Source organism: Cucurbita pepo, chromosome 18 (genome assembly GCF_057944985.1).
Source record: "Cucurbita pepo subsp. pepo isolate OVF chromosome 18, ASM5794498v1, whole genome shotgun sequence".
Taxonomy (NCBI): domain Eukaryota; kingdom Viridiplantae; phylum Streptophyta; class Magnoliopsida; order Cucurbitales; family Cucurbitaceae; genus Cucurbita; species Cucurbita pepo.
This window is the reverse complement of record NC_141815.1, coordinates 295,476-367,564: the sequence shown is the minus strand read 5'-3', so window position 1 is coordinate 367,564 and position 72,089 is coordinate 295,476. Positions and strand designations below refer to the sequence as shown.

At 36.9% G+C, this 72,089-nt stretch overlaps 4 protein-coding genes and 1 non-coding gene across 6 annotated transcripts; 2 read left to right on the top strand and 3 right to left on the bottom strand.

The window, feature by feature from the left end:
• Positions 1-29,250: 29,250 nt before the first annotated feature.
• On the top strand, positions 29,251-32,218 carry LOC111779760 (uncharacterized). The gene is made up of 5 exons (XM_023659882.2): positions 29,251-29,410; positions 29,764-30,102; positions 30,304-30,408; positions 30,516-30,563; positions 31,767-32,218. Exons 2-5 carry the CDS (start codon positions 29,836-29,838, stop codon positions 32,007-32,009), a joined length of 663 nt encoding a protein of 220 aa, XP_023515650.1. The 5' UTR covers positions 29,251-29,410; positions 29,764-29,835; the 3' UTR covers positions 32,010-32,218.
• Positions 32,219-34,495: 2,277 nt separating this feature from the next.
• On the bottom strand, positions 34,496-39,544 carry LOC111786654 (shaggy-related protein kinase alpha). Its single transcript, XM_087119537.1, has 13 exons — positions 39,376-39,544; positions 38,386-38,651; positions 38,170-38,262; positions 37,810-37,869; positions 37,408-37,680; positions 37,173-37,247; positions 37,022-37,078; positions 36,792-36,932; positions 36,640-36,690; positions 36,398-36,493; positions 36,227-36,310; positions 35,055-35,157; positions 34,496-34,973 (listed from the first exon to the last, which is right to left on the bottom strand). Exons 2-13 carry the CDS (start codon positions 38,500-38,502, stop codon positions 34,891-34,893), a joined length of 1,233 nt encoding a protein of 410 aa, XP_086975663.1. The 5' UTR covers positions 38,503-38,651; positions 39,376-39,544; the 3' UTR covers positions 34,496-34,890.
• Positions 39,545-42,367: 2,823 nt separating this feature from the next.
• On the bottom strand, positions 42,368-57,299 carry ERMO2 (Sec23/Sec24 protein transport family protein). 2 transcript variants are annotated; one of them, XM_087119553.1, is made up of 14 exons: positions 57,141-57,299; positions 55,592-56,679; positions 55,381-55,519; positions 54,788-54,978; positions 51,917-52,024; positions 51,636-51,839; positions 51,196-51,427; positions 50,276-50,425; positions 50,022-50,178; positions 49,163-49,290; positions 48,718-49,040; positions 48,440-48,631; positions 47,809-48,048; positions 42,368-42,703 (listed from the first exon to the last, which is right to left on the bottom strand). In XM_087119553.1, the coding sequence occupies exons 2-13, from the start codon at positions 56,615-56,617 to the stop codon at positions 47,815-47,817; spliced, it is 3,084 nt and encodes a 1,027-aa protein (XP_086975679.1). In that variant the 5' UTR covers positions 56,618-56,679; positions 57,141-57,299; the 3' UTR covers positions 42,368-42,703; positions 47,809-47,814. The 2 variants fall into 2 exon arrangements, with proteins under 2 accessions (XP_086975679.1, XP_086975678.1); XM_087119552.1 differs by having other exon boundaries at positions 42,368-42,687.
• A 4,341-nt stretch (positions 57,300-61,640) lies between these two features.
• On the top strand, positions 61,641-67,074 carry ACLA-3 (ATP-citrate lyase A-3). The gene is made up of 12 exons (XM_023665433.2): positions 61,641-61,851; positions 62,379-62,555; positions 62,638-62,799; positions 62,899-62,979; positions 64,582-64,633; positions 64,850-64,964; positions 65,150-65,231; positions 65,607-65,702; positions 65,795-65,896; positions 66,002-66,118; positions 66,205-66,321; positions 66,659-67,074. The coding sequence occupies exons 1-12, from the start codon at positions 61,753-61,755 to the stop codon at positions 66,728-66,730; spliced, it is 1,272 nt and encodes a 423-aa protein (XP_023521201.2). The 5' UTR covers positions 61,641-61,752; the 3' UTR covers positions 66,731-67,074.
• A 761-nt stretch (positions 67,075-67,835) lies between these two features.
• TRNAI-UAU (transfer RNA isoleucine (anticodon UAU)) lies at positions 67,836-67,909 on the bottom strand. Its single transcript has one exon. It is a non-coding gene; the product is annotated as a tRNA-Ile (tRNA).
• Positions 67,910-72,089: the final 4,180 nt, after the last annotated feature.

The following is a 72,089-nucleotide window of genomic DNA, read 5'->3' as shown; positions in this document are numbered from 1 at the left end:
TCAACCGTCTCGTTTCTCCGCATCATATGCAAAAAAAAAAAAAAAAAAAAAAAAAAAAAAAAAAAAAAAAAAAAAAAAAAAAAAAAAAAAATTGATTTTTGTATTAGCTCACTATTGAATAATAGTTTTGGTAGAATGCTTTCTTCATCTAGTGTAAATTGATGGGCTAGTTATCTACTCGAATTGACATGAAGTGAACTTTCACCTTTGAGCATATAAAAGAGAGTTAACTGATCATTTTAGGGATGGATATTTTTTAAGATAATTTTCGTGAATTCCACCCAAGATTTAGTTACCCTTGGGTATTGAATGTTGATGTGTCATGCTTTCGAAAAATCTTCAAGTACTTGGTGATAGAATCACTCGTACGGAATTAAAATTCAGATTATCTTGTTGATTGAATATCTCAAGACAAAAACACTTATTTGAGATTCAAATCACTCTACAAGTAAAGATCGATCATGTCAAGCTTGAATGATTTTAAACATGAAACCTAAACTACATATAATTTCAAACCTCGTGACAAAAGAAAAGGTAAGAACACTTGATCCTAATTATAAGGAATCACTCTGAGTTAAAGTAAAACTCGACTTACCTAGTTGATCAAATATCTCAAGGCAAGAACATTTAATTGAGATTCGAATCACTTCACAAGTAAGATTGATCATGTCAAATTTGAATCATTCTAAACATGCCATCTAAACAACATAAAATTACAAATAAACTTAGGCCTGTGTTAAAGGAAAGCAAAAATGCTCTTTTTACTATATTTTTAACGTATTCTTCATAAATATAACATACATGACTTTATATAGTCAAAAAAATCAAATCCTTCACGTTTCATAAGGCATTTCAAGAATTTGTAACCTTCAAAGTAGAAAAAGTTGGGTGACATAAATGATAAGGTAATAACATAAACATTTTCATCCAGAAATGACGTATTACACGGGAGGGAAATAAGGACATACATTATAAAATAATAACTTAAAGGTTTATTATTTTTTTTTAAATTTAAAAACAAGAAATTTGATGTGTTGTTTCCAAAATTTCTAATTAATATTAGAACCATTTTCAAATAGTTATCAAATAGTTCAGCTTTTTTTTAATAAAAAACAAGAACTATCTCAAATGAACCGTATTTAGGTGATCTAAATATTTTAGAGGTCATTTGATTTAAGGTTTTGTTTACGATAATTATGAATCAAATAACTATGTTTAGTATTGCATGAAAAATTTTATCCTCAAAGAATGGACTTAACATATTCATAATATATAGATGTACGAGTTAACCAATTCATCTTAGAATCATGTATAGACTTCTAACGGATAAATATGAATTGAGGAGCCGAGTGATGATATATGATACCCGATAAAAGTCCAATTTGACTAGGCGGCCCTAATATAAAATTAATTTTCATATTATACATTTACATTAATTTCCATAATGAGTTTCAAACGGATTTTTTTTTTTTTTTTAAAAAAAACATTATCAAAATACATTTCTATTTTTATTACACACAATAAATGAGAACGTGTTATCAAAGGGGTCCATAATTGCCCTCATTTATGACAAGAATACAAAATATTCAAACGTCACCCTTGTTCATCAACTTTAAAGTTAAAGGTCCATAACATTACACTTTAGAACTTTAAGGTTAATGGTATTAAAGGTCCATTCCATTACACTCTACAATTCAGTTAACGCCGTATGGTCAACGATTGCTCTAATGAGTTGTTTTTTAAAATAACTAAGATACTAATAATAATTGATAAGCTCGTAATATGTGGTCACTCGTCCAAATCTAACAATAATATATTTTTATCCATTAGATTGATGGGTGTGGTTGACAATGAAAACTAATTTTGCAAGTATAAAAGTGAAACAGACGGAGGACAAATATGTTCAATCCTATCTCTTTTTCTCTCTCATTTCAACAAAATGAGTTTATTTTCAAAACTTGCACTCTCTCTCTTGATCTCATTATTCTTAGCTAAACAATTACCTGTGATCGAAGGATCAATCTTCCAAAATCCAGAGATTATCGTCCAGATAACAAATGCTCTAAAAGTAAAAACTCAGCTCACTGTTCACTGCAAATCTCGCAATGATGACTTGGGAGTTCACAAGCTTACACCTTGGGTCAGCTACGATTTCAGTTTTCGTCCAAACTTTTGGGGCACAACATTGTTTTATTGTTCCTTCCAATGGCCTGGCTCGTTTCATTACTTCAATATCTACATAGATAAGAGAGATAGAAAGAATTGCGATAATATTCTTTGTTCGTGGCATGTGAGTGAGCAAGATGTCTGTATGTTCAACTATAAAACAAATGATAATGATATTTGCTATAAGTGGTGAAGTAAAAAATCCATATACCCAAAAATTGGAAGGTTGTATTTTAATTTTGAAATAAACTAACGTTTTTGATATGCTGTATGTGTGTATACTTTTTTTTTCTTTTTTTGAGGCTTGATATGATTGGTATAAGTGAACTATGAACGTTATCGATATAAATTATGATATTAAGAATTGTTAACTTATTTTGATCATGATCGGTAATTACAACAACTATATGAGATGCGAAATTGCATTCAAAGAATTTTGACCTAGAGTAAAGGTAAGGTCGAGCCTTAGGATTTGGCTTCGAGTAGAGGCAAGTCGTTAGAGTTGCTATCGAGTTAAAATATACACATACAGGCTACACGAATGATTTAACATAGTTTAGTTTCTGCATAAGTTATGTTCGGTTAGTGAAGAACCTTGCCTAAGGTGTAATGAAGCTGCAAAGTCAGATAAAATAGGGTTTTCATGATTGCGTCAAAATCGCAACATTGTATGGTTGAAAATATACGACTGTGATAATATTCGAAAATGTTACCACAATGTTGTAGGGAGGTTTGCACAATCGGATATACATGAAAAAAAAAATTAAATTAATAGACAACGTTGAATTTATATATGAAAGGATAATAGAAAGATATGAGATAAAAGACACTCTACAACAGGGGTGTACATGGTCCAGGTTGGGTCGGGTTGGGGGATTTTTTTGACCCAACCCAAAAGTTCGGGTTGGTTGGATTGGTAACCCAACCCAACCCAAAATTTTTCACAACCCAACCCAACCTAACCCTCTATTTTCGGGTTGGGTTCGGGTTGGGTTGTCAAATTTTTTTTTTTTAAGTTTTATTTATCCACAATCTATAATTAATTCCGATACAATCTTAAATAAAATATATTAAAAGTTCTCAAATAAACACAAATCAATCTATAATTATTGACAAAAAAAAAAAATCAATAAAAAATAACGAGCGAAAATTGTAACAAATTAACATAACATTTTTGAGAAGTTATCAGGAAAGTAATAAGTTAGTTATAGTTTATTCTAATGTGTTTTAAAAAGAGTATGAAATATTAAGGTATTTAAAAATATATATATATAAAATTAAACAAAGACAAAGAAATTAAATAATAAAATAATATAAACAAAATAGAGAAATTAAAAATAACAAAACCGAAACCTTAGTACCACTCTGACAAACCCATTAATATGAAAGAATCTTCATAATACTTCTATATATTTTATTTGGCTCGGGTCAACCCGAGCGTTTTGCCCATAAATCCGAAATCGAACCGATTCAGTTCGGGTTCAGAAAAATGAACCCAACCCAACCCTTATAGTTCGGGTTGGGTTGGTCCGGGTTGTCGGGTTGCCGGGTTGAATGTACACCCCTACTCTACAATGTGTCATAAATGATAAGGTAATAATATAAACATTTTCATTAAAAAAATGACATTAGAGGAGGGAAATACAAACCTACCATATTACAACATTTCACAATCTATCATGGACGGTTAAATAACAATTTAAAGGTTTATTATTTTTTTAAATAATTGTGGATTAGAAAAAACAATAAACTCGAATGATTTTCAAATAGTTATCAAATGGTTCAGTTTTTTTTATCTCCAATGAACCTTATTTAGCGAATCTAAATCTCCTAGGGGTCGTTTGATTTAAGGTGTTGTTTATGATGTTTGAGAATCAAATAATTGTGTTTAGTGCGGCATGAAAGATATTATAAAAGAAGAGTGGACCTCACATATTCATGATACGTAGATGTACGTTATAGGGACTAGTAAAGAGTTAACCAAATTATCTTAGGATCATATACAGTATTTTGATGAATAAATATGATTTAAGGAGCAAAGTAATGAGCTATGATGACTAGATATAAGCTCGGTTCGGCTAAGCCATGAGAAACTATGAAAATTAGACGAGGTGAAGGATCTGTACAACCCTAACATAAAATTAATTTCCATACTATACTTACATTTTTAATTCAAAGTTTTTAGAGATCAATAACTCATAATGAGTTTCAAACATATATTTTTTTAATAAAAAAAATAGCCCGTTATCAGCCACGGTTCTATTTTTATTATAAACAATAAATTAGAACGTGTTACCCAACAAGTCCATAATTGCCCTCATTTATGACACGAATACAAAATATTAAAAAGTCATCCTTAATATTACACTCTAGAATATGCCTTATAGTTAAACGCATATGATAAACAATGACTAATGAGTGGTCATCCATCTTAATATAACAATAATATATTTTTAGCTATCAGATCAATGAGTGAAACAAACCAAACACAAATATTCTTATATTTATAAAATGAGTTCATTTTCAACATTTTCACTCTCTCTCTTCACGTCATTGTTCTTCAATACCCAATTTACTACTATGGATAGATCAATCTTCCAAAATCCACACATTATAGTAAACGGAACAAATGTTCTAAAAAGTCAGAATCAGCTCACTGTTCACTGTAAATCTGGCAATGGAGACTTTGGAATCCACCAGATGCCACATTTTGGCCGATACGCTTTTAGTTTTCGACCAAAATTTTGGGGCTCAACACGGTATTAGTGCACCTTCCAGTGGCCTAGCTTGTCACATTACTTTGATATCTACACGGTATTATGTGTATTAAGTTTATATTACATGATTGATGCCTTGGTTCATATCAGTTTCTTACCTTAAGTGGTTAGAATATGCATGTTTAGGACAATAGAAGGGCAATTTTGAATGAGAAATGCAATGTATGTATGATATAGAAAAGTGTCGTTATACCCCTAGAATGAGATTCCGAAGTACATGTTGATTTTATACTTTTCGCCGAGCTAGAAAGAGAATATGCATGACTAGAATACAAGTTGGGCAATATAGACTAGTAAGTTATGTAAGATGTAAGAAATTATGAAAATGCCTTTATGATGAGATTTGTGATGAATGTTGTTTTAAATGCTTTCTGGTGTGATAGAAAGGAGGATGAGTTATTGTAATCTATGCTCCATGAGATTGATGGATATTATCTCGTCGTTGAGATTTTTTTGTTTGCATGGACGTTTTAGTTCATGTTTATCGTGCTTTTAAGTTATTGATAAGATATCTCCCTAATAAACTTGCTTGAACATTTAGATTATGTAAACTATGCTCTAGTAGATCAATAGGATAAATTCCCTAGCAAAGCATGTACAAGAAAACAAAATTAAGTCTAGAGTACATGAGCTAGAGTGGTCTCGAGTAAACCAAGTTTGTACGTTTCTAGTAAACTGAACACCCTAGGATTGTGAATATCAATCTAAGGTTTAGACCTGTGTGCATTCGAAGTATGGATTAGCCGAGGAGTTAGTCTTAAATGTCCTGAAAATGATAGTTGGAATCAAACCGCCTAGATGCCCCTAAGAACCGAGTAGACCTCCACGACATTGAAGGACGACCAATGTAGCTCACTAGGCCATAAGAAGTATGAACGATGTCATTAGTATCTCAATTACCTTTTCAAGTAAACTCATCGTTTAAAGGGGGCATGGGACCATGTTGGTTAACCTAGTAACTTTTATGATTTTATGGTCTTGTGGGAGGGACGACTAGCTAACCCTCTATGTATGATGTTCATAATTAGCTCACATACTATTGTCACACAAAATCTTTATGAGGTAGCTCCTCAGTTTCCACTGGTCGAACAAAAAGGTACTTTGCCTAGAGATGAGACTTGTCACTCGACAAATTTGTGATGCAAGAAAAGGGTAAACCACTACCCCGAACCTAAATTGTGTCCGCGAGTAGCTCAGATAGCAATAGAGGTTAGGCCAAAACTCCTTAGAGCTTAGAGTAAATCCCTGGATACCTACTAGGATAATGATGCATTAAAGGTTTCTTATGAAATATTTTATACTCGTTCCTTTTCTCTTTTTTTCAGGTGACCGCGTAGAAATCAAGGTGGGGGAGTGCTCGGGAGCTGCATTATCACAGAGGTGCTAATCCAAGACATCAGTTTAGTTTTATTGTGTGTTGTTATTTGTATTCATTTTGTATCTCATTCGTCCCGATTTCTAAATAACTTAAATATCATTTTGGAATTTGGTTTTTAAGTATAATGTTGCATGACTTTAAATCGTTATAATAATTATGCTTTCATTTATTTATCATTTATCTTGTCTTTTATTCACGATTAGATTCGATAAGTCAAAAACTAAATCATAACAAAAACATTCCTTATTCTTTGTTATTTAGTAATGGTCCATTGATTAGATATAAAGAGACAAATCTTAATATATACAATAACGATACAAAATAACACGAACGAAAAATTCAAATAGAGATGTCATTTAAAACTTACTTAAATGTGTACCATATCTAAGCTTTAGCTTCTATAGCCATCGAAGATATTATAGCTTTAGCTTTTTATCATACTTTTCGTAAGTGTAGTATCAATAATGATCCTCTCAAAGAGAAACATGCTCGTCAGTGTATACATTCTTTTGGTTGCCATTAATATGATTGAGATTGTAAATGCATCGAGACTTCTTGATTATAGTGATCCAATTGGCGATGTTAGTTCTGATTGTAACACGAGATTCCAAGTTTGCAAACCAATTCGTAAAGGTACCAATGGAATCATAGGTGTCAAAAAAAATGCACGAACGAAAGACACTCAAAAGGCAAGTTCTCCCGACAGTATGGCTAAGCCCGAGGATTATACATATAATCGTTCTTAAATTTGTTACGAGAGAATACTCAAATCATATTGAATCAAATATATTTATATATTTTGTTCCATACCATTTTAATAAAGTTAATATATTTTTATAATGTTTGACATTCAAAATTAAGTCAACATCAAAACTTAAATATTATTTTTGTCGGGTAAAACTGTTTATGAAATTTCTTCAATATTTATACATTATATTTATAATATTACTTATTCAATATAATTATCAAGTATTACCTTTTTGGAGATTAGTTTGAATTTTATCATTGGATTTGATTTTATTAATTGAACTTGTTGTGTAACGACCTTAAATTTTAGCTACCTAAAGTTATCTTAATCTAAGTTCATATGCGGAATATAACTTTTAAAATATCATCATTAAGAAAAAATTGAAGTTCAACATAAACATACTTCATCCTTAAAAACACAGCCATTATCTTACGTGTTCCAAATATAATTCAGGAATGAAATTAAAAACAATAATGAAAAATAATTTAAAACATGAAAGGCATAAAAACCTATTCTAACCTATGTCTAGGAAATTAAATATGCTACTAGCCTATGCACGTGCTATGATCTCTGATTGCGAAGTTGTTATCAACCGTACATGGGTGGTTTGTCTTTACCTGAGGAAGGATGTAGCACAAGGCCTGAGTATTCCAAAGAATACTCAGTAAGTGACCCCACTATAGGGACCGTAAAAATGCAAACACATATAATAATTTTCCAAGGACCTATCATTAAAAACATCTTAGGAGTGATTTCCGTACTAAACTGGATGTGCAGTACTTCCCTACACACGACCCACACGTTCGAGCGTGAGTCTCCAGGTGGTTCGCAACCCCCCTAGACCCTTCATAGTCGAGCTGGCTGTTTGTAGCGACATCCAGAGGTCAGCAGACCCCTGAGGGTCATATTCGGCATGATCACCACCATCATCGTAGCGTAACGTTCATACTCATCATCATAAAAGGGAAAGTATTTCGATGCTTATGTACATCCAGAAATGCATGAGGTCCCTATAGTTCCTCACTAACTTCCCACTTTATCATCATCATTAATGTTGTCTAAGGTTGTTCCTAAGCATAATTATCGTCATAATGCGTATGGAATTCACAACATGCTTCTCAACTTAATATGGAAATTAACGTCATATTAAGTAAATAACATTTTCTACATCATCATATCATGCATCATCATCATCATCATATAATGCCATTGTAACACATCATAATCATCATATAACTTGTAACGATTCAGAGTTTCTAGAAATAAATAAATAATTAATTAATTAATTAATTAAACGGTCTCACGAAATCTCCCTGAAAATGACAAGACATTTATTGCCTAAATACATTACTATTTCTCTAAGTTTCCTTATTCTAAAACCCTACAATAGGTTATTGGAAATGTCTTAAGATTCATTTTATATTCTATGCCCAACCTTTTACCTCCGTTAAAAATAATTTTACTCCCAAAGTTACCTTTGGTGTTTGAGTGTGTCTAGGGAACGGAAAAATCAGAAGTGTCTGAAGGGAAATCGAGGAAATGATAAGCGCCTACAATGCTGGAATTTGCAAAGCTAGAGGTCCTTCTAGAATCCTTGCAAAACGCTCACAGAGAAAGCTAACTTAACGGATTGATTCCAACCAAGAGCTGGTTAGAAGATGAATGACTCTTAGATCGAACTTGGAATCTATGATGGTCACTCTTAGATACCAAGACAATTCACTCCAGAATTAGCTTGATCAAAACTAATTCAATGAATCGGTTTAAACATCAAACCTAAAGCAAGGTTTGAAAAAGAATAACACCAAAAGGTTATCAAGAAAACACAAAGGTTTTTTCTGTATTCAACGAAATCCCCCAAACATGAATATTACATGCCTTTAAATAGGCCCAGAAGATAACCCTAACAAAATAAAGTTCAGCCACCAACCACTAATAAATGCTAATAAATGTTATTAAATATAAATTAAAGAATATAAGGCAATTCATACAAACTATTAATAAATGCTATTAAATATAAAATGAAGCAAATAAGGCATTAATAATTTCCTTAATTGGTAATTCAACTACTAGAGGCAAGTCTTCTAATTACTTTCCAATATCAGCCACTCCATTATCTTCTTGATTTGATATGGTAATGCTATAAAGATTTTTGGGCTCAAAAGTCTTTGTTTCAACCGGTACACTAGCTAGCTTTTGAAGATGCAATGTATAGGCCTCTTGAATCTTCTTAACCTTGCTTCTTGTAATCGGTCCTTCGGGTACATGCACGTGATCAGTTGTTGGATTCATATCAGGTTGTTTCACTGGGTATTTTGAGGGCCTCTTGGAACGTTAGGGTTGCTGTTTTCGGAGGAAGAGTTTGAACAGAAGTAAGGTATTGACGTCGAGGACGCTGCGAGATCGGCGGGAATGGAGGAGACTGTGTCGTCATCGTCAGTGCAAATCAATTTGGGTTTTCGTTGTTTATCGGATAAGGAAGACAAGTTGTTGGATTTAGGTCGGGTATCCTCGTATACCCGTGACCCAATAGCCTGCTGTTTCAACCCCCCGCTCCAGCCCACATCCCAGGCGAAAACGCGGGCTGCGTGCACATTCAGCCCGACATCGCGGCTCCAGTTTCGGCCTCTCGACTCGGCTTTGCGATTTTGTCGGCTCGGCTCTGTCAATTCTCGCGGCTCGACTTGGCAGCTTCGTTGATCGGCTTGGCGGCTCGGGTTATTGGCTTGGTATATCTATAATATATCGATTCCTAGGTTTTTGGCCCTTCTGAAGCTATTTCTGCCCTTATTTTTATTATCTGAGGTCAGTATGGTTCCTAACCGTCTAAGACAGATTGTGTTGGGAGTTTATTTTGATAAATAGCATGAGGTTTAGCTAGGGTATGATACGAGAGGTTCCTAAATTTTTATGTGGTTATTATAGGACATAATTAACCATTGGAATTAGTTTGTTGGGAGTGACTTCGGCCAAGGCCATCGAGGTAAGTGACATTACTGTTGGAGTTAGCTTACTACGTGTTGTATGATGGTGCGTGCCCTGTGGCCCCTGCATGCACCATATTTATGTGATATGACTATGTGATGTATAGATTGTGTTGACTGTCGATTGTTTATGTTATGTGATGTATGGATTATGTTGACGGTTGACTGTTTATGTTATGTGAAGTTATGAATGATATGTTAGAAATATATGCCATAAAAATATTGATCGATGCCATGTATACACGTAGTATTCTCGAGTCATGTCATGAAATGCTTATGGAACTGGAATGTATTTTCATGTTATGTAATATGTCATGTAATGTAGGTTATGTGATATGTGATGTAATGTAAGAAATGCATATGTGATGTTGGCAATGCTTATTTAATGTCATGTTAGGTATGTTAAGGGACCTCATGCATATATGTATGTCACTTGTATCGGGATTCTTCTCCTTTATGTACGAAAGAATGAAACACGATATTTATGTTCGTCATGATATCATGCGGGCCCTTTTCTGTTTTGTGGTGTCCGACGACGTGTAATACGTTGTGTCTGACCAAGCCAGGCCCAGGGGGTATGTATACGAGCCCGCCTGGTGGGTCCATGTACGCGTACATGGACCGTGTATGAAGGAGTACCACACATCCAACCCTACCGAGAATAGAAAAGCACCTAAGGCTTTGTAAAGTTTACGAAAAGATAGGTCCCGCTCATATGTTGCATGTGTTTGCATTTATTACTCCAACAGTGGGGTGACTTACTGAGTATTTCATAAAATACTCGAGCCACATGCTACCTACATTTTTCAGGTAAAGTTAAGGCACCAATATACGGCTGACGGTGAAGCTGAGGACACCATAAAAGTTGAAGAGGGGGCATTATTAGTAGTTTACGTTTAATGGACTGTTTTTAAGTTAAAGCATTGAACCTTGTTTTTTTTAGAGTTTTCTGAACTAAGCGAGTGAAGGTTTTATTCTGTAGATATGTTTGTTTGGATTTTTGGACCTTTATGAAAGACCTGGTTGTGTTTTCAAAGGTTATTTATGATGAGCTTCCGTGTTGTGAGTTATGTATGCAAGGGTGATGTCACTAATTAGGTTAAGAAAATTATGGGTGTTACATAACTCATACACGATACCATACATCATACATCATAATCATAAGGCATAAAAGACATGTGTCAGTTCCACTAGGCACGTGTTGTCATTGGGATGACTCTCGGGTGATAGGTCGTTGGGTTGCAGAGCGTACCCGACCCGTATTCGATGGATCCTTTCTTCTTCGCCTGACTTCTTGAGTTTTTTCGATTTCGTTCGTCTCTCTTCGGTACATAGTTTCGACATCGTTTCTCATCCTTATTCTTCCAGTACTTCTCTGTCAGTCCCTCTTCTTCCTTTCCACGAAGTTTTACCAACGATAATGAACGTTGGTGAGACGCGAAAACGTACCTTAGATGAACGTACAATCGTTGGCAATCTCTTTCACAGCATGGGTTGGTCGTTGTAGGCGTCGGTCGCTAGAAAATGGTTCGTTGTAGGTATCTGTGGCTCAAGGGCAAGTGTGGGGAGCGAGGGGGTTGAGTTTTTTTGTTATCGTTCATGGTGAATTATTTAAATTGAGCTAAATGTGTTTGTAGTGAGATTGAAATAAATTTGTTTTTAGATTTGATTTTCATGTGTCATAATTTGGTAGAACTATCTCATGATAACACATTATTTTGAGATCTAAAATTTATAAAAAGGTATTACGTCATTTGAGCACACGAGTATGTCATTGATTATTACAAACATGTCAAGGAAATCTTTGAACACATTTTTCATCAAGCTTATAAAAGTTGCATAGGCGTAATCAATCCAGGAGACATTACTTTTAATTCAGTGTAGTCATATCTTCTTCTAAATGTCTTTTTCTTTTATCCTTAGTTAGTGATAATCATATTTTAAATTGATCTTGAAAAATATTGAGGCACCCAGAAACTTATAAATAAGTTGTTAATGTGACACACTGATCGTCACCTTGTTCAACTCTCACTTATTCTTGATCCTCATCTTGTTCAACTCTCTACAGTCCGAAGATAAAGTATTTGTCTAAAAACTCTTACAATTGCTCTTTGAGCTCCTTCAATTTAGTTGGGGCTATTGTGTAAGTACTTTCGAGACCAGGGTCATCCTGTGCTTGAGTTTAATTTTAGTGTCAATATCCATGATTGACAACAATTATGGTAGGTTGTCGGATAACACGTCTTCAAATTCTTGTACTACAACTACTAAGAGTGCACTACCTCCAAGGTCCCGAACATCGATCATGCTAGTCAATAGGGTTCAAGTCCCATGACTAGCCAACTTTCTTGCCTTCGAGGTGGAAATCACCTTGGGTGTAAAAGTTCACTACCATAAATTTGAAACTCTGTCCTTAAGTGGCCTTAATATCAATTTTTGGGCTCCATAGTCGATGATTGAATTATTTTTCAACCAACCAATGTATGTCGAGAATCACGTCAAAATCACTCATGTCTTGTACAATCAACAGTACCTGTAAATTGATTGGCTCGTTAGCTACTCTAAAGAGACTGACACCAATTTTCCACCAAAAGTGAGCTTCTCCTTTGAGCATATAAAAGACACATTAACTTTCTGATCATTTAAGCGGTTGATATTTTTGAAGATAATTTCCATGAATGTCACCCAAGCTTTAGTTAAGCTCGGTTAGTGGACTTCTAATTGAATGCTCATGAGTCATGCTTAAAAAAAAAAAATAATAATAAATAAAAAAAAAATCACTTACTTTGTGATAGAATCACTACTAAGAAATTAAGATTCAGATTATCTTGTTTATCGAATATCTGAATACAAGAACACTTATTTAAGATTCGAATCACTCTACAAACAAGATCAATCATGTCAAGCTTGAATGATTCTAAAAATGCAACCTAAACTATATAGAATTTCAAAACTCTTGGCAAAATAAAAGAAAAGAACACTTAGCCTTAATGATAAGAAATCCCTCTGAATTGAAGTAAAACTCGGATTACCTTGTTGATCAAATATCTCAAGGCAAAAACACTTGATTAAGATTCGAATCAATCCACAAGCAAGATCGATCATGTCAAACTTGAATTATTTTAAACATGAAATCAAAACTACATAGAATTACAATTAAAAAATTAAAAACAAGAAACTTGATAGGGTTGTTTCCAAAAATTTCTAATTAATGTTGAACCATTTTCAAATAGTTATTAAATGGTTCGATTTTTTAATAAAAAACAAGAACTATCTCAAGTGAACCTTATTTAGTTGGTCTAGATCTCTTAGACGCAGTTTGGTTTAAGGTTTTGTTTATGATACTTATGAATCAAATTACTATGTTTGGTGTTGCATGAAAAATGTACTTAGAAAATAATGGACCTCACATATTCATGATAAGTAGATATATAACATAATCAATTCATCTTAGGATCATGTATAGAACTCGAATAGATAAATATGAATTGAGGAGCCGACTAATGAGATATGATGACCCGGTAAAAGTCCCATTGGGCTAAGCCATCAGAAGCTATGAAAATTAGATTAGACGAACGACTTGAACCATAAATGAGAACCGTTACCAAAGGGAACAATAACCTAATGAATTTCAAACATGTATTTTTCAATTAAAAAGAATAATAAATGAGAACGGTTACCAAAGAGGTCCATAATTGCCCTCGTTTACGATCATAATATAAAATATTGAAACGTTACTCTGGTTCATCAACTTTAAAGTTTAAGATCTGTAGCATTACACTCTTGAATACACAGTTAATGGCAAATGGTTACAATTGGTAAGCTCGTAATATATTTTTATTGACTAGATTGATGGGAGCGTTGACGATGAAAATTAATTTTGCAAGTATAAAAGTGAAACAAATCGAGCACAAATATGTTCAAACCTATCTCTTTTTTTCTCTCATTTTAACAAAATGAGTTTCTTTTCAACACTTGCACTCTCTCTCTTAATCTCATTGTTCTTTGCTGAACAATTCCGTGCCATTGAAGGATCAATCTTCCAAAATCCAGAGATTATCGTCAAGATAACAAATGCTCTGGAAGTTAAAAATCAACTCACGATTCACTGCAAATCTGGCGATGATGACTTGGGAGTCCACAAGCTGACACCTTGGGCAAGCTATGATTTCAGTTTTCGTCCAAACGTATGGCGCACAACATTGTTTTACTGTTCCTTCCAATGGCCTGGCTCGTTTCATTACTTCAATATCTACATAGATAAGAGAGATAGAAAGAATTGCGAAAATACTCTATGTTCGTGGCATGTGAGTGAGCAAAATGTCTGTATGTTCAACTATAAAACCAATAATAATGATATTTGCTATAAGTGGTGAGGTAAAAAATACATATATCCATAAATTGGAAGGCTCGATTTTGATATTGAAATAAATTAATGTTTTTCTATATGCTATTTGTATGGGATTTTTTTTTTTTTTTTTTTTTTTTTTTTTTTTGAAGCTTCGTTAGTATACGTGAACTATGAACACTATCGAAATTGCATTCTAAGAATTTTGGCCTAGAGTAAAGGTAAGGTTGAGCCTTAGGATTTGGACTCGAGTAGAGGCAAGTCGATTAGAGTTGCTATCGAGTGAGAATATACACGTACAGGCTACATGTATGATTGAACAAAGTTGAGTCTCTGTAGAAGTTATGTTATGTTTAACGAAGCTGCAAAGTCAAGTAAGAACGCTTTTTCATGATTGTGACAAAATCGTGACGTTGTATGGTTAAAAATGTACGATTGTAGCAATATTTGAAATGCTACCACAATGTGGCAGAAAGGTTTAACAATCGGATATATATGAGAAACAACAAAATTATTTTGAATTAGTACATGGCGATTATTAGACCGTGTGTAGATTATCGAGTTCAGTCCCATTTATTTAATTTTTCCAACTCCGAGAGAAATTAATATAAAACGTTGGAGTATATAAGGGAAGGATAATAGAAACGTTGGGTTTATATCAAGGCATTTCTCAATCTATCGTAAACCGTAAAATAACAATTTAAAGGTTTATTATTTTTTAAGAAAAAATTAAAACACAAGAAACGGGAATTGTTTTCAAACGGTTATCAAGTGATTTCGTTTTTTATAAAAAAAACGAAGACTATCTCAAATGAAACTTATTTAGCCGATCTAAAATCTCTTAGGGGTCGTTTCGTTTAATGTTTTGTTTATGATGCTTGAGTATCAAATAACTGAACACTTGCACGGAAAATGTTATAAAAAAAGACTCGACCTCACATATTCGTGATATGTAGATGTATGTCATAGGGACTAGTAAAGAGCTGACCAATTGATCGTAGGATGTTGTACCGAATTTTGATGGATAAATATTAGGGGTGTACATGGTCTGGGTTGGGGGATTTTTTTGACCCAACCCAAAAGTTCAGGTTGGTTGGATTGGTAACCCAACCCAACCCAAAATTTTTCACAACCCAACCCTCTATTTTCGGGTTGGGTTCGGGTTGGGTCTGGGTTGGGTTGTCAAATTTTTTTTTTAAGTTTTATTTATCCACAATCTATAATTAATTCGGATACAATCTTAAATAAAATATATTAAAAGTTTTCAAACAAACACAAATCAATCTATAATTATTGACAAAAAAAAATCAATAAAAAATAACAAACAAAATTGTAACAAATTAACATAGTTCAATATTGTCATAAAACTAAAGACAACTAAATACCGACATTTTTTAGAATCGGTTAAAGTAACAAAAAAATCATGAAAGGAATAAGTTAGTTATAGTTTATTCTAATGTGTTTTAAAAGCGAAAATTGTAACAAATTAACATAGTTCAATATTGTCATAAAACTAAAGACAACTAAATACCGACATTTTTTAGAATTAGTTAAAGTAACAAAAATACAACGAAAGATCATAAAAGGAATAAGTTAATTATAGTTTATTCTAATGTGTAAACCGAAAACATACATTTAGTTGGTGTTAAACTCGAGCGTAAATATTCATGGACTAACCTCAGTACCACTCTGGCAAACCCATTAGTATGAAAGAATCTTCATAATACTTCTATATATTTTATTTATCTCGGGTCAACCCGAGCGTTTTGCCCATGAACCCGAAACCGAACCGATTCAGTTCGGGTTCAGAAAAATGAACCCAACCCTACCCGAAATGCTAATCCAACCCAACCCAACCCTTATAGTTCGGGTTGGGTTGGTCCGGATTGTCGAGTTGCCGGGTTGAATGTACACCCCTAATAAATATGATATGAGGAATCGAGTGATGAGATACGATGACCAGATAAAAGCTCGGTTGGGCTAGGCCATGAGAAACTATGAAAATTAGACTAGGTGAAGGACACGTACAACCCTGAAATAAAATTAATTTCCATAGAGTTTCAAACATATATTTTTTAATTAAAAAACGAACCCGTTATGTTGAACCGTTACCAAAGGGGTCCATAATTACCCTCATTTATGACAAGAATACAAAATATAAAAAAAAAACGTCATCCTTGTTTATCAACTTTAAAGTTAAAGGTCCATAACAATGGGAGCGGTTAACAATTGGATCCAATTTTGCCAGTATAAAAGTGAAACAAACCAAACACAAATATTCTCATATTTACAAAATGAATTCCTTTTCAACATTTTCAACGTCTCTCCTTATGTCATTGTTTTTCGTTACCCTATTTACTACCATCGACGGATCAATCTTCCAAAATCCCCGGATTTCAGTAAACATAACAAATGTTTTAAAAAGTCACGATCAGCTCACTGTTCACTGTAAATCTGGCGATGATGATTTGGGAATCCATCATATGCCATTTTTGGGCGGTTATGCTTTCAGTTTTAGACCAAACTTTTGGGGCTCAACACTGTTTTACTGTACCTTCCAATGGTCGGGTTTCTCGCATTACTTTGATATCTACAAGGATCATAGAGATAGAGAGCAATGCAACAATACTCTGTGTTTGTGGATTGTTGGAGAACAAGGTATCTGTATGTTCAACTATAAAGCCAAGCGGTATGATATTTGCTATACATGGCTACCTAAATGAATATAAAGAATCGATATATCCATAAATTGGAAGGCTCGATTATGATATTATAATAAACGATATTTTAGGTATGTTGTTTGTGTGTATTTTTTTTTTTTTTTTCTATCAGCTTTGAAATTTAAACATTTCATTAGCTTTTAATTTTACGTTACCTGTCTCTCTTACTTCGACGAAAATTGGTTCGTTTTAAATTATTGCGCAGTCTCGACGAATATATTTATTTTGAATTTATAACCATTCATTCAAAATAATTTATTTTATAAGCTTGTTCAAATCAACATGATTAGTTGTGACATTCTCTCGGTTGGATCCCATATCTGCTCACAACATGGGCCATTTTTCATCGATTTCAAATGGGTATTAAATTTCTAAAAATCAATTTTCTAATTTTAATATTTTAATACATTGCACGTGCTAATAAACTAATTTATATTACAAAAATAACGTAAAATCTGATATCGATCGACTTCAATATTGATATAATATTACTTATTCAATGATATATTTATAGGTCACAATTATCATAATTATTAGCTTATATGAATTTTATTATAATGTTTTTGGAGATTAGTTATAATTTTACATTGGATTTGATTTTATTAATCGAGCTGGTTGCTCGGGCTCCTAACTTTTAGGGTTAGAGTTAATCGGGCTTAACCCAATTCTTTTCAATCAACAGTTAAACAGCTTCTCAAGTTATTCTTTTTTTCGGTATGAGGTATATAAACCAAGATCTGGGTGCAAAGAAACAGATTCTTAAGATGAGAATTTCTCGAGATAGATCTGTTTGTAGCACGAGAATATTCTTTATACAAATAGTTAGAGGGTCATTGTAACGACCCAGATCCACCGCAAGCAGATATTGTCCTCTTTGGGCGAGCCCGATTGTCCTCTTTGGGCTTTACCTTTCGGGCTCACCCTTAAGGTTTTAAAACGCGTCTCCTAGGGGAAGGTTTCCAGACCCTTATAAATGGTGGTTTGTTCTCCTCACCAACCAATGTGGGACATCACAGTCATACAGTTGGTAAATAATCTGATCTATCATTAAAAAAACAAACACAGCAGAAGACGATACCATTTTACTAGCGGATTATTGAAAGAAGGTAATATGTGTTTGGAGAAGATAGAAGATGCAAAAAATACAACATATATGTTGACAAAATGTGTTGATGTTCGTGTAAATTGAGGTTGTACAAAGCCTTAATTGTTTTGGTACAATAAATATATTGACCGTGAGATGATTAGGTTATGGAGTCTGCAAGCGGTAGAATTGTAAAAAAAAAAAAAAAAAAAAAAAAAAAAAAAAAAAAAATCATAAATAAATAAACAATTAAAAATAATTATAAAAAAAGATTACGTTAAACAAAAAATAAATAAATAAACAAAAATAAAAATTACAACCCTCCTCCACTTCTCTCTACTGACCTATCAGCCCTTCCCTCAATTATCTCTCCTCAACTCATCCGGTACTCAAAGTCATGTTTACTGCAAAAAGAAACAGAAAAATAACGGAACCATTGTCAGATCTAATTTTTGAGGAAAATTTGAAAATGACCTTTACCCAGTAGAGATTTACGATAGATCTGATCAGGTATATATTAAATCTAATCAGCATGGTGATATTTCAATGGGCGGAATCCAACTTTCATTAAGGATAACTTTATGACATCAGCCTAAGCTAATCAGGTAAGTGGTCTTACTATCGACATGGTTATATTTGATGTTGACACGTGTCCCGTGGTTATGTACGTGTCATATATATTGATATGTGTAAATTGTTCCGCCTTCTAACTTGGGTTGATCCATGCTAAAATCAACAGTTGTTCGATTGTAGCATAGGTCGTGGAAAGGTCTTGAACTTTTTGTTCGTAGAGCTTGGTCTTATCCCACGGCTTCAACTCTTCAATAAAACTAAAGACCTTATCTTTCTCGGACATATCACGAATATCTGACGTAAGCCCAAAAAACTACATAATGTAGTCTTAGATATTGCCAATATGTCTCAGCTGCCTTCACTTTCTTCTTGCAGTCATTTCGACCTTCTCTAGGAAGAACTAAGAGAGAGGTTCTTGTTTTAAGCTCTTCACCACAACTTTGCATCGTCGGCTGATGCATTGTTGCCAACATGATATTCGCTTCTTTTGCCACGACATTTGTGGCTCGAATGTAGTGCTCGAGGTCAAATATAAAGTTCTTAATGTCTTGGCATATTGAACCCCACAAAAGGGTCTTGGGCTCCGAGATTTTATCTTGTTGAATTGGACTACACCCCAACTAGGATTTGGTTCCCACAGCTCTCATGGCCAGATTTAGTCTGGCACTCAGGTATGCCACTTTAGCCCTGACCACTCCAAGGGCTGCTCTCAAATCCTTAGACATTTTTTAGATCTTTTAAACGATAGCTTGTTGCGCATTGTCTAAGTCTTCGATGTGTTCTTCCATCCAAGCAACAGAATCCATCGAGCTAGCCCCACACTCGAAAACACCAGCAATTGTGGTTTTGTCTTCTAGGGCTTCAACCCTAACCATTAATTCACGGATAGACATTGTCTCCAAGACGGCATGTCATCTCGTCGATCTTGTCGGCTTTAGCGAAAATCTCATTCATGTGAGAATCCAAAAGCTTCATTCCATTAGGAACTTCACTTAGATAGAGTACTTGATCTTCGATCTCTACTAATCAGTCAACTTGGGAATTGTCCAGTTGTTTTGCAATGGATATGTTTGTGTACTACAATTCAAGGAGCCGACTTGGCTCTGATACCACTTGTCACAATCGCACTTTTTTTGCCAGCAGGTTAGCAATTGTGCAACACTTGTTCTAAAACAAGTCAACCGTATGGAAGTCGAACTTAGCGGACAACCTTGTCGTAAGATCGAATCTCGGGTTACATTTGAGATAAATATTTTAGAAAACATGAGCAAGAAAATTCATTGAAAACAATTTGAAAGAAATCAATATTATAAGCTAAAAACGAATAAGTAACAACCACAACTTTGATAGCTATATAATCCAGTCTAATTAGAAATAATTGACAACTAGTCATATCTCACTATAGTACATTTTTTGGCATTTTAGCTCTCGAGGGTAGACCTGATTTTGCTGACTAGTCATACAACCCTCGTATTGACACAACAAGAATAGTAAAGGTTTGAAACAAACATACAACCATTGTCAACATGTCTTGAACAAGCATGACGAGGACATCTGACGCGTAACCACAAGTAATATGCTTTGGACAAGCATAACCGTGACACATTGTCACCTATCACCTATATATATATATACACACACAGTGTGTCACGAACCTGAAACCGAACTGATTCAGTTCGGGTTCAGAAAAATGAACCCAACCCTACCCGAAATGCTAATCTAACCCAACTCACCCTTGTAGTTCGAGTTGGGTTGGTCCGAGTTGTCGGGTTGCCGGATTGAATGTACACCCCTAATCTACACCACGTTTTGTGCGTGGTGGGCTCATAATCATGGATGAGAGAAGAACATATACAGTTGTGGCAAATTATTTTAAGGAAAATAAAATATAAGACTAATGTGGAGCGTTGGATTTATCGACCACGCCTCCCACATTATCGTAAGAGACAAATGAGGCCCTACACTTGGGGGGTTTTTTTATTATCACCGCCTCTGTCTCACTTACTTTTGGAAAATAGAATATAAGATCCAATCACAATCGTCTGTGAGCATTGGAATGCTAACCGACTTGTCACCATTACAAATAGCCAAATCCTCCTCGGTTGGCAACTTATTATTCGTTTATTTTTTATTATTATTTTCCTTTTCTTTATTTTCAACCTTATCCCAATGATTTAATATTTATTCGTTAAACCAACCTCGTGTCTTTTATTTTAAGACCATCTTATATTATTAAAAGAAATTTAGTATTTGTATGTTAAACCTCGTGTCTTTTAGATTCATTTAAAATGTCGGGTTGATTTGATTTGGTGACTCGAGCAACTTTAATAGAGTTCACAACGAAGGTTGGGTTGGGTTGGATTGTGTTGTCGGATTATTATTTTTTTTTTTTAATTATTTTAAAAAAATTATAGGTCGGGGGAAGATAAGGGTTTAGGCCAAAAGCTTGAACCAACATACTTGGCCTCGAGCAAGGTCGAGTATGAGCCTAGCATTTTTCCAAATGAGACATGTTAAATGTAGGGGTGTACATGGTCCGAGTTGGATTGTGAGATTTTTTTGACCCAACCCAAAAGTTTAGGTTTGTTGGATTGGTAACCCAACCCAACCCTCTATTTTCGGGTTGGGTTCAGGTTGGGTTGTCAATTTTTTTTTTTTTAATTTTATTTATCCACAATTTATAATTATTCGGATACAATCTTAGATAAAAATATATTAAGATTTTACAAATAAACACAAACCAATCTATAATTGAGCGAAAATTGTAACATATTAACATAGTTCAACATTGTCATAAAACTAAAGACAACTCAATACTAACCTTTCTTTAGAATTGGATAAGGTAAGAAAAAGATGACGATAGATATGAAATTAAATAAACAATAAAAATAATTAGGGGTTAAAGTGGAAAGACATGAGGATAGACATGAAATTAAATAAACAATAAAAATAATTAGTTTAAAAATATATGTATTTAAATAAACAATAAAATTTACTAGGCGTCGAATTCGGGCGTGAATGTCCTTAGACATACTCAGTACTACTCAAGCAAATCCATTAATACAAAAGGATTCTTAATATATTTTATATATTTTTATTTGGCTCGGGTCAACCTAAAGGTTTTGACCACAAATTCAAAACTGAACCGATTTAGTTCGGGTTTAGAAAAATGAACCCAACCCTACCCGAAATGCTAATTTAACCCAACCCAACCCTTATAGTTCGGGTTGGGTTGGTCCGGGTTGTCGGGTTAAATGTACACCCCTAGTTAAATGCATACCCTGCCCTCGATCATGAAATTAAATATAAACAATAAAGTAATACCAACATTTCTTGAGAATTGGTTAAAAAAATCAATAAAAAATAACGAGCGAAAATTGTAACATACTAAAGACAACTAAATACCAACATTTCTTGAGAATTTGTTACAGTAACCTAAATATAGGATAGATCATGAAAGGTAAAGAAACATAATACAGAAGCATTCTTAATATATTTTATATATTTTTATTTGGTTTAGGTCAACTCAAAGGTTTTGACCACAAACTCAAAATCGAACCGATTTAGTTCGGGTTCAGAAAAATGAACCCAACTCTACCCGAAATGCTAATCCAACCCAACCCAACCCAACCCTTGGGTTGGTCTAGGTTGTCGGGTTGAATGTACACCCCTAGTTAAATGCATACCCTGCCCTAGAGGATTTGAGAGTTAGCTCGATTCAGTTTCCAAACCCTAATTTGAATGCCCAAGTTAGTTCATCCACACTCTTAGACTCATATCTTACTGCAATCGTATACTCTCTAACTTAAGCATCAAAGTATGTTCGACAACCATCATAACGATGTGCAAAGCTTCTCCTTTTGTAGGTCGTCGTCTTCTCCCTAAATCTATAAATTCACAGTTAAAGCTATGTGCAAGTCATATGTGTTACCTTATTCAGATTTTACCATCAATAGTTGGTGTCATCTATGGAGAGGGTAAAAGTATGTTTAAAGACGTGCACCCAATTTCGAAGGGACGAGTAAGAGATTGGTAGACATTAACTCTAACGAAGATGACTCCTACCGAGACCGCCATTCATGGAGGACACGGACAACAAGTCTCCACGGCCTCAACCACAAAAGTGTCGCTCCGAGGAGAAATACGAGATGAAGTTGGCAAAATAGACCAATGTCTAGCTTGTCTATATAGACCCTAGGTCAACAAAGTCCTTTGATCAAAGAGCATATGAGAAGGTTCACGATCCTACGAAAGGAAAGACTCCAATGGTAGAAAGCACGGGCAAGTCAAATTCTAAGCGGGAATTGACACTAGATACGAGAGGATGAGAAAGAGGTGAATATGTGATTTATTGATATGAGGAATTGACACTTGTTCGTAAAACATCTATTTATTTATTTTTAAATATTTAATTAAGATTTATTATTGAATTTGAATATATATATATTTAAAAAAATAGAGACTGTCCCCATTTTTTTGACCCTATTTTTTCGATTAAAATAGAGACGGTCCCCACATGCATGACATGTCTAATATGTTTAAAAAAAAATGTGACTTGAGTATTTAAAAATATTCAATAAATAGTCTCCCTGCTTGAGTAATAAAATGCAAACACAAGCAATCATGGTGGGACCTGTCCTTTTGTAGAACATTATGACCTTGGTCTCTACTTTTTAGTTCGGGTAAAATTGGATGTGGAGTAATTCTCTACACACAGCTCACACTCACGCTCATATACGTACTCCTTGACCTGACCTTCGATTAACGTACATTCACATTGTCAGAAGCTACGGAGAAAAAGGGGACGCATAATATAATGATGTACATAATATCATAGTATACACGTGACATACAAAATGCACGAGGTTCAACCAAGCCAATAGTAAAGTCCATTACTTAGTCGACATGTCGAAGTCACTACATTACTTTGATGCTAACTTAAAACAATTTCACCCGAGACTGAATTTGGCTCATCTAATTCGTATAAAACAATCTAAACTTAAATGCTCCTGAAGAGTTGAAAATAGTAAGAAATTGTCTTGAACGTATCATACTTGAGCCAGATCAGTTGGTCTCGAAAAGGTCCGAAAATATCAAACTCAAGTCGAATAAACCAAGAGGTCGAGCTAGAGCGAACACGCCCCCATTTTTTATATTAGAGTTGAACCCAAATCCACCGCTAGCAGATATTGTCCTATTTGGGCTTTCCCTCAAGTCGTCTGCAAGGGAAAGGTTTCCACACCCTTATAAATGGTATTTTGTTTCCTCCCCAACCAATGTGGGACATCACAATCCACCCCCCTTCGGGGCCCAACGTTCTCGCGGGCACTTATTCCTTTCCCCAATCGACGTGGGACCCCCTCCAAATCCACCCCCCTTTGGAGCCCAGCATCCTTACAGCACATCACCTCGTGTCTACCCCCCTTCGGAGAACAGCGAGAAGGCGGAGAGAAGGCTGACACATCGTTCAGTGTCTAGCTCTAATACCATTTGTAACGACACAGATCCACCGCTAGCAGATATTGTCCTCTTTGGGCTTTCCCTTTCAGGCTTCCCCTCAAGGCTTTAAAACGCGTCTGCAAGGGGAAGGTTTCCACACCATTATAAAGGGTGTTTTGTTCTCCCCCCAACCAATGTAGGACATCACACTAATTGATGTGTGACAACTTTTTATTATTTCTATTGTTTTATTTTACTTTAAAATTTTTTATTTTATTCTATTTATGAGTGATGAACGTGTTAACTAGATTAATAAACGATGATATTTTTTCCAGAGGTGTTCATGAGTTGGGTTGGGGTGGATTGAAAGTATCTTTTGAATCAATCCAAAAACTTCAGATGGGTTGGGTTGATGGTTCGAGCCACTCGAATAGAATTCACAACTCAATCCAACCCACTTTCTATTTTTTAGTTGGGCTGGGTTGAGTTGAATTGTCGAACTGTGGGATTCCCCATTTAGATGAAAAATGGAGGGAGTGGGAAACATTTTTTCACCATTAGATAAATGAGGTCGAAAGGTTGAGGATTGTCCCACATCAACTAATTTAGGGAATGGTCGGGTTTATTGGGTTTATAAGCAAGGAATACTATCTCCATTGGTACGATGCCTTTTGAGGAAGCCCAAAGCAAAGCCATGAAAGCTTATGCTCAAAGTAGACAATATCATACCATTGTGGAGAGTCGTGATTTCTAACATGGTATCAAAGCTATGCCCTGAACTTAGCCATGTCAATAAAATCCTCAAAATCAAAGGTGACTAAAGTGTCGAACAAATGGTGTACTTTGTTCGAAGACTCCAAAAGAGGAGTCGAGTCTCGATTAAGGGGAGGCTCTATAGCGTACTTTGTTCGACGAGAGGATCGTTGAGGATTGTCCCCCATTGGCTAATTTAGGGAATGATCGGGTTTATTGGGTTTATAAGCAAGGAATACTATATAAGGCCTTTTGAGGAAGCCCAAAGTAAAGCCATGAGAGCTTATGTTCAAAGTAGACAATATCATACCATTATAGAGAGTCGTGATTTCTAACATGGTATTAGAGTTATGCCCTAAACTTAGCCATGTCAATAAAATCCTCAAAGTCAAAGGTAAGTAAAGTGTAACAAAGGGCGTACTTTGTTCGAAGACTCCAAAAGAGGAGTCGAACCTCGAGTAAGGGGAGGTTGTTCGAGGGCTCCATAGGTCTCAGGGGAGGCTCTATAGCGTACTTTGTTCGAGTGGAGGATTGTCCCACATTGGCTAATTTAGGGAATGATCCGGTTTATTGGGTTTATAAGTCAGAAATACTATCTCCATTGTTACGAGGCCTTTTGAGGAAGCCTAAAGCAAAGCCATCAGAGCTTATGCTCAAAGTAGACAATATCATACCATTTTGGAGAGTCGTGATTTCTAACATGTTATCAGAGTCATGCCCTAAACTTAGCCATGTGAATAAAATTCTCAAAGTCAAAGGTGACTAAAGTGTCGAACAAAGGGTCGAAGACTCCAAAAGAGGAGTCGAGCCTCGATTAAGGGGAGGCTGTTCGAGGGCTCCATAGGCCTCAAGGGAGGCTCTATAGGAACTTTGTTCGAGGGAAAGATTGTTGAGGATTGTCCCACATTGACTAATTTAGGAAATGATCATGGGTTTATAAGTAAGGAATACATCTACATTGGTACGAGACCTTATAGGAAACCCAAAGCAAAGCCATGAGAGTTTATGCTCAAAGTAAACAATATCATACAATTGTGGAGAGTCGTGATTTCTAACATGGTATCAAAGTCATACCCTAAACTTAGTCATGTCAATAAAATCCTCAAAGTCAAAGGTGACTTAAGTGTCGAACAAAGAGTGTACTTTGTTCGAAGACTCCAAAATAGGAGTCGAACCCCGATTAAGGGGAGAGGCTGTTCTAGGACTCCATAGACCTCAACAAAGGGTGTACTTTGTTCGAAGACTCCAAAATAGGAGTCGAACCCCGATTAAGGGGAGACTGTTCTACGACTCCATAGGCCTCAACAAAGGGTGTACTTTGTTCGAAGACTCCAAAATAGGAGTCGAACCCCGATTAAGGGGAGACTGTTCTAGGACTCCATTGGCCTCAACAAAGGGTGTACTTTGTTCGGAGACTCCAAAATAGGAGTCGAACCCCGATTAAGGGGAGACTGTTCTACGACTCCATTGGCCTCAACAAAGGGTGTACTTTGTTCGGAGACTCCAAAATAGGAGTCGAACCCCGATTAAGGGGAGGCTGTTCTACGACTCCATAGGCCTCAACAAAGGGTGTAATTTGTTCGAAGACTCCAAAATAGGAGTCGATCCCCGATTAAGGGGAGACTGTTCTAGAACTTCATAGGCCTCAACAAAGGGTGTACTTTGTTCGAAGATTCCAAAATAGGAGTCGAACCCCGATTAAGGAGAGACTGTTCTAGAACTCCATAGGCCTCAACAAAGGGTGTACTTTGTTCGAAGACTCCAAAATAGGAGTCGATCCCCGATTAAGGGGAGACTGTTCTAGAACTTCATAGGCCTCAACAAAGGGTGTACTTTGTTCGAAGATTCCAAAATAGGAGTCGAACCCCGATTAAGGAGAGACTGTTCTAGAACTCCATAGGCCTCAACAAAGGGTGTACTTTGTTCGAAGACTCCAAAATAGGAGTCGAACCCCGATTAAGGGGAGACTGTTCTAGGACTCCATTGGCCTCAACAAAGGGTGTACTTTGTTCGGAGACTCCAAAATAGGAGTCGAACCCCGATTAAGGGGAGACTGTTCTACGACTCCATAGGCCTCAACAAAGGGTGTACTTTGTTCGAAGACTCCAAAATAGGAGTCGAACCCCGATTAAGGGGAGACTGTTCTAGGACTCCATTGGCCTCAACAAAGGGTGTACTTTGTTCGGAGACTCCAAAATAGGAGTCGAACCCCGATTAAGGGGAGGCTGTTCTACGACTCCATAGGCCTCAACAAAGGGTGTAATTTGTTCGAAGACTCCAAAATAGGAGTCGATCCCCGATTAAGGGGAGAGGCTGTTCTACGACTCCATAGGCCTCAACAAAGGGTGTACTTTGTTCGGAGACTCCAAAATAGGAGTCGAACCCCGATTAAGGGGAGGCTGTTCTACGACTCCATAGGCCTCAACAAAGGGTGTAATTTGTTCGAAGACTCCAAAATAGGAGTCGATCCCCGATTAAGGGGAGAGGCTGTTCTACGACTCCATAGGCCTCAACAAAGGGTGTACTTTGTTCGAAGACTCCAAAATAGGAGTCGATCCCCGATTAAGGGGAGACTGTTCTAGAACTTCATAGGCCTCAACAAAGGGTGTACTTTGTTCGAAGATTCCAAAATAGGAGTCGAACCCCGATTAAGGAGAGACTGTTCTAGAACTCCATAGGCCTCAACAAAGGGTGTACTTTGTTCGAAGACTCCAAAATAGGAGTCGAACCCCGATTAAGGGGAGACTGTTCTAGGACTCCATTGGCCTCAACAAAGGGTGTACTTTGTTCGGAGACTCCAAAATAGGAGTCGAACCCCGATTAAGGGGAGGCTGTTCTACGACTCCATAGGCCTCAACAAAGGGTGTAATTTGTTCGAAGACTCCAAAATAGGAGTCGATCCCCGATTAAGGGGAGAGGCTGTTCTACGACTCCATAGGCCTCAACAAAGGGTGTAATTTGTTCGAAGACTCCAAAATAGGAGTCGATCCCCGATTAAGGGGAGACTGTTCTAGAACTTCATAGGCCTCAACAAAGGGTGTACTTTGTTCGAAGATTCCAAAATAGGAGTCGAACCCCGATTAAGGAGAGACTGTTCTAGAACTCCATAGGCCTCAACAAAGGGTGTACTTTGTTCGAAGACTCCAAAATAGGAGTCGAACCCCGATTAAGGGGAGACTGTTCTAGGACTCCATTGGCCTCAACAAAGGGTGTACTTTGTTCGGAGACTCCAAAATAGGAGTCGAACCCCGATTAAGGGGAGGCTGTTCTACGACTCCATAGGCCTCAACAAAGGGTGTAATTTGTTCGAAGACTCCAAAATAGGAGTCGATCCCCGATTAAGGGGAGAGGCTGTTCTACGACTCCATAGGCCTCAACAAAGGGTGTAATTTGTTCGAAGACTCCAAAATAGGAGTCGATCCTCGATTAAGGGGAGACTGTTCTAGAACTTCATAGGCCTCAACAAAGGGTGTACTTTGTTCGAAGATTCCAAAATAGGAGTCGAACCCCGATTAAGGAGAGACTGTTCTAGAACTCCATAGGCCTCAACAAAGGGTGTACTTTGTTCGAAGACTCCAAAATAGGAGTCGAACCCCGATTAAGGGGAGACTGTTCTAGGACTCCATTGGCCTCAACAAAGGGTGTACTTTGTTCGGAGACTCCAAAATAGGAGTCGAACCCCGATTAAGGGGAGGCTGTTCTACGACTCCATAGGCCTCAACAAAGGGTGTAATTTGTTCGAAGACTCCAAAATAGGAGTCGATCCCCGATTAAGGGGAGAGGCTGTTCTACGACTCCATAGGCCTCAACAAAGGGTGTAATTTGTTCGAAGACTCCAAAATAGGAGTCGATCCCCGATTAAGGGGAGACTGTTCTAGAACTTCATAGGCCTCAACAAAGGGTGTACTTTGTTCGAAGATTCCAAAATAGGAGTCGAACCCCGATTAAGGAGAGACTGTTCTAGAACTCCATAGGCCTCAACAAAGGGTGTACTTTGTTCGAAGACTCCAAAATAGGAGTCGAACCCCGATTAAGGGGAGACTGTTCTAGGGCTCCATTGGCCTTAGGGGAGGCTTTGTAGGCCATGAGAGTTTATGCTCAATGGACAATATCTCTAGGGTTCCATTGCCCTCGAGGGAGCCTCTGTAGGCCATGAGAGTTTATGCTTAAAGTGGACAATATCATAACACGGGACGTCTCCATCGAGCCATATCCACAAATGGGTGTGCCCCACATCATTATTAAATGAATAATGAGAGCAATAATTTGGGTTTTGGCGTTTGGACGCGGAGCCTTCAACTCCCACCTTCTCCACGTTCTCTACTAAGCTATTTAATCCCTTTTTTTTGGTCTCTAATATCTTGATCCTCGTCTACTGTGTGCAAGGAATAGATAAGACTGGTGCCGAAGTTTTTTGCCTTCTTCTCCGATCTCTTACAGGTAAACGTGTCTAAATTCCATTTTCCATCCCTTTTTTTCTGCTTTTTGTATCAACCGATTGGTAGATTCATGAATAATTTCTGTTTCTGTTCATCTTTCGCTTCTGATTCAGTTCCGTTTTAGCTTAGCATCTCAATCGCGAATTAATTCCTTGCCCTTCAGCTTTTCGGTTTTCGTTTTCATCCAGAGTTTATGAACTTTTACACGGATCGTTACTTTTATTCTATTGTTATGTAGTTTTAGGCACTGGATCTTTTTTTTTTGTTTCTCGATTTGTTTGATTTCCGTGGTAATTCAGTGGAGATTGTGTTATACTTTCGTGAGTGAGATTTTGGTACGTTCATATTTTGCAGATTGTTGAGGACGTTTTTCTATTTGAAATTCTCTCTGTATTAGCGCTGTTGCTTAGAACAGATCTTTGGTAAATGGGGTCGGAAGGGCCTCCATCGGTTATCATTCATGTAACGGGGTTTAAGAAGTTCCATGGAGTTTCTGAGAATCCAACTGAGGCGGTAGTGAACAATCTCATGAAGTATATGGAGAAGAATGGTTTGCCTGAAGCTCTAACTCTTGGGAGTTGCAGCATTCTTGAGACTGCCGGACGTGGAGCTCTTGATGCGCTGTATAAAACTTTGCAATCTGCAGTAGAGGGGAAGGGCTCTGAACCCACTAATTCCAGAAGAATCATCTGGGTTAGCTATTCCTGCACCTACCTCAATCCTTAAGTTCAGGATGCATTAATCTGTGTTCATTTGCCATTTCCTTCGCTTAACTGTGATTTATGACAAAAGAAACTGCAAATCTTAAAGTGGAACTTACTCAAGTTTGTGCGTTGCATCATGTTAAGACTGTTCTGTGTGATGACTTACTAATTGTTACTGTTCTTGCTTCAGCTTCACTTGGGAGTTAATAGTGGTGCTTCGAGGTTTGCTATCGAACGTCAAGCTTTTAACGAAGCCACTTTTCGTTGTCCTGATGAAATGGGATGGAAGCCTCAGGTATATAATTTGGTTAATCTGTGTTTATCTCTTAATCTTGCGGGTTTAGTTTGCATCTATTTTTCTGGGAGTTTGATCATTTGGTATTTTACTTTCATCTACTGCAGAAAGAACCAATTGTACCAGAGGATGGTGAAATTTCACGTACACGAGAGGTAGGATGAAATTTATGTCTTTTGGAGGCGATTTTTCTGAGTATATTAGAACTTTTAGGGAATGCCTTAGTGCTTGAGTTGTTTTTCTGCGTTGAGAACCAGATTTTGCTTCTCTTTTACAAAATACAGAGGCTGAGATATCAGCATCTGTTGAAATTTGAGGGTTAGTCGGCTCCTATGAAGCAAGAACACTTTGGTTAGGATTTGAACATATTGAACACTCTAATTCTTTGATATTTGTCAAACATGTATAAAACAACATTGAGAGAGCACTTGAAACACATATATACAACACTTATCAAACACATTGCACTAGTTGAACACCAAAGTTTTTTTAGTTTAACCGTATGTGGGGAAAGGATTTGAACATTTGATCTCTTAGTCGAGAATATATGTTTTAACCAGTTAAGTTATGCTCAGGTTAGCATTTATTGAACACATTATGGGGTGGAGATTTGAACCTCCGATCTCTTGGCTGATGACATATGCTTTAATGCTCATGTTGACACTTATTGAACACATTACAGGAGCAATGTTTTATGAGTATATGTTTTAGGAACGGATCTTTGATAATAGTTAATTATCTTTTACTAAAAGCATGCATTCGTGAAAATATTGAAATGTATGACAATATTCAAATGTAATTCATCTCATTGTGTCCCAGTTGTGTGTTGTCTGTGTCCATTCTCTTCTGAAGTTGGTGGTACAACATCAAAACGTTTTAATGAATTGCATCATTTCGGGGGGGTATTGTGAGATCCCACATCGATTAGAGAGGGGAATGAGTGCCAGCGAGGACGCTGAGCCCGAAATGGGGTAGATTGTGAGATCTCACATCTATTGGAGAGAGGAACGAGTGCCAGCGAGGACGCTAGCCTCGAAGGGGGTGGATTGTGAGATCCCACATTGATTGGAGAGGGGAACGAAACATTCTTTACAAGGATGTGGAAACTTCTCCCTAGCATATGCGTTTTAAAACCTTGAAGGGAAGCACGGAAGGAAAAGTCCAAAGAAGACAATATCTACTAATGGTGCTAGCGGTGGGCTTGAGCTGTTACACAGATGGCATAATCTTTGATTTGTAAAAGTCTAGCACCCTTTCAGCTGGTTCTTATTACTATCATTGATGGTCTTAAATTCTTGAAGCATATCTTGAATGTGTTTTCTTCTTTTCCTGATTTCTTACCCAACTCTGGCTTGCAGACTTCTCTTCCAGTGGAGGAAATAACCAAGACACTGGCAAAGAAGGGATATGAAGTGATGACTTCAGACGATGCTGGTCGGTTCGTGTGCAATTACGTGTACTATCATTCCCTCCGCTACGCAGAAGAGCACGGGACCAAATCGTTATTTGTTCATGTTCCTCTCTTCTTAACTATAGATGAAGATACCCAGATGCAATTTATTGCTTCCTTGTTAGAGGTACTTGCATCTTCAAGTTATTAGGCTTCCAATGTATAGGAGGAGGGTGTATTGGGGTGATGCTTGTTTATCAAAATGCTTGAATAAACCAAATAATAATATGCTTCAAGGGCTAATATATGTATTTCAAAATATGTTATCCATACTCGAGATGATTTCGACTACTCGTCTGAGATCAATAACATTTGGAGCCTTCGATGCCTCGTTTATGAATCAAAAGTTAAGTTTGATCAGTTGTTTGCTTAATTTCTATATCGACTCTCCTCATATTACATTATGTCATTCGATCATGATATTACATTATGTCATTCTATCATGATGATCTCAAGAAGCTATGAAAGATTTAGAGTGACATCAAATCTTTGAATAAATGATTCAACGACGTGTAGAACTCGGAATGATTTATAGGTTCATAAACAATGATGGATGTTGTTTAAAATTCAGAATGATTTGAAGATTCGTAACAATCCGAACGCAAAAGTTTTGTTTTTATGTAGCTTTGAACTATTGATTAAATTTGTGCAGGACTAAAAAGATAGAACATGTTCTTAAGATTGGTAAAGACGGTCACTTTCCCAATTAGATTAGTTATTTGTCCTACATGGTCATTTTTTAGTGGGAAAATGAGAACATTATAGATTTTTTTTTCTCTAGTTTCTAGTTTATGATGTAAAATTATTTTTGTAGGATTTAAACAATCGTTCGAGAACAAGAAAGCGAAGAACCGCTCGCTGCCTTTTCTTCCCGAGTCACATGTGCTAGTAGCCTAGGAGAAGAGAAGCAAGCTACCTTCGCCTACCCCCATATCTATGGCAATGGTCAAAGCTGGTAAGCATGGTAACTGTATCTAAGGCCGGAGCCGGCACTCCGTGTTCGAGATAGGTTCCGCTCTGACGTACGCCCCACCTCACATAGAAGAAGGGGAACCCCTTCAATAGAATCGAAGAACCCGTGTGGGTGGGAGGGGATTGAATCATTCATTCATCGGATACGTCTTCTTCCGTGATCCATTTCATGTCAACTTTAATTAGTTAGAAAAAGAAAATGTCGACTTTATAAAGGGAGCCCCATGAGTTTCTTCTTCGTATTGCGAGCATTATAGATCTTCTAGTCTATAAAAGGTTCAAGTCCTTCTCTGAAGAAGAAATGTGCCGGTAATCAGACGCCGCCACTTGGCTTAGTAGAAAGAGGATGAAAGTTTTCCACCTACTCCGAGAAAGGGGGTTCGATCGAAACAGAATTGTTGGTTCAGGGGCATTTTGATTTCTCGTGATTCTAGTCGATACCGTATAAGAGCTGACCTACGAAACAAAACCTCACGACAATGTCGTGTCTTTCCTAGTACCTTCTGATGTTTAAGTTAGAACTAGAAGTAGTGATACAAAATAAGGCATCTTAATCATACAAGGACTTGATGCTTATCCAAGATGACAACAAAATAGAGCTGCATTAAATGAACTCATTTGCAACTCATGTTTTATTAAAGATAAGTCCAGTTTCGTTTATGTAACTAGTATCTCAAGTTACTTCAAACTACTTCAAGTGGAGCTTTAATTACTCTTGAACAGGTTAGCTTGTTAGAATATTATTCTCGGTAGTGACATTTCATTATATGTTTTCAATTTTGTAGTATAAATTTTAAGGTTTTAAATTATAATTTATCTAATGACCATTATGATATTGAAGGGCATGAGAGTCACAACTTTTAGTTGGCTTCAGATTACTCTATGGTTTATTTTCAAGACTAATAATCATTCACGTTGTTTTACCATTAAAATTTTAGTTATTTTTTCAAAGTTCTCGTCCTTTTCTAAAACCTTGTATTTTATAAGATAATGAGTTCGTTCATTATGCTATATTAATTGGTTGTCTATTGTTTTAGTTTAAAATCTTTCAATTGAGCACGGTGACCCAATCCTCAATGACATAAATCGAGCCTAATTATACATTTAATTAAATTATTTTATATGTTGGAACCATGATGGTGTGGCAAGAAAAGCACTTTGCAATGGAAAAGCTTCGTTCAAAGTAACTTAAGACCGAACACTCCCCATGTTAGTGATAGCATTAAAGCTTGCCACCATGGTGGATTCAACCAGGGAACAAAGGAATTAAAAGGAGAAAACTCTGATTCCATACATTTCCTTTCGAAAAAGAAGAATCAAATGAAATACGAACAACCACGTAACAAAGGAGAGGAGCTAAGACGCTTTACCTCATTCAATCAGTCCAAAACGGAAGATGAAAACACCTATTTATTTATCTCGTGAAAGAATAGTGAAACCCGAGTGAAAGAAGTCCAGGAGCGAAGCAGCTTTACCGACAGGTTCAGGAGCGAAGCAACTCGACTGTAAAGGAGAGGAGCTGATCATCCAGCCGCTTTACCGAGTGCTTGGCCACAGGGTCCTCTGGGCAAGGGAAAGTGGTTTTAAAATATAATCCAAACAAGAATGTATATGCATTATGGGCCCTTCTGGTCTGAGGGTGTGGGGGCAAAGAAAAGATGTGAGTGAGGAGCAGAAAGAAGATGAAAGTCCATGTTCATAAAAGTGTACACGAGGAAGTAGATACATCATATCATATCATCATCATCATCTGCACGTCGAGGGCAGCCGGACCAAGAGATCCGCTGCCAACTTCACCTTAACTACATCCAAATCCTAATACACATTAAAACACCCGAACCCGAATTCGATACACATGGAACATTAGATATAGAGAGAGTTGTTACCCATTCATTAAGAACATATCTAGATCTGCTCTTTCAAAACAAGGTAGAAGTAGGTAAGGTAATACAGAGATATACTCATAGCAGCAAACAGAAGGAATAGCACAGACTGGGACGCCGTAGCCTTTCGTTGTCAACACGACACCACCCGTGAAATGGTTACGTTTCTAATCAAATTCACAACCCAGGAAATGGACACTGTTTTCTTGCATGTTCTGGTATCAATTTCCCCGATATCTCAACAGCCACACCCTTCAATTCTAGTCAAATGAAAGTCACATGGATAATTAGAGCATGTCTACTACAACAATTGGATAGAAATAAATTATTTGTGACTATACCATTAGCCTTAAAGTTGAATAGCGGTGGAAGGAAGCGTCCATTGGGCAGTCGGGTATTCGGATCACGAAGCTCATCAAAAAATTGATGAGTCAAGGCATCCAACTGTATCATATGTCACATGGAATTAGTTAATTCATATGTCACTGTATCATAAAGACAACAATGATTTCAACCATGGTATCCCAAAGGGCTAAAAGTCAGAAGATTGATGATATCAGATTCAATTTCAGAGGTCCTTTTCAGGTGTAAATACTTATATTGTTCAACAAGACGACAACCCATATAAAGATCACTTTTTGATAGCCACCTATTCCTTCTTATTTATTCATGTATATTCACAACTAAGTCTAAATCTGATAGAAGGAACCATTTTATAGAAGCGAGTCCCCTCCAATCAATGTAAAACAGACTATGTAACAGCTCAAACCCACCGCTAGCAGATATTGTCCTCTTTGAGCTTTCCTTTTCAAGTTTCCCCTCAAGGTTTTTAAAACGCGTATGCTAGGGAGAGGTTTCCACACCCTTATAAAAAATTGCTTTGTTCCCCTCTCCAACCAATGAGAGATCTTACAATCTACCCCCCCCCCCCCCCCCCCCTCCCTCCCTCTAGACCCATCGTCCTCACTGGCACTTGTTCCTTTCTTCTCCAACCAATGTGGGATCTCACAATCCACCACCCTTCGGAACCCAGCGTCCTAGCTGGCACTTATTCCTCTCTCCAATCGATGTGAAATCTTATAATTCACCCCTCTTCGAGGCCCAGCGTCATCGCTGGCACTCATTCCTCTCTCTAATCAATGTGGGATCTCACAATCCACCCCCGAACGTCCTCACTGGCACACCGCCCGATATCTGACTCTGACACCATTTGTAACAACTCAAACCCACCGCTAGCAGATATTGTTCTCTTTGAGCTTTCCCTTTCGGGTTTCCTCTCAAGGTTTTTAAAACGCGTATGCTAGGGAGAGGTTTCCACACCCTTATAAAAAATGTTTCATTCCCCTCTCCAACCGATATGGGATCTCACACACTACCATCAGAATTTTAAAGCAAATCAAGATAATAGCCGAACCAGTATATCTAACTTTCTTTCATTTCATCTGAAAGCGCAAATACAAATACAGACATTATGCATTAGCATGGCAAGCCTGCTGTGAGACCAGATACATACCGCTGAGCACCTTAGGTTAGGAGAGTATTGCAATAGTCTAGACACAAGGTCAACAGCTTCCGGTGGCATACGTTTGTGAAATATCTGCATGATAAGTTAATGCTTAAATACATAGATCAGAAAAAGCAACAAATAACTACATATGCATACAACATTTCCACATGCAATTACCTTGTGCCATGGATGGGCTTTAATTTGAGGGAATTTATACTCCGTATAATTGGGATTCATGCATTTAATTTCTTCTCTGGTAGGAGTGCCCAAAACCTACAAAACCAGTTCTATTATATACAAAAGGTACAAAAAGCTTAGAAGACCACTTAAGGATGAAGTAAAAAACCCAGAGGGAAAATGTAAATATCCTCACGCTCGCAACATTAAAAGAGCGGTTTTGTGTTATCCAATAAAACTACCTTAATGATTTCAACAAGCTGGTCAACTCCACTCTCCCCAGGAAAAAGAGGCTGATACAAATAAATAAATAAATATTTAGTTCCCATAAAAACTCATACAAAAAAAAAAAAAAAAAAAACATTCAAAATCGCAAACAGACGCAATCAACTACCTGACCAAGCAATAGCTCAGCAAGAACACAACCTGCAGACCATATATCAATTGCTGAAGTATACTCTGTAGCTCCAAAAATAAGCTCAGGAGCTCTGTAGTATCTTGAACAGATGTAGGATATATTTGGCTCCCCTTTCACCTGTATACCAAAATGAAGATAATAGTATCGACTTGGTCAGACAACAGTAAAGCCCAATGATCTTTTTTTCGTGAAAAAGAAGAACATACCAGGACTTTTGCACTCCCAAAATCACATAGTTTAACCTGGTGAGTATGTGGGTTCACCTGCATAAATGGATAAAAAAGAAAAAACAAATTAGGTACATAGGTAACAGGAGCAAATAATGAAGAACCATAACTCTTGCTTTTCTCAGCTTACCAAAAGGTTTTGAGGTTTAATGTCCCGGTGGCACACCCCAATACAGCGGTGGATATATGACAATGCTCTGAAGATCTGTGAGAATATTATTTAGAGAGAGATATAAAACTTAACCAATGTACGCTGCACCGCTAATGGGTAACACCACTTTTATTCCGCATGATGTAGACTTTCAACATCATTAACTAACTGGCCAACATTAAATTTATTGAAAAGATATCCAGAAGAACAATACCTGGTACATGTAAAGTTTTACATAGATCAGTGGCATCCTTTGATTCAACTTGTTGTAGTGCTTTATCACCCTATGAACTGTTTCCGGGACATACTCAAGAACAAGGTTGAGATACAGTTCATCCTTTTCGGTGGTTGAGAAGAAGCAATGCTTTAACGCGACAACATTTGGATGATCAAGAAGCCGCATAGTTTGCAGCTCACGGTTCTTGTACCTTTTGTCTTGGAGAACCTTCTTTATAGCCACAGTTTCCCCAGTCTCTAAGCACTTTGCCTAAACAAGATACAGAAAGTGATAAAGGCATACACAAAGTACACATCCCCGATATCTGAAAAAACCTGAATGTAATTTTTTTAAAAACATAAAAGGTAAAAAGTTGCCATCAGCTGGTGAAAACATTACCTGAAACACGACTCCAAATGATCCATGCCCGACAGCACGTTCTGCCATGTAGCTGATTGTCTGCATTGAAATACCAAGTACCATTAAAGGCACAACAAACAATGACTAACGATAATAGGTAGCGAATCCAGGCCAACTACATAACAATTTATGTTTCAAGTTCAAGACATAAATACAAAATGTATAATGAATCTCAGTACTTAGAAACAGAGAGGAATGACCAACATATGATATAAATGATGATCAAGCAATCTACAAGAACTTTCACACTAGATAATGTTGGTCAGCCCACTCAGACAGTTGATATTCTTAAAATGAAGGTGATAAAAGGAAGAATTGAATATTATGCATATTTCATACCTGCTTTGGGTAGCCATTTCGACCACCAATTGTTGTCACAATAATATGGCCTGTCTCTGTCCCATTGCCATCGACAACAGTTGCTTCCACTTCCTATGTCATTGTTTCAACACATGAGAACTCATGGAAAAGACCACGAACGAATATGAAAACTAATTCATGTAAATGATAACGATTAGAAATGAAGCTTAAGAGCATAAGAAGATGCAAGCATACCTTGTCATCTCTAATTTTCATGTCATTCATCTCTTCGGGTAACCTATCAACACCAGCAGCATTATGACCAGCTGGTTCTCTCAAACTTGAGGTAGAAACAACACCCATAGAAGCCATTTCTTGAAATTGCCACGAGCTTTCTTCAGTGAATGATCCTTATAAAACTAATCATTCACCTGTTCATATGAAATCAGATAAGCCAACTTGTTCACATACCTTCATTCCAATAACATCTACCGCATTACTCAATCCTTTCGTCTCAATATCTGTGAAATATTAATATGATCTCATCAACAATTTAACCCTGGTTTGGAAGAATAACTCTTACTTCAAAACGATTTAGACTTAGTTTATCCCACTGCACTTTCCTGGATGTTCACAACTCATAAAACCCAGAAGAAAAACACTACGCTAACTCGGGCACATGAATCCACAGAATGGTTAGCTTTATATTCGTTGACCATTTTGAAGAAAACGAAACCAAGGACCCAAAAGGTGTTCATATCTATTCATTCTCTCGCGTCTAAATAGTTTTGGCTCAAACCATTTTTCATCCAAACCAACTCTAAACGGTAAAAGAACCCTCTCAAGAAATCCACCACAGAAACAAAATGTGATCTGAGCAGAAACAGGGGCATAGGTCAACATATACAGTAATCGGAGAAAAAAAAAAAAAACACACAATCTGTAGGGGAATAGAACTCGAAGCTAAAGACTCGGTCATAGGAAATCAAATAGAATATATACAATATTTGATAATTAACGCATCAATCCCGTCGGAAACTGCTGCAACAATCATAGGACGACAAACGAAGAGAAAAGCATAAGAGAAAGAAAAACATCAACAAGTGGATGATCCAGAAAAGTGACTCAAAATGATCCAACACAGGAACAGCAGCACGATCCAGGTAAAGAAGAGCCATTGAAAGAACAAAAAAAAAAAAAACAAGAAAAAATTTGAAAATATAATAAAGAGAAGAAACTCGTTACCGATCGAATCTAAAATTTGGAGACATGGAGGAGAAAACGGGGGGAAATCAAAGGGTGAGATCCGCAAAGAGAGTTTGTTGTAGGGCGAGCGATGCGAAGAACAGGGTATTCCCTTTTGGATTTTTCGTTAGGAGAGAGAGAGAGAGAGAGAGAGAGAGAGAAGGAAAGGGAGAGTTTTTAGTTTATTGCAATGTTGTGGTATGTGCTATAATGCGCCAAATACGTGTCCTCTCATTTATTTATTTATCTATTTATTGCAAATTTAATTATTAATTAAGAAATTAATTAATTAATTATATTTCTTCTCACCATTCAACCTTCCTTTACTTTCACCTCTTACCTCCTTTTCCCAATTAATATGCAAGGGCATATTTGTCATTTCATAGGCTTTGTTCTCGGAGTTAAAGGGCTATTTTGTGCAGGAACGCCCAACAGGTTTGTCGTGCTGCTATGATATAACTGTTAGAAATCACGACTCTCCACAATGGTATGATATTGTCCACTTTGAGGATAAGCTCTCGTGGCTTTGCTTTGAGCTTCCCCAAAAGGTCTCGTACCAATGGAGATAGTATTCCTCACTTATAAACCCATGATCATTCCCTAACTTGGCTAACGTAGGACTCACTCCCAATAATCCTTAACAATTCTCCCCTCGAACAAAGTACACTATCCCCTGAGGCTTATGGAGCTCTCGAATAGCCTCCCTTAATCGAGGCTCGACTCCTATCTCTGGAGCCCTCAAACAAAGTACACTCTTTGTTCGACACTTTAGTCACTTTTGATTACACCTTCGAGGCTCACAATTCTTTGTTCGATATTTGAGGATTCTATTGACATGGCTAAGTTTAGGGCATAGCTCTGATACCATGTTAGGAATCACGACTCTCCACAATGGTATGATATTGTCCACTTTGAGCATAAACTCTCATGGCTTTGCTTTGGGCTTCCCCAAAAGGCCTCATACCGATGGAGATAATATTCCTCACTTATAAACCCATGATCATTCCCTAAATTAGCTACTGTGGGACTCACTCCCAATAATCTTCAACAGTAACGTGCAGTCGTCCCGAGGCAGTAGGATGTATGGTATAGGGCTCCCTAAGTTATCGTATGCGATCGTCTCACACCTAATGATGTGTTTTAATTTTGGCATATGAAATTACAATAATAGGCATCCTTTGGAGGTAGCCAAAAGGTCCCTTGGAAAGTAAGGCATGGGGCTAAAAATGGAAAATTGAAAAGACAGGAGCAAATTGATGTCTAGAAATAGAAGTAATGTAGAGGTGGGGAATGGCAGAAGGCCAACATTTGCATGAAACCAAAGGAGAGATACAAAGACATGTGAAGATTAGGTCTTGACCTACTTACTCCCTACCACTTCAAAATGGACTTCAAAATGTGGTTGAATAGCCTTAACAAGAATTCTGTTTCACCCGTAACAAGGGTTCGTGAAAATCTTTCTTGTATAGATAATCTTTCATCTTCATCTTCTAGAAACCGAAATCGAATCCATCAAACTTCTTAATTTCGATCTTTAAGTTTTCCATCTCCACAGATAGTAGTGAATCCCGTCTAGCTCTGATACCAGTTGTTAGGATTGCACAACAACACACATACTCAAGCATGTATACGAGAGAGCTATCTAAGTGATATATATATAACTGTCTATCATTAGTCACGTAACAATGATTGGACATTTTTCTTGGAGCAAGAAAATCACTCCGAAATTGTTTCATCATCCATCATCCCAATACGTGAACTTCATAAACCAACACTGATTAGAAAATTGAGCTGAGTGTCATGATCATGCTTGTCCAAAGCATGTTGCTTATGGTCGCATGACAAATGTTCTAGTCTTACTTGTTCGAGTCGATTGACAGGGACGTCAACCAATTGAGTGGGGGAGAATGTCACGGTCATGCATGTCCAAGGCGTGTTGTCAATGGCCGCATGACGGATATCCCGATCTTGCTTGTCCACGATGTGTTGTCCATGGTTGCATGCCCATTACAAACCCCTTTTACATGCTTTCATCCTCGATAGGTTTTTACCATTCCATATTCGGTTAGTATGAGGGTGCATGACCATTCACCAAAATCGTGTCTACACCTGCAAGGGCTAAAATGCCTCAAAATTTATTATAGGGGATATGACTAGTTGTCAACTTCTTCCTACCCGATAGTTATATGCAATAAGTCGTCGTTGTTGCCTTTTTGCTATGATTCCCATATAACACCATTTCCAATTTCTCAAATCTTGCTTTATAAACTCTCTTTTGAAATCTCTCTACCCGTCTTCTAAAACTTTTTTCTTGAATCGAGGCCACAAGCTCGAACATACGTCGTTTAGCCGTAGGCGACGCAAAAACAAATAGACTTAAATCATTAGTTGCTAGGTAGTGAGTGCCGCACAATCGCACGTCCGCTGCCATTAAAGTGCGATTGTGACACTGAGCTAGGTCATCTAAAATTTTCACCCACCACGGTCTTAAACAGTAAACATAAATTGCAATAATAAAACAATATTTTTGTAACACCAATCATTTAAAGCAGCAATGGCCTTCACCAAGCGAAAGTAGAGTGAGTTATGTCTTTCTCTATTATCTCCTTTGGATTGACCTTCCATTGGAGGAATGACAAGGGCGGACAAGACTTTAAGCGCACCCATTTGGGAGTTGTCTTGACCTTACCCTCAAAAGAACTACCCGACGACACCTTTACAATACCTATTGTGTAAAGGCCCCCACAAACTGTCCTACGATCCTCATCGAGCCTCTCTCAGTGCACTCCAAGTGTCCATTCAAGAGAGCAATGACACAGGGGTCGAGACAACGCAAGACAAGAGGAAAGATGCCTAAAACAATTGAGATCATACATTAAAATGTGGCTAAAAAGAATGAACAACAATATATAATTTCTAGATCAAGTTGTAAAATTACAAGGCTTCCTTCAAACAACCACCCACCTCAAGAAAAACAATGCCAAAATCAAAGTTGAATAACCAAACAAAATCCATATAAATGGCCAATGTTCTTGCAACAATTCTACCCAAATCTAGGGGTGACATATAGACAACACAATATATTAAGAAAAATAAAATAACATCTTATGTATATATTCCCTATAACAGTGACAACCTCTCAACAAGGGCAAAAATTATTGTTAAAAGACAGAGATAATCTATCTGGCAACAAATTTATGAAGCAGCCGTTGCTTCCTGGAGCCCGTCGTTGAAGCTAAATTCGTGTCATGGCGTCCAGTAAAATCTTCCATTGTTTTTCGAGACAACGTGCTTCTTATGCCAAACTCTATCCTGCTAAATTTAAGAACTGCATTAAAAGAAAGAAACCATATGGCTTTCATTGGTCACGTAAAAAATTGTTTCATCATCCGTCATCCCAATACATGAACTTCAAAAACGAACACAATCGATAACTATGATTCCATGTTGATAAGAAAATTGAGCTAAGTCATCTGAAATTTTCAGCCACCAAGGCCCAGAACAGTAAAAATAAATTGCAATAAGTGGATATGCCATAATAGAACTATATGTTTGTAACACCAACACTTTAAAACAGCAATTGCCTTGATAGCTCAACTCTACCTTGGCCTGGTGAAGGACATTTACGAAAACAAAAAAGAACAAGAATAAGTAGTAATAATAATAAAAGAAATAAAAAGGGAATCATTCCTCGTATTCCAACTTTAAAAAGCAGATAAGTTTACTTCACAGTTGAGATCATATGCTCAATGCTATTAGAAGAGAACTTTTAGGACAGTGAAATACCCATGGGAAAGGTGTAGGCTTTAATTGTTTATGCTGCTGGCTACTGGTTTTGAGACTTCTGAATGAACCTACTTTCTGATGGCATATGGTGACCAATAGCATATATGGGATTCACGTGACAAGTTGGCTCATGGGCAATTCTCATCTCTTGTGGAATTTTAAGGATGCTAAGGTGGAATCTAAGTTTAAATAGAGTTCTCGACGTAAGGGAGGTCATAGGAGTGTCAAGGTTCGATACTGGTAACTTCCACGGTGAATCACAAGGCTTTACAATGGCTTAACTGGGAAACTCGTTTCTTGGTATTGATGATTTCTTTATTTTTATATAAAAACATCAAGAAAATTAGATTCCAAAGAGAAACAAGAACAGCCTAAGGGAGAAAAGGGAAGTTGGTCCGTTGGGCTGTGACTGTGCTGGTTGGTGGCACTTCAGAGAAGAGAAAAGTTGCCGCCAACCATAGGAAGGAGAGGGGCAAAGTTAAAAACATATTAAAATTTAATTGGGCAGTCAATCGGTCCGTTAGTGTCAATCGGTCCGTTAGTTTGAGCCTTAATTGGGCACACCAACCACCCACCGACCGCATAACTCATAAAACCAATCGACTGAAGTCGGTCGACTCGATTTTTCTGGTTTGATTTGTTCCCCTAATGTCGACGATATGACAAATTAGCCCTATCAAGTTAAGCAACTTAAATTTGATCCAACGTTTCACTCTTCCACAAATGAACTGCCACAAAACAACCAAAAAGGTTTAACCTACTTGGACATTTTCATCTCTCAGACAGAACCATTCACAAAAGAGATATTTACCAAACACCAAGAGTAAGATCAGTAAGAAAAACCCTCAGATGAACTCGAATACGAAACATAACTCCTCTTGAAGACAAAAAGGCCCACAAAATCCGTCGTTTTCCTAATCAGATAAATGATGTCAGAACTCCAACGAAAGAGAAAAAGAGCTCCCCAATGAAAAGGGACAACTACCATCGAATGAAACCTCATAGGAGCTATATCTCAACCACTTATCCTCCAAAAATGGATATCTCTCCCACCACCTGTTCAACAGAGAACGAGTTGAGAAAAAGAAAGGGAGCTCTTCCACGAGACTCTGGAAGTGTTAATAGCCTCACCCATGATCAATCAAAAGGGCAATACAATATTGCTTGCAATGATCTTATACCATAAGGTGTTGGACTCAAGAGAGAATGACACGACCATTTAGCCAGAAATGCCTTGTTTTGGGCCCTTAAGTTTCCTAAGTCCAATCCCCAGAGATCCACGGAATCCTTCACCACCTCCCACCTCACCCGATGAGACAATTTCCCTTCCTCAACCCCCTCCCCTCCCCACCCCCAATAAGAAATCCTTCATAAGCTTCTCAAATATCTTAGTGGTTGAACCAAGGATCCCAAACATTGACAAAAAGTAGATAGGGTAAGACTGGAACAGACTAAATGGTTATCCTTTGGTAGTTTCCTCTTGTTAGTTAGTTGTTGGTTCAATGGTTAGACTTGTTGGTTATTGAAGTTCCTGATCGATTAGAAGTTCCTATCCACCCCACAAAAGGAAGTTCTATTCAAAAAATTATCCAAAACCCCTCTATCATAGAACTCAATAATAACTTCCAAAGATCGTCCTTAAGACGAGCAGGAAAAAAAAAGCCTTAGAAAGCTGTTGAGACCAAGGGCCTTATACCTATCAAAACCAAAGACAAACTTCTTGTTTCACCCAGGAAGAAGGGGAAAGCCAACTTTGTTGTGAAAAATAGAATAGGGCTCCAATCCAAATCTTCCCCAAAGGGTTGAGGAATAGCTACGAGAGTGTAGAGAGAGAAGGAAAAAAAAACCTCCTCCCCAATCTCTTTATCCCCATGCAACATCTCCCCACCATCGTTCTCCAGCTGAGAAGTGAAACATTTACTTCTTTCCCTTGCTACCCTATGAAAATAAGAAACATTGCAGTCTCCAGGCCCATTTCACTTTGGTCTTCTGTCTTCAGCTCAAGCCGCCCTCCTATCCAACTCCTCAAACTCACTTTTAGAGAGAAATATGCCTCCTGAAGTGCCTCTTTATATAAACTTCCTCCTCAATGCTATCCAGGGCCTTAGGCCTACCCAACACCTCTTGCTTCATAATCTTTAAATCCCCAATGATCGCAATTCCAAGATTTGAGCCCCTGCCCAAAGCTTACCCATAAAATGGAAACCTTTCCACCTCTCCAGAAACTCCACTGGCCACTAGGAAGGGAGAACTTAAAGTGACAAATGGACCAGCCACATATTTTTACCCTAAAGGAGAAAAAGGCCCACTTTGGAAAGACAGAATCAAAACAAGTGACCTAACACTAATTCTAGGCCCCAAGGTCGGTTTCACAATCAAGAAGGCACCCATCCAACAATTCTACTACAAGCCACACCATGTGACCAGGTACATATATGTCATTCAAGAGGTGAGCCAACGAGATAACACTCCTCAATGAAACTGTAAAATTGCCTCATGGATTTTGTCTATCTACAACCAGACGCCTTTTTCCTGAGAGGCCTAATAACGTTAAAATCTCTCGCCAAACACCAACAGGAGACACAGTGGCCAAAACACCCTACCAACTCATCCCAGAAAACTTGCCGACTCCCAGAGATCTAGGAGGCTCATACACCTCAAACACCCAGCCACATGGATCTTAGACTTTTTTCTAAGGGGGCCAAATAACATTAAAATCCCTTGCCAAACACTAACAAGAGCCACACTAGCCAAACAAACCCTCCCAACTCATCCCAGAAAATTTGCCTATCCCTGGAGATCTAGGAGGCTCAAACACACCTCGGACACTTAGCCCATCACATCCCTCGAGAACTTAAAGGCCTGACACAAAAAAAAAAACACCTTTAACAACATCCAACAAATTTGCCAAACTTCCATCCCAAAGAATATGAATCCCCCTCGAAGCTTCACCAACTCCAGATCAGCCCATTCCACCTTCTTCCTTGCCCAAAGACTCTCCACTAGCTCTCGATAATAACTTCCTCACCTGGCTTCCACGAAAATAACAATGCACGGGCTCTCCATAGAAAGGACCTCCTTACCTAAGCTCCATTTGTTCCTGCCCAAGAGACCCCTAACTTTTGTAGTATACGAGATTAAGGAGAGAATACACCAAGAATCAAACCAAAGACCTTTTTTTGGTCCCTGTGTACCTCACGGACTATCTACATATATCTTATTTGAAGACAAAATTGCGGAAATTATCTTTTTTTTCTCCCAGTTGGTATGCTGCGTCCCCAGAATATGAGTCAAAAAACCTTTTTTTTTTTTTTTTTTTTTTTTTTTGGGACTGGATCTTTTAACCATTAACTTGCATAAACAATTTAGAAATTCTAATTATCAAAGAGCTTTTCCTGGCACACTTGTACTTTACAATGAGTGAAAAGTTTGTTCCGTTTATAAGAAGGTAAATAATAATTAATAGTAAACAAAACTTTTTTCTGGCCACATCAACAGCGGTCATATGCTTCTCACAGGGTGGCATTTTTGGTCTCACACCAGAACTGCAAAGTTTTTCATTGGTCCCTGTGTGCCTAGGGGGTTTATCTGCATGTATCTTGTTCTAGGACAAAAGTGGGAGAATTGTATTTCTCCCAATTGGTATTTGTGTCACCAGGACCTGGAGAGTCAGCAAACCTCATTATCTGGCCTGGCCTTTCACGCTTGAGTTCTATGAACTTTTTATAATTTTTTGTAATTAAGGAACTTTTCTTGGAAGCGTATAAACTGTCCTACGTAAGCTTTTCATAGGGTGCCATTTCGGAATTCAGGCCAAATGGAACATTATTTGTGTGTCATTTTTGGAGATTTAGTTGGACATAATAAAGAAATAATTTGGGGATTTTCCTCCTTCAGGATTTTCACTTCGTCTCTCTAATTACTTTTGTTAATATTGTAGCCGACTGGAGAGGTCTCTTGTAACTCCTAGTTTGAATCTTTGAGGCATCCCTGCAGCCAGCACTTTAATTTCCATTTCATAAATAAATTATAATTTCCACTGGAGTACTTCCAGTGGAAATACTGGAAAAAAAAAAAAAAAAGTTGCTTCCCACTGGAGTACTTCCTCCGAACACTCCTCCATTATTATCCTCTTCATTTTCCCAACTGGAGAAGCTTATATAATTAACCTTTTAAACTGGATTTTGCAATTTAGAGCAACAAACAAATCCAAAACCATTTAAATTTAAGCACGATGGTCATCTTCTTGGTAAATTTTCTGTGCAGCAGTTTTTATCTTTTTAGTTTCCAGGCAAGCTTGCAGACACCTTAATAATTGTCATGGACTATTATCTGACCCTACTACGTTTGGTTGTCAAGAAATTATAGGCAGGTGAACATCATGCTTGAACCAATTCCCTCTAAGCCCATTATTATTCACATAGCTCTTATTGATCATGAGGTGCAAATGTTTATCATTTGTGAAACATGATACTATTTTGCATCTAAAATAATTATTCACCAGACCATGCTTAAGAAGAAAAATACACAATCATTAGATAAAACCAAGGGAAAATGAGGTTTAAAAAAAAAATTATATAGACATGTCTTTCACTAAAAGAAACAGATTCATAACTCAACTCCAACAAGGGGCAAGACAGTCCTCACCTTGTACTAAGCATTTTGCTGAACTTGCCGATGTAATTGTAGAAGCCAATCAACATAACTATTCGTGCCACCCACTTGGTCCTCAACAAGATTTGCTAGGAGGAGGAAGCCTTCTCTAGGTTGTTCACCTTGTCTAACAAGATGAGATAGCTGATAGTATGAAGCATCACTTTCTCTAAGTTTCTGGAGCGTCTCAAATAGTTTTCTTGACATTACATTATCATGATCACGAAGGATGACCTAGATTTTCAACAAAAAAAAAAAACATTACCAACACCAGAGAGGCAATTTACAATTAAGTTAATTAATTGAACATAAAGAAAATAGAAGGGGCAGAATAATTCTCAGTTCAACAGGAATAATTGCACAGAAACATATAAGAAATTCCTTTCCAAACATGACAATATTAAAAATTGTAAAGAAGAAACCTATCATATATAGCACGCCTAAATCGTAATTAGGACTTCAATTCAGGCCAAAAACATTATTGCTAAAAAAAGATTATATAAAGCCTATTTCAGGCTTCTTCTAGTTTTGAAAAGTAAATACAAAGAAGAAAACATGAGTTATCCTAAGCCAACTTCTTCTGATTCAAATCCTCTTTCCTCTAATTTTTAAAACAACTAGATACCTTAGATAATTCTGCTGCAAAGTCTGCGCCAAGTAAATTCATAGACACATCAGGTGAAAGCACTCTACCAAACCAAACAATAAAGCGAAACCCGTCGTCATACAAGTACAGGCCTCTGGAATCTAAGCTATCAGCAGTCAGTGGCAACCTTTTCTCTATGCTATTAAGGTTTATAGTCTGAGCGGGAGATGCCTGCAAGTTAAAGTAGAATAAATTTCATAGAATCTGAAAAATCACTGAGTGAGAATATATAACTTTTTTATATAACTGAAACGGACCTTCAATAGATACTCATCAAGTCGAATTAATGAGGGGTATAAAAGCTTCAATAGGTTTTTAACAGGAAGAATCATCATTGCGAGGCCTAATGCACATCGCTCATCAAGCACAGCATCAGCATAACCCCCTCGAAGAGGTATTGATTTGCACAATGCTAATCCATATAAAGGCAAAAACTTAAGAGACTCTGGGTATATCATTCTGCCTCCCAAGCGATGCTGTACAGCATAGAGGTTACGGTACTCTCTCAAAGCTTTAACGATTCGTTGTTGAACTGAAGTGCGAGCATCATCCAGCTTATGGGACAGTGTTTTCTCAATTGCTGCAAGTTGTTTCAGTTAGAATTTAGAATGAGAGATTAATAAAGTGAACAGAGGGTAATTTCAACAATTGAGACTATCAAAATCTCACATGGGCATGCAAAGAAGTTTGTGCTTAACATACCTAGCCTACTAAACAAGGAAAAAATGGCACCAACATCAGCCTGGCGGTACATCTCACCCAGATCTGTAACCACAGGTGCTGCTGCTGTATGCACTCTAATACGCCTCTCTCCACAAGAAGCAGTATATCTTTATATCGTCAAAGAACAAACTTATTGGTAGAACCCTTAAAATAGGAGAAAATAAGTCAATTTTAACTTTGCAAGCCTTCCCTAGGCACCAATCTCAGAGACATCATTGAACTCAACCAAATCAAGACCAAAGAAAATGCATGTGCAAGGTAAGAAGAAACAAGCAATCTCATGAGGAAAACAACAGTTTCATGCACTTACAATCTTCATGTGGTTACTGGTTTCGATCAAGAACAATGTGCAACTATTCATTACCAATTGAAAATTTGATATTATTAAGGTAACTTTTCAGAAGTAAAGTGTAACATATGAATTTATTTGTATGCCTAAAAAAGGTTACTCAGTACCCTGTAAATTGAATAATCAACATTCATAAATTATGACATAGCATTCCTAAAAAGAAAGAAAGCTGATTATGATTGGATACAGATTGTGTATTTCTATCTATCAAGAAACAATGACTGTACTCTACAGATCAAAAGAGAAATTCTTATACACAAAACTAGAGAGAAACTCTGAAATCTGGCTGATACTCATTCTCAAATATGCAAACCTGGGTTACAGTTACTGAACTCTATGACAAAAGGCATGAATATAACTGATTCAGAAAATTTAAAACCTAACATTGAAAACCTACTTCATAAACAGCTGATGGTATTGATGGCAACTATTAGGAGAATTAATAGACATAAGATGGGTGTTATCCGGAACATTTTACTCAAAGGATACAGCAACGCAACTTGGAAGTACACTGTCTGAGTTGTGAGTAAGGTCTCTTCATAAGAAATTTGCATTGCAAACGCTTTATCACAATCTACAGATGGAAGTGCCAATAAATCGGTGCTTCTTAACATAAAATTTCCGTGAAACGATGTAAAGCGGATTCCTAGAAGAACAAACAAAAATAATGAGAGAAGTGTTGACATGTGAGTGAAGAAGAAGACGAGCATTCCATGAGAACCAATTTAAAAGGAAAAGATCACCTTTTCCGCATCTTATACGCATCACAGCTTCCCAGGCAGTTTCTCTAGTCAAATCCCTTGCTAGCTCGTGTCTCAACTTTTCTCCATGATTGGAAGATTGGAAGCCTGGATAATAATACACCTGACCTCCAGTGTATTTCGCCAGAGTCCCTAATACAAGAGAGATAAAAATAAATAAATAAATTCTGAAAGCCCCAGAAGCAACACTTGCACGTCATGTAATAAAAAAGATAAAGATAGGGACTGTGTGGATTGTCATTAGAGCCATCAGAACTATATCAATAATCAGTAAATTTGTAATTAAAGAAATGAAGAAGGAAATAACAAACATTAAGTTGTAACCTAAATGAGAGACAGCAAACATAAAAAGTAGACATAAAATTTCAGTTTCCCCAAGAAGCTGACTAAAATAATAAATTTGAATGCCCCAGGATTATTGTGTAAAATTATTTGCTTAAGAAACAAATAATCATTAAGCCTCACTGTTCACAGACGAAACATGGCAATATAAAAAGCTCCATAAGTTAATCAGATCCTCCCAACTGAAAACAAGTGACCACAATGATCTTCAAAGTTAGACCCAAGAAACTAAAATTATATATATATATATATATATATATATATATATATATATATATATATATATATATATATAATTTTAAAATGTTCAAAGCATGCTGAAGTGATTAAAAAAAAACACCAACAATCATAGCAGGCCCCAGTCAAATGTGTTTGTAAGGGGAAAAAAAGATTTGTAAGGACAGCCCCCAGTAAATTCTTAAGAATCAGATTCAATCATGTCACCACAAATACATTCACCATAGATGATATGAAGGGACTTCTTGTCCCTTGCCCGTTAGACCTTTGGAATGAAAGGTTTTCCAAAATAAATAAATAAGGGATGATAAACTGAGGCATACCCAAGGAAGCAATATCTGTATACTTGTCACTAAATGCATAGACATTGACCCCAATTTGGAACTTGGTAAATTCAGCAGCCATTTGTTTGTAGAATGGATCCTCTGGCAGTCTTAGTAAGTGTTCTTTGTCTGTTCCATAAACACGAAGATCATCCCCACGCAACTTCAAGCGGCCAACACCAAGAGATGGAAGTGTGTTTTGAAAAATTAACAGCTTCCCCCCCAGTTGGCTCTGCAAAGAGGGTGAATGAATAGATAAACCGATGGTCATATAAACTCTTTATTATAGATAACTTTGATTACGGATGAATTTACAATATTATATACATGTTTATATTATAATTACAGATGAATGACAAGGAAATAACAATGATCACATAATAGTACTAGAAATACAAATATGACAGTGGTGACTGATTTAAAAAGTGTAAATAACACACCATAACCATAAATGCTCCTTTAAGGGCCGGGCCGAAGGCAGATTCAACATTCACATTGTCCTGAAACATAGATGGCAAGCTATCTAGGAATGACTCAACCACAGTTCTTGATTCAGATAAGTTGACAAGGAGATCATCTGGCAAAGGTACAAATACGTCGTCCAGATCGGAAACCACCATCATTTGTGGCTGAGTCAAAGTCGACTGTGAAAGAAATGGAACTTTTAGCATTTAATATCAAAATTGGGGTATAATATACAATAGGAACCTATATTTTCTACCTTCATATTATAAAAATGTATTGTGCTGTCAAAAGTCGCAAAACCTATTTGTGTTCTAGTAGAACCAGGCAGCTCATCCAAGCACGACCTAATTGTTTGTGCCACGACCTGAAAAGGAAAAAAAAATGACATACTGAAAATTTTGCGCTCTCTGTTTGGCAATCCCTCAATAACTACTGCTGTATTGGCAATACATTCTTCAGGGAGACCTTTATCAGATTTTAGAAAAAAATAATAGCAATAAACCAATTATCATGAAGATAAATGATAGTACACCCCCGCGAGAAGCAAACCACAGAAACAAAATAACAAGAAATTGCACCAACGTTGAGAATAAAAGATGAAGAAAAATTACAAAAGAAACTTTTGATGAGAAGAAGGGTATGCGTAGATGGGAATCAGTTATGTTGAGAAAAAATACGTGTGAGTAGTTGGGTGGTAGGAGTATATAAGTACGGGAGTTAAAGAAGAAAAGTTAGTTATCATTGTATTGTATTCTGATGGAACACGCCCTCAAATGATATGATGAAAAGGAATAAATGTTCAAGGAAAACAAAACTCCTAAAGAGAGAGAAAGAAAGTAAAAAAAGCTAGAAAACACAACCATATGGAGATTAGCCATGAAAATAAATAAAAATAAAAAACAAAGAACTAAGAACTAATCCAGTAGTTGCGCAAGGACATTGAGAGCTTGCAAACAAATGTTGAAGCTATGAATAAGGCTTCCACTACCATTAGCTACTTCAAACCTTCAAACCATCATAAATGTAAACTTGCTCCATTGAGGCCCAAAAAAATCTCAAAGGATCATATGGAAGGGAATTTTGATCCAGTGTATAACCTCCTTTGGGGACTTCTAGAATCTTCAATTTGCTTTCCTAAAAGACCATTTGATTCAACATTTACAAAAGTAATGTCTTTAGAGCTTCACATAGATGTGAAGAACCTCATTGCGAAAGAACCAAACTTCATATCCCTAAGATTTTAGGACAAAAGTCTCTTTGAAGCGGTAAGATTGATCACCGTAAGGCCACTTAACCCTTTACATTGCTACTAGACGAAGGTATTTCACGCATCTGAAGATCACAAATCTCAATTACTTTTTTGAAAGTCTGTACTCATGTAATTCTCCTTAATCTGTGCTAGATTAATGAACTCTTTCAATTCCATAAGACTGAAGCAAAGGCATTAAAATGAGATGCCTCAAACCTCCTCCATAACTTCTTAATATCTTTTAAAACTCTCTTATGTTTTTCCAGGTCCTCCAACACCGTCCCCGAGGATGCAATACAGAGGCCCCACAAAGTTGGGAATCCTCCTCAAAACCCGAGAATATGCCCAATGAAAAACAATACCACAAGGGTAAATTAATCTTGAAAGGGATGTTCTTGTGAATTATGTACCAAAAGTTGTGAACTTTGCTTCACATTTCTACAAGAAAATACCATCTCAACCCTTTGCCCCTTGAATTGGAGGCCCATATCTGTTCGTCTTAGGGATTTGCTGGGAACTCTATTAATTAGGGTGCTTTCATACCCCAAAGATTTATCTCATTTCCATTTTTTGTTCTTCACTCCATTAATATTTTGTTTCTTTTCACTAAATCAATGAATGACTCCTTTTTTGTTAAAATATAATATAAAAATAAAAAAGAGAATTGATTCCAAGCCTTGAGTCTCACTACGAACACTGCAAGGTTCTGCCCTTCTCATACTAACCACTCACAATGACCCACCAAAAGGGGAAAATGCTAGAAAGTTAACTACAAGAATCTATGTCCAACCATACCCGAGCAAACTTTCACCCGAAGAGCCTGGTATGAGAGAACAACTACCTAAGTCTATTACCTATTAAATGAGTCACAACTATGGCCAAGGCATAAATAAGGCTAAATAACAAGGCAACCTAGAAACTGGTAGGCAGTGTGCCAAATAAGAGGAGACTACGTTACAAGAAGTGTTAGAGAAAACGGGCAAAGGAGGAGAACAAAAGAAAACAGCAAAATTTTCAAGAATAAAATGCAATTCTAACCAAGATTGATGAATAAACTAGATTATTATATATAAGAAATGAAAAATATACATTGATAATAAAGAGATTATTTTTTATTTTTTAATGAGAAGAAGATTATTTTTTTATTTTTTAATGAGAAGAAGATTCTTCTTTGTTAACCCAAAAAAAAATCCCAGCAACTCAATGTCTAAGCATTTTATGATCATCTCTTTCAAAGGTCTTCTTTACCCAACAAAAATAAATTTTGGTCAGTGTTAACAAAGCTTAAGACCCACCCTAAGACTATAGGCCTCTTAATTGCCTTAAGGCATGAAGCAACAAAAAGATGTTGCCCAAGTGAAGCAAGGCGCTCTTAATAAAGTAATAAATAAATATTACTGGAGCAAATGGCAAGGACCTTGGAGGCACTCACCTAGGATATCAATCAAAGGCATGCACTTCCCAGTCCTTTGCCATAGGCAAATCACCTGAGTGCCTTGAAAGCATTAATTTTGATTAACCAAAATAGAATATAAAAAGGATGTAGTATGAGTTCTAGGACCATGAGTTGCTTGTTAGTAGGTCGTTAGGTTGTTGGTTAGTTTTTAAACAGTTAACTGACCGTTAATTGTTATTGGTTTACATTTCAGTTGGTTATAATAAAGGTATGAATACCAGTTAGGACGGCAATATATTCAGCAATAAGTTTTCACCAAAGAAACTTCCACATCAACCTAAAAGCCACCTTTCATTTCATACTATGGTCATTTTTTTAGTTTGGAAAAAACAATTCTTAAGAGAGAATATACAAAGAGAAGGAGAAGATGAAGAAAATAAAACTAATAATAATAATAGTAACAATTGTATAGAAATGTTTACCTCTAACATCCCACTTCTAACAGCAGATATAGAAACATCGATAAGGAAAAAGTATAGTGGAGGCATAGGTGGCCGAACCATATACTCGGTTGGAGCAACAAAATCCACACTACCCTTAGTGAGCTCGGGTCGCTGATCCAAATCAATTCTCTGGCCAGTGCCATCCAAATGGGCAAAATAATCTCCTGGAACTGAATAAGGAATCAACGTAAATGAGTATAATCCAACAGGGGAAATAGTGATATACAAAAAGAAATGAAAATATTTTTCCAGAAAATAATACAAATAGGTATATATTCTGCTTTCCAAAAAAAAAAAAAAAAACAAAAGCAGTAAATGAAGTGAATGTTACGCTCAAGTTCTACAGTAACACCAAATTGTTTGTCCAAGAAAAAGAAGGAAAATAATAATAAGAAAATTTTATACAGCATAAAGCCTATGGCAGAAATTCACAAGAAAGGACATAACTTTGACTCATAAAAATATTCCTCCGATGTACTACGCTTCCAAATAACAAACTGTGACTGCATATTGCAATAGGTAAATTTCTAATTCAAGTGTCCAGGAGCCATGAGAATTATAATTCTTCATACCATCATTCAGCAAAGAACAAATGTTGCAGCGCCACTTTCTTCCTGCATCTGTGAATGTGGCATATGGATTTACATAAGTGCGGCACCTCCTACAGCGGATGACGCCAGTTGAAGCAAAATTGACAACGGGCACTTCTTCCTAAAAATTAAGAGAATATTAATAAGGTAACTTTAGCATGCACAAAAATCAAAATATTACCCAGACACTAACCCCAATAGGAGCTTCTGCAAGTGGACAAACAATTGCTCCGAGAGGTAAATGCCACCTTGAGACTAGTGACTGGGAACTGGGTATAGCACTGGTTGTGAAACGTAAATATCTTTGATCGCAGTTCATGGGATACATCTCGGAAACAAATTTAGGCTCTTCATCACTATTCAATGGCCTTGGAAGGGCTTTTGGATCGACTCCTGCTTCAATTGATCCAGGAATAGATCCAATAGAAAGCGAGTTGAAATCTTCGGCTAATCCTTGAATGGAACCAAGAGGTGGTCCAGTGCCTGGATAGTGCTTTTGGTCTGTAGACAGCAAACCTTGTGAGGCTGCAGCAGCAGGAGGGGGAACATAACCTCCTTGGTGACTAAGGAAAGGGGAAGCAGGTGCTGAAGGAGGGACATACTGCCCTTGGTGACTAACAAGAGGAGGTTGGGACTGCAAATCTGCATTAGGCTGCTTATGGACATAACCAGGCAAAGAGGGCGGAAAATTAGGCTTTGCTGATGGAAAAGATGGATCTGACATAGGCTGCTGAACATGGGCAGGAGGAGGACCTAAGCTTTGAGGAGGAGATCCCATAGGCACTGAAGGAATCTGAGTATGCGGGTGATAGGAAACTGGAGGAGGTGGCGCATAAGCTGCAGGGGTTTGCCCCATTGGTGGAATTCGCGAAGGAGGTGGTTGAGATGGTGAAGTGAACTGTGGAGCTGGGAAACGCTGGAAAGATTCAGTAGTTCCTGGAACGCTTGATGTTGGTGGTGGTGGAACAGACGGATCAGAAAACCTACTTGGTTGCATAGGTCTAAACCCAGGGACCCCTGATCCAACTGCAGGAGCAGAGGATGGAGGAAAAGGCATTGTGTATGGTGGCATAGCAGGCGAGGCGGGTCTAAAACGAGTGGCGTCTGATCCAACAACAGGACCAGAGGATGAAAAGGGTGACGTGGTCTGAGTGGCACTAAAAGGTGTGCCGGCAGGTCTAGCTGGAAAACTCTGTTGAGCAGGATTTTCAGTCCCCATGGGTTCTATCGTCGCACACTCTCACACCCTTTGAGCTAATGGGATGCTAGCATGACGCAGACCTGTCAAGCACAGGGAAAAGCAAAAAAACAATAATAATCAAGACGATTCTTAGAGAATAGAGAAATGAATTGACAAACAATGCGCAATACTAAGGGCGTTCATAACATAAATCTTACTACATTCAAATTACCGACGGGGGGAAAAACATAAAGAATACGAGAAGAATCTCCAAGATTCCATCTTCGTTGTTATTGGTAAACAGAAGAAGCATAATCTTGTGGATTCCGGGAAAGTCAAAGAATTGCAGTGGGGGAAACTAAGATTTGGAAGAAAAAGAAAACGAACGAACAACACCCAATTGTGGATTCCGGGGAAGTCATGAAAAGAGAGATCTAGGAAGTGAAATACAGAATTGTAATGAACGGAGCGAGTCGGAAGCAAGTGGTGGCGCATCAATCAACATGGAGGCGTGCAATTGAAGTGAGGAATCGTAGATTGAGAGAGGGGTAGAGAGAGTTACCTTGTGTAGTGCGAGGGTCTGCGAGCAGTGAGGAACAGAGTGGGGGATGAAGGAGGTGGAGGGATCGGAAGTGCGGAAGAAGTGAGTGATTTTAGAAAGCCAACGCCTCTCCCTTCCGATTCATTCCCAAAATTAATCGAAACTCGAACGCTTCGGAAATTGCCAACGACGACACAAATTACACAATTTCTTAGGGTTTTTTTTTTTTTTTTTTTCATACTCATAGAATACTTAACGGCTTAGATCCACCGCTAGTAAATATTGTTCTGTTTAGGCTTGTTTTCCCCTTCGGGCTTTCCTTCAAGGCTTTAAAACGATTTCCACACCCTTATAAACGGTGGTTTGTTCTCCTCCCCAACTGATGTGGGACATCACAATCCACCCCCTTCAGGGCCCAGCGTCCTGACTGGCACATCGCCTCGTGTCTACCCTCTTTGGGGAATAGTAAGAAGGCAACCTGTTCTCCTCCCCAACCGATGTGGGACATCACAATCCACTAAGGGTGGTTTGTTCTCCTCTCCAACCGATGTGGGATATCACAATCCACCCCCTTCGGGGCCCAGCGTCCTGCATTGCCTCGTGTCTACCCTCCTTTGGGGAACAGCGAGAAGGCAACCAACACAATCCACCCCCTTCGAGGCCCAACGTCCTTACTGACACATCGCCTCGTGTCTACCCCCTTTGGGGAAGGGTAAGAAGGCTGGCACATCGTCCGGTGTCTGGCTCTAATACTATTTGTAACTGCCCAAATCCACTGCTAGCAAATGTTGCCCTCTTTGGGTTTTCCGCTTCGGGCTTTAAAAGTCGTCTGCTAGGGGAAGGTTTCCACACCCTTATAAAGGGATAAAGGGTGGTTTGTTCTCCTCCCCAACCAATGTGAAACATCACAATCCACCCCCTTCAGGGCCCAGCGTCCTTACCTCGTGTCTACCCTCTTTTGGAGAACAGCGAGAAGGCTGGCACATCGTCCCGTGTCCGGCTCTAATACCATTTGTAACTGCCCAAATCCACCGCTAGCAAATATTGTCATCTTTGTGCTTTCCCCTTCGGGCTTCCAAAACGCGTCTGCTAGGGGAAAGTTTCCACACCCTTATAAAGGGTGGTTTGTCCTCCTCCCCAACCAATGTGGGACATCACACTTTCAATTTTATATCGTTATTATTAGTTTAAGTTTAATTTTTATATATTAAAAAAAAAAATCTCTTTGTATAATAAATCTAATGATATGGAATCAACCTAAGGGAGGTAAGATTCAGATTACCTTGTTGATCGAATATCTCAAGGCAAGAACATTGTGTGAGATTCGAATCACTCCACAAGCAAGATCGATCATGTCTAGCTTGAATGATTCTTGTTGATCAAATATCTCAACGCAAGAACACTTGTTTGAGATTCGAATCACTCCACGAGCAAGATTGATCATGTCGAGCTTGAATGATTCTACATGCAACTTAAACTACATAGAATTGCAAAGAAATTTAGTCATTGTCTAAAGGAAAGCACAAATGCTCCTATTACTTACCGGTCTAACCAGGCATCCCAAAAGAGTTGTAACATTCATACTTTACGGTCATAATTAACCATTATGTAATTGTAACCTAAAGTAAATAAAAAGTCTTAAAATATATTAATAAAATACAATAACTCTAAATTACTTATGTACCCAAAATTTATAACAGAAAACTTCATTCTTCTTTAACATGGCATGAATTGAAATATTTTTTTTTGATAATTTCAACAGTATTTTCTTTACATCTTCGTTGAAGTATATTGTATGATTGATGTCTCTTGGTTCATATCATCTAATATCTTTGATAATATATTTAAACTTTAAATTTTGTTGATTCTCGATAAATATATAATTGGTAAAAAATATTTTATTTATTACCTTTTAATTTAAATTTTATTTTTAATAAAAATCTAAACTTTTAAGTTTGTGTCTAGTAAATATGTACATTAAATTTATAATTTTTGAAGTTAAAAAGACAAACCGACACAATAAATAATAATTTACGGATATCCAATGTAATGTTTCAAAAAGAATTCCCGACCATAAAAAAATAATATTGAAAGGGAGTAACATGGATTAATTATAAAGAAAGCTCACTGCCAGTAAATATTATCTGTTTTTACCGGTTATGAATGACAGTGAGCTTCACAGTTTTAAAACGCGTCTATTAGAAGAGGTTTCTATACCTTTATAAGGAATGTTTTGTTCTTCTCTAACTGACATGGGATCTCGCAAAATGCACGAACATATCATCATTTTGATAAAGACAATTTAAGAAAGCTTTTCAAATTACGTACTTAAAAGAGCGGGATTTAGGACCAAATACTATTGAAACTTTGCTTCGATCGCCTCACGATCCCGACCATAAGCCTTAACAAGACCTTATAAAGCTTGGTACAATGATCTTCCGAGAACCGTCGAACTTATAGTCGACCATAATATGATAGGACTTGTTTGGGCCAGGAGCAAGCTAGGGATGAAAGAACTCTAACCCAACGACCCTAGTTTGTAACAGCTCAAGCTCACCGCTAGAGGATATTATCCGCTTCGGCCCATTACGTAGAGATATCCACATTAGTTGGAGGGGGAACAAAACATTTTTTTATAAGAGTGTAGAAACCTCTCTCTAACAGACACGTTTTAAAACCATGAAGTTGAAGACAGTACGTAATAGGCCAAAACGGACAATATCTGCAAGTGGTGGGCTTAGGCTGTTGCAAATGGTATAAGAGTCCGTTAGCAAGGACGTTGGACCCTAAAGGGGTGGATTGTGAGATCCCCACTTCAGTTGGAGGGGGAACAAAACATTCCTTAAAACAGTGTGGAAATCTCTCTCTAGCAGACGCATTTTAAAACCGTGAGGCTGACGGTGATATGTAACGAGTTAATAAGCGTTAACAGTGCTGTATTTTGCAAAGCTAGAGGTCCTTTTCGTATTCTCGTAAAATTTCACAAATAAAGTTAACTTAATGAATGATTCCAACCAAGAGCGGGTTAGAACGATGAATAACTCTTTGATCGAACTTGGAATCTATGATGGTCACTCTTAGATCCCAAGACGGCTTACTGCAAAATTAACTTAATCAAGACTAATCCAATGAATCGATTTCTATTAAATACAGATTGAAATGAAGAAAATAAGACATAACATAAATAATCTTAAATGTAGTTCAACTACCAAAAACAAAAAGTCTTCAAATCACTCTCCAATGTCAAGCGGTATTTATTGTCACTCAATTCTTTTCTTGATTTGATACTTGAATCTTCTTTGCATTGCTTATTGTAATTGCTCCTTTGGATACATGCAATTGATGAGTAGTTAGATTCATATCACGAGTCAAAACAGACAATATCTACTAGCAGAGGATTTGAGCGGTTACACAATTAGTTTACAAACTAGAGGTCCTAGTAAGAAGAGACACAAAACACAATGTATAAAAACTGGTTGGAGTGTAACGGATTAAAAAAAAAGAAAAAAATTGCGGTCGCCGGCGAGACCGAAAACTCCGTCCGCACATGACCCACAAAGCACACCTGACATCGGGGTCACCACGAAAACCAAACCCGACCTTTAGCCACCTCCAAGATACCTGCAAGAGAGAAAAATAGTGAGAAGAACGAGAAAGATAGTGAGAAAACCGAGAAGCTCCAGCGAAGCCAAACCCTATGAAATCAACGTCGAAATCTACCCCTTGACGATGTGCCAGCCTTTTTGCTGTTCCCCGAAGGGGGTAGACACGAGGGGGGTGTGCCAGTAAGGACGCTGGGCCCAAAGGGGGTGGATTTGGAGGCGGTCCCACATCGATTGGAGGAAGGAAAGAGTGTCAGCGACGACGCTAGGGCCCGAAGGGGGGTGGATTGTGATGTCCCACATTGGTTGGGGAAGAGAACAAACCACCATTTATAAGGGTGTGGAAACCTTCCCCTAGTAGACACGTTTTAAAGCCTTGAGAGGAAGCCCGAAAGAAAAAGCCCAAAGAGGACAATATCCGCTAACAGTGGATCTGGGTCGTTACATGGAGAGTGCAAAGAGGTAACACAAGAACCAAAACCTCATGGGAAAGGGAAAGAAACATCGTGAGCTTTCAGAAGACCTTATCGTGGTACTATTTTAAGTGCTCGAAGAACTTTATCTTGCTACCGAACGAAAAATCATAAAAATTATTAGATCGTAAAAAAAGACAATACAGTGATAGTCTATTGACCTTACGAGCATAGTCAACTGAGATCTCGTAATCAACTTCACGAGTATCGTAGCTAAACACGAGAATCAGCAATAGCGAGAAATAGATTGAAATAGATTGAAAGAATAGGAAAAAAGATAGAGAATAAGATATAGTGAGAAAGCATATAATTATTATTAATTAAAAAAAAAAAAAAAAAAAAAGTCGTTTTATCCGTTGACCGTTGAAAGAGTTCATCACGACGTCGTTTAGTTCATCGTGGCGCGCTATTCTTTCAGTTACTGTGAATGTTTGTGTTAGAACTTAACCTTTGTTCTTAATTGAGTCACCGGCTCACCTAACCCAGCGTTGAAACTCTCCGCCTAGGGCCTTCTTCATTCCACATTTCTTCAATCGGAACAACAACAGGAAGCGGGTAATGGCTAGGAAGAAGATTCGAGAGTACGACTCTAAGAGGCTTCTCAAGGAGCATCTCAAACGCCTCGTTAATATCGATCTCCAGATCTGCTCTGCTCAGGTTAATATACACAATACATATTCTCTCGTGTTCTTATGTAAACCATCTGATTTGTCTTTGGTTTTCATCGTCGTACGCGGGAATTTGTTCAATTTCTGTCGTGTTTTTGGTGAAAATCTATCAAATTGGCGCAATCTTGTGTTGATGGCTCTGTCGGTTTGTCGATCTAGATTTTTATGAGTTTGCTTTCTAGTTTGGATTGGTTTTATGTTGTCGGATGGGATTTCAGTTCTAGATTGGGATTTGTTTATGCCGAGGTTTTGGTTTCGATTTTGTTTTCATCGGAAACAGTAACCGGTTGGATTTGGAAGCATTCTCCAGTTCAGAAATGAAATTGAAATTTAGATGTTTGAAGTGAAGTTATGGGACTCTTATCTTTTTAAGAAGCTCCTATTGTTCATTTCTTGTATAAGTGCATTTTGTTTGACTGTGTGAATCAATCAACCAGAGAGTTTGATTAGTCAATCATTTTGTTTCACTTATTGTCATATATTATTACATATCTGATGGAATTTGTTGAGCCACAGGTGAATCAGTCGACTGACTTCGCTGAGCTGACGAATAATGAACCGTGGCTGTCATCCACCCAGTTGGTAGTGAAACCGGATATGTTATTTGGGAAACGTGGAAAGAGTGGTTTGGTAGCTTTGAATTTGGATCTAGCTCAAGTTGCTGAGTTTGTGAAGACACGCCTTGGTGTGCAGGTGATTGTTCTTTCGCACCTTCATGATCTTTTGAATTCTATCTATCTCTGTTTGGTATGAACTGAGTGTCTTTTTATGATAGGTCGAGATGGGTGGTTGCAAGGCTCCAATTACGACATTCATTGTCGAGCCATTTGTTCCCCATGATCAAGAGTATTACCTATCTATTGTCTCTGAAAGGCTTGGCTGCACAATAAGTTTTTCGGAGTGTGGGGGTATTGAAATTGAAGAGAATTGGGATAAAGTAGGCATTGGATTTTCACTAACTTCTTCTCAGTACTGCAATTATATTTTCTCATCTCGGATTCGGGTGGCAAATTTTATTTGTTTTGTTTTCACACAGGTCAAGACAATTTTCTTACCAACTGAAAAACCTCTTACACCTGAGGCATGTGCTCCGTTAATAGCTACACTTCCTTTGGAGGTCAGTTTCATTTATAATTTGTTATGGAGTTCAATTTTCTATCTTCAAACACATTGTAGCCTTTTATTTTGTATTTTTTTTTTGGGGCATTTTTCTTGTCGATAAAGCAGAAGTTGTATTGATAACTAAGAGAACAAAAGAGAGAGGAATTTTCTTTTTGTTGGTATTTCCCCCCGTTGAGAAGTTAAAGTAGCATTGATAACCAAGAATACAAAACAATGCATTTCAAGGATATCCCAAAAAGAAGGAAAAAGAAAAAAAGAATGTATGATGATATCATTTAAGAACTGTTCAAGAATTTCCTGGAACTCTCAAGGTCTAGGTTATACAAAATTGACCGCAGCTGAGAGAGCGGGTCATCTAGACTGAAGTGAGTTTGGCTCACTGATCTACTTTAAAAGAGATCAACTCCTATCCTATCCACATTTTGTTGAAAACTAACCATCTTTTTGAATTGAAGGTCATACTTGTTTCAACGCAATGCCAAAAAGAGGAAATTTTATTAGAGACTTATAGTATGTAGAGAACTACTTAGAACTACAAAGATAATGGCTTTCCTGATGGTGTTGCCTTTGGCTAGACCACTAAACATCTCAGTTTCAGTAGCAGTTGATCAACCAATCAAATAGAATTCACTGATGTGCCTCACCTTTTCCGAACGGCAATCTCTCCTAATTCTTTAAGTTTATTTAGCAGCTGTGGACGGGAAACTGAGCAAGATCAATAGTAGATGTGAAGGTTGCAGAGAACAGATATAAATGTCAGTCTAGTAGTTAGTGATGGAGAACAGATTGAAAAAAGTCATCCATCCCAAAGCAGTGAGATGTTAATTTTATTTATTTTTTTTTTTTTTAAGAAACCGAAAGGTATATTCCTCCACGGGAAAGAGAGAAACAGCCTCAGGACAAAGGTTGAGATTACCTCTTCCCACAAAACTAACAAAGTAGAGCCTTCCAATTGTTAATAATCATTAAAAGGCTTTAATTTCTAGAGAATTTAGTATGATTTGTACACCACCAAGAGGCATTGTGTTGTACCAAAAACCGAAAAGAATCAAAAGATGAGGACTTATTGCCACCATCAAGAGAAGGTGAGATGTTAGCTTAAGCTTCACATAATAATTTTTAGGATGTTCTTGAACGGGTAGGTCTGTAATGATTGTGTATGCTTCAAGTTTAAATTACCTGTGATAAAAAGTTCCACTTGCCAAGGCATATGATGTAGTCAGGGCATTGCCATAACAGCACCTATTGCCCCTCTTTCTCAATCTTTTTCATCTTGGAAATGGCGAATGCTGGAAAGAATTTCAAATACATCGACTGTACTCAGTTCAGTTATAAAAAAAATTCTCTGAAGTTCCATTGTGAATGTGCTACATGCTAGTGTTGAATAACACTTTAGGATTTAGTCTTCATTCCATTCTACCACTTTTGATGGTTTACTACAAATTTCCTGTATTGCTTACTTTACTATATACTCTTATTCTCAACTTTCTCATGGTTGAAAGAGTCCTTTATCTTTGTTAATTTAATTAATGATTTATTTTCAGCTCAGTTTTCCTCTAATTTTGTTATACTTACTGCACCATCTGTATTTGCCCAGATTCGAGGAAAGATTGGTGACTTCATAATGGGTGTGTTTAGTGTATTTCAAGGTACAATATCTGATGATGAAACCATCTTCTCGTAAATATTCTAGAGATGTATATGCCTAGGCATATATACGTGGCGCTTATCTAATGAGAGAATACTACTGTAGATATTTTTCACGGAGTTTTTGGACATCCATCCATATGCTTTCAGACAATTTTATCTCTAAAATAATGCAGAATAATGGCATTTGACTTTAGAGTATCTTAAATTCTCTACAGATCTGGACTTCACTTTCCTGGAGATGAATCCATTTACCCTGGTCAATGGGGAGCCGTATCCACTGGATATGAGGGGGGAATTGGATGACACTGCTGCCTTCAAAAACTTTAAGAAGTATTTTTTTTTTTTTTTGATAATATACATTCTCAGTACATTTTTTATTTACTAATGTATGCCACTCTTTTTGTTCACAAAAGAAACATGTTCGTTAATTCTCAGCCACAAAAGAAAAAAGAAAAATCATTTCCATATGAAAAATGCATCCTTTGTGTTTCTCATCTGTGATATGCTGTTTTCAGATGGGGAAACGTTGAATTTCCTTTGCCCTTTGGTCGAGTGCTAAACCCTACAGAAAGCTTTGTGCACTCTTTAGATGAGAAGGTAACTCATTTTATGTCATTATTGATGCTTAGAAATAATCTATGTTTTCACTTCTCAATATTTGACTGAAGCCATGAAGGTTAATCATGATATGAAGTTGTAGATTAAACACTATGATTTGGTCTGATGATCAAAAGGACATCGTGTCTTTGACTCATGGGTTCAAACCATTTAAGATCTTTAAAGCTGTATGGTTTCTTCTTATAATGAACCTTTTTTGAATCGGTAGTTGTTCCACAAGATTGAGAGGAGCATAAATAATCTAGTCCAAATAATCATAATAAAAAAAGGAAAAGGGAAGTGTATAAAGTTAGAATTTGCATCTCTACTACAGAAGGCAGAAGTTTTAATCACATCATAGTGCTGATCTTGCAGACAAGTGCATCCTTGAAATTCACTGTTTTGAACCCAAAAGGGCGCATTTGGACGATGGTGGCAGGAGGGGGTGCTAGTGTTATATATGCCGACACTGTAAGTTGTCCTAAGACATTGTGCGACTCTCTTGATGATTCGATATGGTCCAAAGACATTGCTATTGATGCCACGTTGTCTATCACTGGTAGGTTGGAGATTTGGGTTATGCATCTGAGCTTGGTAATTATGCAGAGTACAGTGGAGCTCCAAATGAGGAGGAGGTGTTGCAATATGCCAGAGTTGTTATCGATGTAAGAATTAATGTTCACACGCCCTCGGTTCAAGCATCTCTATATGTCATAGGAATAATTTCTCTGTCACGGAAGTATTTAATTTTGAATCTTGATGGCATCCAGTGTGCTACTTCTGACCCTGATGGACGGAAGCGAGCCCTTCTAATTGGAGGAGGAATAGCTAACTTCACAGATGTTGCTGCTACTTTCAATGGAATTATCCGAGCTCTAAGGGAGAAAGTGCGTAATTATTAGAATGTTTTGTTCTTCAGTTCCTTTTTTTTTTCCCTCTAAAAATTGTCTAATCTTTTTTAGTTATCTACCAGGAAACCAAATTGAAGGCTGCAAGAATGCATATCTATGTTCGAAGAGGCGGTCCCAATTATCAAACTGGTCTCGCAAAAATGCGCGTTCTAGGAGAAGAGCTCGGAGTTCCCCTCGAGGTATGGTACCTTCATTTTTAATCCTTCTCTACCAAGTAGAACTTCTTGGCTTAATCATTGAATCGTCACATAATTCAAAGTGGGGTATTGGAATGAATCGATATCAATAAAGACGACCCTGGAGGGAAGGAATTTTTATGAAACGCATCATTTAGATTGTAGGATGGATGAACAAGTCCCCATTCTCCGCCATCACTGTAGACTGAAAATGGGTGGGAGGTTAGCTGTCTGTGTTCCAATAGCAGATACTCATTGTAAAACTTTGTTACAGCTCCTTAGACTCGGCATTGATATGCTTTATGCATTTTGTTTTGAACTTACCGCCCTCTCCCCACAGGTTTTCGGCCCGGAGGCCACAATGACTGGTATCTGCAAACAAGCAATCGAGTGCATTATGTCTGCTGCATAGTCCCACAACGCTTTTGTAGCTATGACCGAGTCGAAAGATGCAGTAAATGTCCTTCATATCTCGGTATCGTGTGCAGCGGGGAAGGTTAAGGGGAAGGGAAAGGGAAAGAGAGTTGTTTTTGTAGTCCTTGGGAACATTGTGCTTTGCCATATGAAGATGATAGCAGAGTTGGGATTGGATGTGTACTCATTTTGACTCAGTTTGCATTTGTAATTGGCTTCTTTTTTGTTCATGTGTTGGTCAATACAATACAATGGGGACGCAGCCTGAAAATGTATGGTTGTTTTTTAGTTAGATGAACACGACTCTCCACAATGGTATGATATTATCCACTTTGAGCATAAGTTTTCATGATTTTGCTTTGGGCTTCCCAAAAGGCCTCGTACCAATGGAGAGAGTATTCTTTGATTATAAATTTATGATCATCCCTAAATTAGCCGATGTAGGATTTTCATCATCCAACACCTCCCCTCGAACAAAGTACGTCTCCTCTTAATCGAGGCTCGACTCCTTTTTCTTTTATAGTCTTAGTCATTTTTTACTATGCCTTTAAAGAGGCTCAATTCCTTTTCTTTTGGAGTCCTTTGTTTGACATCGACTCTCCACAATGGTATGATATTGTCCACTTTGAGCCTACTTTAATCATGGATTAGCTGTGCACTATTTCTTCTTTTCTTGTTCTTTAATTCTTCTCGCTCTTCTTTAATCTTGAATTAACTGAAGTTATATCCTAGATAGATACCTCATTTCTATATATTTTTAGTGTCTTTATTTTTTTATTTATATTGGTCACCTTAATACAATATGATACTTGTAGTGAACAATTTTTTACATATGGACCAACACTATATAACATTTTTAGATTAAGGTATTCATTTCATCTAGATATCGATAAAATTTCGAATGTCTATGAATATTTTTTCAATAATTATTTAAATAACTATTAATGAATTGAAATCCTTATTATTTATGTCGTTGTCAAATCCATGAATTTAAGAAAATATGGGTAGAAATCTTACTATGAAATTTGAGTTTGACACACGAAGAAAATATGTGGGTATTTTCAGAGAATGTGAGTACTAGGAAAAAAAAAATACAAGCAATATGGTCCCGGCGGGGCTCGAACCCGCGACCTTCGGCTCATAAGACCAACGCTCTAACCAACTGAGCTACGGGACCTGGTTGAAAATGTATTGATATCTAAAATTATTCATTAAAGAAAACAAAATTTGATATTTAAATCAAACACAATAGTCTGAAGGGCTTGTGGAATTTAGAGAATCAATTTTTGGTATATTTATTTTAAAACAATAAAATTAGAGGTTATTACATTCTACTGCTACTCAAAACTAAATATAATGTCTGGTTGAACACTTTTTCTATTATTATATATATATATATATATATATATATATATATTTTACGTTTGTTATAGCTGGTTCTTATTGTTGGATGATAGAAGTCCCACATCGGCTAATTTAGGGAATGATCATGGGTTTATAAGTGAGGAATACACACAGAAAAAATAAAAAAAAGATTGGAAATATAATTAAAAAGAAGAAAAAAAAAAAAAAAAGGAAACACAATAAGAGAAAAGAAAATATTTTTGAAAATGGTATTATTGAAAATGTTAAAGGTGTTAAACACGAGAAGAAAAAAGAGAATATCTCGAAAATGTTGAAGGGTATTAAATGGTTTGTATGAACAGAATACTATAACAAACATATATAAATATTTCAAGATGTAGCTCATATGAAGACTCTAACGTTCATGAAGACTCTAACGTTCGCATGAAAGCTCATATGAAGACTCTAACGTTCATGAAGACTCTAACGTTCGCATGAAGTATAACACATGGACCAATCTAAATTAGAGAAACAATTTTGTAGAAGTTGAAACTTGAAATTGATGTCATGGGTTCACATAGGTTGACTTAGATTTTAATCGGCAAGATCGAACTTCCATTAAGAATAAATTCTTGACAACAATGTAAGCTAATCAGGTAAGTGACCTTACTATCAGCATGATTATATTTGAAGTTGACACGTGCCCCGTGGTTCTGCACGTGTCATATATATTGATATGTGTGAATTGTTTATGGAACAATATGCTTAGGATATGATATGTATATGTTATAATATGTGAATTGTATGATAATACTTACGGTACAATGTGTTCAATGATATGTTTGAGATAGGATACGAGAAGAATGCACTAACGTAATATAATGATAGGAGTAAGATATGTTCATGAAACGTTAAAGTTAGGTTATGTATCGAAGTGATATGGATATGAGAGATTGATAAAAACGATATGGTCACGATCGATTGATACAAGAATATGGTTAGGTTATGGGTAGAAAGGGATAGGATTATGATAGATTGATAGAATGATAGCGTCAGGATATGTTCCTGTAACAATATGACTAAGGTACGTTCATGTAACGATATTGTTGGCTTTTTCGCCTTAATATCAAATTAATTAATTTTAATTAATTAATTAATTGATGTTTTGATGATAACAAACCTACCTTCAATTATTAACCATTCTCAGTATTTTTGTCCGTAAGGTTGGGAATAACGATTTCAACGTCTTTTTTGATTCACTCAAATTAGAGATACGAAGAAGTTTCAGTCAAAACAAATACCCGACGTGATGATGTGGTGGCAAAATTGACATCATGGACCAATCAAATTCAAAACAAGATACCTGATGTGATGATATGGTGACAAAATTGACATTATGGACCAACGGCAAAATTGACATCATAGACCAATCGAAGTATGACATTTATAAATTTGGTAGAGTAATAAATGGTAGAGTTTTCAATTACGTTTATAAAAGTTTATTATTTTTAAATTATAAAATCATTTCAGTTACATTTATAAAAGTTTTCATTTTTATTAAATGGAAAGAAATTATAAAGATTTCATTTACATTTATGAAAACTAGTCGTTATTTTTAAATGAAAAAATTATAATGATTTCATTTATGAAAACGAATTATTACTTTTAAATGGAAAGAAATTATAACGATTTGATTTAGTTTTGGTAAAGATAATTATTTGAATTACAAAATCATTTCAATTATAAAAATTTCATAGATTCATAAAACTTTTAATTATTTTTAAAATGTTACTCACAGTTTTCATTAACATTTTTTTTTATATTATTACATTCAAATATGTTATATATATATATATATAAATGAAACATGTGGTCTATAATTTTTTACGATAAATTTAAAAATAAATAAATTTTATTTTTGGTTCACGTTTTAATGGTCCGTATCAATTTCTATTTTTACAACTTGATCGCTATTTAAACTCATCATCTCTTAGTATTTTTCACAACATAACACACAGAACATTTCTTTCCTTGATCTAATTTTTTTTTTTTAAAAAGCCTCCATTGTTGCTCTCTCCTTCCAATTCTATTTTTTTTTTATCTTATTCCTGAGAGAGATGTCTATTATTTCAGAGTGTTGTGATGTGTTTTATAAGATTTCAGACAATTGTACTGGTTTGATTCTGAGCCGTGGAAAGGATTGAGTTTGCTCTTGAACTCGTAAAAAGAGCGGTGTACCGGTTTGATCCTAAGCCGTGGAAAGGATTGAGTTTGCTCTTGCACTCGTAAAAAGAGCGGTGTAGTGGTTCGACTCTGATCCGAGGAAAGAGTCAGAAAGTTTTATTCAAATTCCCAAGAGGTGCTCGGGGAGTGGAGTAGGTCGAGTTTGACCGAACCACTATAAAACTACGGTGTTATATTTTCTAACCCTTTTCTTATTTAAATTCTAAATTATTGTAAGTTTTATTGCATGGTATCAAGTTGGATTATTATTAAAAAAAAAAAAAAAAAATTAATAATTACATCGTTGAAACCCTATTCACCCCCCTCTAGGGTTGTCATATCGATCCAACAGATATGACTAAGGTACGTTCATGTAACGATATGACTAAGGTACGTTCATGTAACGATATGACTAAGGTACGTTCATGTAACGATATGACTCTAATAAGTTAGAGAACAATATGACCACAAAGTGTATACGATATGATATGATTATGATACGACATGTGAATAATGGATATATATATATATATATATATATATATATATATATATATATATATATATATATATATATATATATATATGTTGTGATGTGATATGAAATGTGTTATGGTATGAGATACGTGATAAATTAACTTGTTTATGATATGTTATATTGTGATGCGATATGTTATGATATGATATGTACATGATGAAATTGTTATGTCTGGAAGCATGAAATGTTATGATATGATATACTTATGTAATTTGAATGATATGATATGATTGACATGCAAAACGATGAACTAGCATGAAATACAGTCCCAACGTATACATGAAAGATATGATAAACAATATATGAAATGATAATGAAAATGAAAAAAATATTGGAATCTCATGCATTATTGAGTGCTCATGCATTATTGAGTGCTCATGCATTGGGGGATACCCCTTATCCTTCATAATAGTACGGATGCGTGCATTATGAGGCAAGAAAACGATCATTATGTTTATCATAATGCTACTACATTCAGGCAGGAAAACGATCATTATGTTAACCTAATGCTGTTGTGACAACTACTACTTTTAACGGGTGTCCGACATAAGGAGCTCCCAAAGTATGCTCTTCTGATAAGAAAAGGGCCCAGCGGTGTGCGAACTGACTGGTGAGTCTATACTTGCACATATGGGTTGTGTAGAATATATGATATAAATCCAAGTTGCCTATTAGGAGAGTACCGTAGGAAAATAGACCGTTAAGATAGGTCACGTCATTGCATTCGCATGTTCTTGCATTTAACTCCCAATAGTAGAGTCACTTACTTACTGGGTATTTCTTTAAATAGTCAAGTCACTTGCTACTTCTATTTCAGGTTAAGACAAGACATTTATGTACGGTTGATGATGACATCACAACTCAGGACCATGACACATGCATATGGTAGTCGTATTTATTTTCTTAGACTTAGGCTAGAATATGATGTTTTTAATTTAAACATTTATTTATTGTATTCAGTCTTTTGTTGTGTCATTTTTAAAGCTGTTTTCAAAACATATAAGTCCATGTCTGTGTTTTAAGATGAAGGTGACGTTTTATGAAAGTTTAAATGAAGTATTTCCGCATTCCATGTTCATGATATCTATACAGTGATGACTTTAAATTAAGTAGAAAATTTCAGGTTGTTACAGAAATTGACCATGGAAAGAACTTGAACTGAGCCGAGCATGCCTAAACAAATAAGTAGTAATCCCAATCTATTCTTATAATATACTTAGGGATCACTTGGAATGACCCTAAAAAGTGATTT

Excerpts from the sequence above, each read along its gene's own strand:
- LOC111779760 (XM_023659882.2), top strand. The coding sequence starts at position 29,836 with ATGGGGTCGGAAGGGCCTCCATCGGTTATCATTCATGTAACGGGGTTT. Across the intron at positions 30,103-30,303 it reads ATTCCAGAAGAATCATCTGG|CTTCACTTGGGAGTTAATAG; the intron begins GTTAGCTATTCC and ends TTCTTGCTTCAG. Across the intron at positions 30,564-31,766 it reads AAATTTCACGTACACGAGAG|ACTTCTCTTCCAGTGGAGGA; the intron begins GTAGGATGAAAT and ends TCTGGCTTGCAG.
- LOC111786654 (XM_087119537.1), bottom strand. The coding sequence starts at position 38,502 with ATGGCTTCTATGGGTGTTGTTTCTACCTCAAGTTTGAGAGAACCAGCT. Across the intron at positions 36,691-36,791 it reads CTGAGCTATTGCTTGGTCAG|CCTCTTTTTCCTGGGGAGAG; the intron begins GTAGTTGATTGC and ends TATTTGTATCAG. Across the intron at positions 35,158-36,226 it reads CTAACCTAAGGTGCTCAGCG|TTGGATGCCTTGACTCATCA; the intron begins GTATGTATCTGG and ends CATATGATACAG.
- ERMO2 (XM_087119553.1), bottom strand. The coding sequence starts at position 56,617 with ATGGGGACTGAAAATCCTGCTCAACAGAGTTTTCCAGCTAGACCTGCC. Across the intron at positions 51,840-51,916 it reads TACATTTTTATAATATGAAG|TCGACTTTGACTCAGCCACA; the intron begins GTAGAAAATATA and ends TTTCTTTCACAG. Across the intron at positions 49,291-50,021 it reads TACTTCCAAGTTGCGTTGCT|ATATACTGCTTCTTGTGGAG; the intron begins GTATCCTTTGAG and ends GACGATATAAAG.
- ACLA-3 (XM_023665433.2), top strand. The coding sequence starts at position 61,753 with ATGGCTAGGAAGAAGATTCGAGAGTACGACTCTAAGAGGCTTCTCAAG. Across the intron at positions 61,852-62,378 it reads TCCAGATCTGCTCTGCTCAG|GTGAATCAGTCGACTGACTT; the intron begins GTTAATATACAC and ends GTTGAGCCACAG. Across the intron at positions 62,800-62,898 it reads TTGAAGAGAATTGGGATAAA|GTCAAGACAATTTTCTTACC; the intron begins GTAGGCATTGGA and ends GTTTTCACACAG.